The sequence below is a fragment of the Mastigoproctus giganteus genome, chromosome 8 (assembly GCF_048544385.1).
Source record: "Mastigoproctus giganteus isolate SK-2022 chromosome 8, ASM4854438v1, whole genome shotgun sequence".
NCBI classification, from domain to species: Eukaryota; Metazoa; Arthropoda; class Arachnida; order Uropygi; family Thelyphonidae; genus Mastigoproctus; species Mastigoproctus giganteus.
This window is the reverse complement of record NC_143582.1, coordinates 8,268,531-8,340,619: the sequence shown is the minus strand read 5'-3', so window position 1 is coordinate 8,340,619 and position 72,089 is coordinate 8,268,531. Positions and strand designations below refer to the sequence as shown.

The 72,089-nt window shown below is 40.2% G+C and overlaps 1 protein-coding gene across 1 annotated transcript; it reads right to left on the bottom strand.

Moving 5' to 3' along the window:
* Window positions 1-16,507: 16,507 nt before the first annotated feature.
* Window positions 16,508-67,587, bottom strand: LOC150081232 (glutamate receptor ionotropic, kainate 2-like). The gene is made up of 14 exons (XM_090379458.1): window positions 67,244-67,587; window positions 47,436-47,588; window positions 31,463-31,714; window positions 31,112-31,290; window positions 30,950-31,003; window positions 30,514-30,675; window positions 30,179-30,325; window positions 29,722-29,826; window positions 20,476-20,589; window positions 20,030-20,233; window positions 18,739-19,100; window positions 18,440-18,638; window positions 17,955-18,180; window positions 16,508-16,887 (listed from the first exon to the last, which is right to left on the bottom strand). Exons 1-14 carry the CDS (start codon window positions 67,320-67,322, stop codon window positions 16,508-16,510), a joined length of 2,616 nt encoding a protein of 871 aa, XP_090235584.1. The 5' UTR covers window positions 67,323-67,587.
* Between the last annotated feature and the right edge of the window lie 4,502 nt (window positions 67,588-72,089).

Below are 72,089 nucleotides of genomic sequence, written 5' to 3'. Positions count from 1 at the left end.
TGAAGACAGTAACCCCATAGTATTAATTAGAGCCACGTGGTAACTTCAACTTAGATCTTCCAAGCAGTTACAAGTTATGACTTCAAATATAATCAAGAAAACATTTACCAGGCGTTGCGTAAATAAAGAGGTTACGTAACATCAAAATCAAAATCCACCGATATCTTCAAGCCATTCCAGAATCTTTTCTTGCGTTAATCTCTGATAGAGAAAACTGTCTTATTTATTTAATGCTCTTCTTTTAAATTCCTCATTCGTAGTAAAATCTTATAAAGCTATTAAGGACGGTTTGTCCTGGACAAGTCTTGATTCATGCCCTGGGGCAGCACTCTCAACATTATCAATTAATATCTCTCTATGATCTCTGTAGAGAATACAATCGAGAACAATATGGTTCCAGGTGTCTGGAAACCCATATCGATTCAAGATCGTGTCTGGAAACTAAACTGAAGAAGTTTCGCATTCATTGGTCAGTGTCTCGTAAGAATATAAGATAAATATAGTCCCATAGAAAACAATCTCTGGTTCTTTTTTATCTATTAGAAAGGTCATTGCAGGAACAAATATTTTAGTAACTAAACCTGTAGTGGATGTATCTCATCTGTTTTGCCAAACGTGTCTCAATTCAATATAGCATCTCATCTTTTCTTTTTTAATATCAGCTTGTGTTGATAGTAATTCCAAAGATTTCTGTGGAATCCGTTCCCGAAGACAATAATTTCCGTCGCTGATGGAGATAAAAGTTTTTCCACAGACAAATAGAGTATACCCAAAATCACCATCATGGTCCTTCCCAGGAATTCATACAACGTACTTAATAACAGGGCATGGTCCCTTCAGCGCAAAGCTTGCTGGCTTCAGACTCACAGAAAACCCACATTGCACTTGTGGAGATATAGTAGACTGGAACCATTTTATGTTTGACTGTCCCATCTACGAACACCTAAGATGTATTCTGATTACAAAAGTGAGATCTTCCAAGAGGAGAAGAATTTATCCTCCGTGAAACGGAAGAGGATTATAAAGCATTATCACGATTCACCCAGGATCTCTTCACGAGAATAAGGGCGCAAATTTTCATACACTGAGGAAAAGCCACCCGACCATGATAACCCAAAGACAAAATATATCACCAACCAGCATTTCTCCTCTTTAAACGGAAGAAGATTATAACCGAAAACAAGATGAGAGGCTGCAAGCGCAACCTCAACAACCTGAACTGCCAGGACGGGACTCTATTTGAGATACTACACTAATGATCATTCGTGACTATGCACCTTTAATCATGAGTGTCCGGCATTAGTAGTTGACCGCTTCTCTCTTTGTTTTTCCTTTTTTCTGGTATTGCTCTCAAAAGCGATTCGCTTATGCCTTCTATCGGATGCGTGATCTTTAGACTAGTCCGTTGGGACTGGTTAGTACGTGCACAGCTGTGGCCCCCTTCCTTGTGGCATGGACATGTATAGGAAGCAGCTTTCCTCTCCTCGTGATTGCTGTTTCCTGGTAGAAAAGTGGCCAGAAGCAACCCACACACATACTGCACTGAACAACACACACATACACTGCACAAGTTTAACATTACACTCATTTGTGATTATTTTACAGAGTTTTGTAATCATCCGAGTGTACCAAAGCGGAGTGGAGCTATCGTTCACGAGATTCAGTACCTAAGATGCAACGCATGTCTATGATGTGGGCAAAGGAAACTTGTCGTATGATGGAAAACAATTCCTCTTGGATTTACTTCCGAAAAAACCTGTGATTCTTTGACCATTTTCATGTATCCAGTTTTTAAAGAAATCAATTTATTAATAAAATGAACTGTAGTTATCTTGATATGTAATTTTGAGGATTCTTTTCTCTTGAATTCATTTTCTCAACTTAAACTGATGTTTCCTGGAAATAAAACTGCTCGTGCACCCACACCTACACTCGAACTGCAACTTTACGATCCCATTTCTTCACGACAGCCCCTTGAAGCAAGAAATATATTCCGGTACTAACGCAAAGGTCTGTTTTATGCAACGACGGGACCATCGCATCTGGCCATTTCCTATTCTATCTTTCAATTACGCTTTCTCCTCGTATACCTAAAGTACCACCATAGTACGTTCTAAAGTAGGTCATCTTCCAACGCTCCCTACACAGAGTCAAGTGACTTAGTCTAGCCATATCTTTTCATTTCTAGAGTTCAGCGGTGGAGAAATGTGTTTTAAGTCACATTTGGCATTTGGGCGCCCGATTGCATCACATGTTTTGGTTGATATTTTCTACAATCAGTGAAAATAGCTTCATCTTTACAATTATTTTTGCTCTTAGCTACCAGAGTGGTTTATTTTGTTTGAAAGCAGAATATTTCGAATTTATTAACGATTGCGACGACATCGCCAGACAAGATTTGCACCTCCATGGCAAAGAACCAGCGATTCTACGATCTCTCTAGTATGGAGTGATTGAGGGTCAAGATGCATCTGAATCTGGGATCATGTTACAAGATGCAGCTGAGAATAGCTTGCTGCTCCTTGAGTGAAAACGATAATTGGTTAAAGCAAGACGTGGGCTCCGTATCGGCATTGCATATTCTATCGTAGATGAAATTTAAAAATTAATTTTCACAATGGTTCAAAGTTAAGATATAGAAGCAAGCACCCCTACTCTCCGTGAATAACGATCAAATAATATCCAGTTTAATTAAAAATTCAAATTAAACAACCCGAACGTTATTTGGAGTAAACTGAAACACAGAATATACTTAATTATTAAAATATAAACAAAAGATGTCTCCTCCCTCGCTGGCGAAGGAAAAATAAAATTATAGGTCTTCAAGTATTTATAATATTATGCAGAGGTTTAAGATTTTAAAATAAAATGTTTGATTATGGACAGAACCAACATGGATTCCATCTGCACCCCAATAAATGAACCGATTTCTTTTAAACAACGTACATAAATATTACAATAAAAAAAACATAAAATTATTGATCTCTAGATAAAGAAAAGAATAAATTATGGTTGAAAAGTAGAAAGTTTTTTTCAGATAACAAAACCCCAGAATACTTTATTTTCTTATGGATTTGTCTCCCTCTTTCTGAACGAAGCCGAATGAACAAAAAAAAGTATAAAAAATAAAGAATTCGATCGGATACTTATCGAAATCGTAAAGAAACATTTAGCTAAATTACCTTTACTTGTAGTTCCGTTAAACTTTCAAAAAGAATTCTATTGGAGATGATGGTTTATCAATAGAAAATCTCAAGTATCCGATTACATGCAGTGAGCGATGAGAAGTTTTACTTAGAAAAGGGTTTTGAAGCTGTGCTTATTCGTTTGGACGAAAATATTTCTTGCGAATCAGTCTGCTTTTAACTTTAATGATGTCTATCGATTGCGGTAAAAGGAAAGAATCAGGGAGACCTTTTTTATTAGTCAAATAGGAAAACTCACTTTACCCTTTTTTAAGCTTCCAAGATGGCCTCTACCATGCTACTTTCGAGGTTTAGACAAAATAAATGACATTGCGAGATGCAAACAAAGTAATGACACTTCATCTAGCGAGCTACTTTTCCGGGAACCTTCTCAGGTAGTGAAGGGGATAGCATAAAAGGGATGCTAGAACAAAAATCGAACTAATATTAAAGTAAGATGCCTTTCTATATAGTTGCAGTTTTCTTATTCTGGTTTCCAATTTATTTCATGATTAATTTCCTCGACTATAAAAGCTATTAGAGTTCTGATTGATGGATAGCATGATCCACACATTCAATTCCTGGGATCTAAAAGAAAACTACCTCTTGTGGATAAAGGAAACTCACAGTTCAGACCTTATCTTTTAACAAAAGATTCCAATCCAATATTAAAAAATTCCTCACGTCATTGAAGGGATTTGAGCAGATATCTTTTTCAGCGGTTGTGGGGGAAGACAGTGGTTATACCAACTGGGCTAACCCTGAGGGCAGCACAGTTGTTATAATCTCAAATTACACACATTACTGGCATAAAAAAAAAAAAAAAGTAAAGTGCAGCTATTATCAACCCACTGCAGGATGGAAGCCTCCTCAACAATTCATGCTGAGGGAAATGGACCATAATCTGCCACGCTGGTCCAGTGCGGGTTGGCAGATTGACCGTATTCAACAGTCAGGGGCTTGAACCCCGGTCTACTCAAAGAGCGTGTGCTACTGCACTCCCGCTCTTGACCACTCGGCTACGGAGGCATAAAGAAATATTAAATGAGAGATCCCTGTCAAGATCCCTAGCAGAATCATAAACAGGTGTTATATAATCTAGATGAGATCAAATTAGAGATGTGTAAATGGGCCAAGGTATAACCACCTGCACCCCACTTAGTACTACCTCGTGTATATTCCTTTGCTTGATGCAATTAGCATGTTGATGTTTAATGTGCTCTTGGAAGTCCGGATTGCTCTGAGAAAATAGAACTAGGAGCCGAATAATATTCATGATGGGAAAGTGATGGTTGTCTAAGTATAGCTCAGGTTCGGGATGTATATTGGCATATTACAGAAGTTTATGAACGTAGATTTCTGTTAGATAATATGTCCCCATTTTTCTGTTAGATAATACGGTATGTCTTTCAATTTATAGTAGTTTATACTCTTTGAATGGCAGAGTCTGGTAAGATCATTGGCGTAGACGTGCAACATTCTGCAACAGAATCTGCAACATTCAAAATATTGTTGGGATATAAATTATTCATACAATGTTCCAGGGAGAACAGAACCTTGTTGGGCTCTTTCATGTCTGCAGTTTTCAGGAAGTCAAAAGCGATTAGAATCTATATTGAAGGAAGTTTAGGATAAAATACGGTAAATAACCTCTTAGATCGATGGAATGGTTTGTTTGCTTGTTTGCATTCTTCTGGCGCACTAGTAACTATGAATATGGTGCACCATGATGGAATGGAGATCCCTTAAGATGCATAGCGCCATATGGTATAGAAGGCTTTCACTACGTTCAGGCAGAATTGCTAAATGTTGGACGTGTTCCTGACAACTATTTCCTTTGCAGTACTGAATCAGCCACATAACCTTCCCACCCATAGTAGCACTCAATGGAAAAGTGACATAGATGTCACACTTGCAGATACCACCGTAGCCCATAAATTTACAAAATGTCATGTACAGGAAGCGTGGACTACATCAAACCACTAAACAATAGCTTTTAACATAAACACGCAACTACAACCAACTTTACCCCAACACAATGATATTATCAGATTCAAATATTAAAAAGCCAATTGGGGCAATTTTGCTGTACCTCTAGCAAACAGTCTACAAGAATTTCCGCCCGTTGCATTCAATCGTTTAACAGCAAAAGGGTATGAAAACGATATTACAAAATCCTAAATAAGACTTGTCATCAAACAATGAAGACAAAACAGCCCAGGAAAAATGCAGTCCCTTGGTGAACCGATGAACTTGTCACTCTTAGGCGAAGGGTCTACCTGGGCAGAAAAGAATTTCAAAGAGTTTGGTTACTTGGCCAAAAAATGAGGTAAAATGCAATAAGAGAATCTTACAAGAATCTCAGAAACATTTATACAGCATTAATTAAAAAAAAAGAATCCTGGTAGACCTTATAAGTGGGGACACTAAACTTTTATTATCAACCCTCGGGTTGTGGATGGGCTTTCTCATCCTGTGGGCCCCTCTGTCCGTCCTTTTCCTATCAAGTGGGTGCCTCTGCTTTACTCCCTCTGCCTTCTACCCCTTTTCTCAATATTACCCATACTATCTCCCTTGCGTTATTTTCCAATAAAAAGTTATTTTTCTTAGGCCTACCCTGGCATTCTGAGGCAAAGCCACGGTTTGCCTTGCCAGAGGCTTTATCACTGTTACCTATCTCACCTCTCCGTGGCGATGGAGGGTAACTAGGGGCGGTAGTGTTCCAGAGCCTTCGGCTAAGAGGCCAGAAGTACAACCTAGCAACAAAACCTAACATTAGCACTACAGAAACGCTCACTAACCCACACAATCTGGCCTTTACAGAGTTTTTGTAATCTTGACAGTTTACACCCGAAGTTGGAAAAATCCCCGGTGTCGCATTACGCTATGTTCAGGTATACCAGGACTAGATGTTCATCTCTGATAAATGCATTCCAGGTAATTGAGTCAATCTTAACTTCCAAGGATGTTCGTTTTTTTTTTAAGCCAGACTAATAATTATTGATCACGTGTGAGGACTCAAGATGCCTGCTGTTTGAGGATTGCTGTTACATTGGAATGAAGCTAAGAAGTGGGAATTGTAAGTCCCGAGAAGATTCTATTGAAAACAACAGGTTTGCGCTCACTTGCAACCTGTTTAGCATTTGTCGTCACCTCAGACCCTAACTTTTCTTCTTTTCAAAGTTCTTCCCAGAGACTCTTAGTAGTAGTAGTAGTAGTAGTAGTGGCACATGATGCAAGAAAGCAAGTGTAGGAGCTTATGCAGCATCAGCCAAAAAAAAAAAAAAAAAATCACACCATTCCCTCCAAATGCCTGTCCAGTTGCTCCTTAAATTTATTTAACCTATCAACTTCCACAACGACAGATGGAAGTTTGTTCCAGCAATTAACCACCCGCTGGCTAAAGGCAAATTTCCGCACATCTATTCTACATCTGTCTTTTTTAATTTGAACTTATGTCCCCGTAGGTTGGTAATCTGAACAAGTGGAAGGATCCCATCAGAATTCAGCGTGCTCAACCCATTCAAGGCCTTATAGACCTCAATCAGATCACCGCGCAGGTGCCTAGTCTCCAGCCACTGCAATTTACAGAACTTAAGCCTCTCTTGGTAAGAGAATCCCTTCATTCCCCTCACCAATCGTGTTGCTCTTCTCTGTACACGCTCAAGCAAATCTACATCCTTCCTAAAATGAGGCCTCCAGACCTGTACGCAGTACTCAAGGCGTGGCCTGACCAATATTGACTTTTCACGATATATTAAGAAAAATATGACTCGTTATCACTGATCCTTCGTGATTATGATGACATTTTACTGTAAAACAGCATCAATAAAGAAGAAATGATAATATTTGAAGAAATAGAAGGGACCTCTGGCGTTAGATAATTTTTTACATCTTTACGTTAGGATGTACTTCGCTCTTAATTAATATGTCCCCAAATGGTCTGTCGATTATTCAACCCAATCCGCCTGACAGCGCAATAAACGTGCACTATGCTTACGTTATCACATTTTAACATAAAAGAAATTCAGCTTATAGCTATCAGAAAGTCATTCTTAATTTCATTTTCATAACCGAAATATGAAGTGTTCCCTTCTGCAGTAAGGACAGTTAAAAAATGTTTTGATTTACTGAGCGGTTGGTTTGGGAGTTTTGAGTTTTAGTCGTCAGTATATCGCTTGTAAACTGCGTGTATTGTATGGTCGGATTTTGTTCTCCTGGATGAAAAACCTTCAACGAGAAAAGAACACGGAACACTTCTTAATAATCTTATTCAAACTGATCTCATTTTTTTTTTTCAAAACCTCTCAGTTGCTTTCATCAAGAAACAACCCTCGGGAAAAAAAAAAAAAATAAACTGCTGGAATTTTATTAGTTAGATGTACCTAAAGTTTCTACACAGCGTAGTGCTTCACATATGTCTGTGGTATTTTTTTTTTCTCATTTAGAACTGAGAGAACGTATATTCTTTACTCAGTGATAAAGTGCTTGAGCTGCTCATTAAACAATTCTGGATGTTGATTTATCAGTACTCCCCACATATTTTTGATTGTGTTTCCTTATTAAATTTATGCTAAGGAGAGAAAGAACGGCAGCTAAAGCATGCATAAAAGGATGTAATCCGTATAAATCCAAGAATTAATAGCACTACTAGTGATACTGATTGATTGGAGAAGTTCTTGGAAAGAAAGCATGAAGGAAAACTATTAATCAAGATATTTAAAAGAGATGCGACCGCTAATGAAGGTTTGCTAACATTGATCGGAATGTACAGGGTTTAGTGATAAATGATGGCAAAAACCAATATCAGAAAAAGCTCATTGAAATAAATGACTCGGTGATAATGCAGTGTAAACGTTACTTTGTCTCCTATTGAAACAGGTTGCTGAGATCCGATCCTCATCAGAGATTTTGGGCAGCGGTGTAGAATGTCCTTTTTCCATTTCCGGGAGCCGAAGAACTAATGACGCTCAAGGTACAATATTTTGGCACAAGGTCAGGGTTAGAATTTCTTTAAAATTTATTTTACTTTTTAATAAGTATCTTAAAGACTGGTAGAGTATCACTAGCTAAAGTTGAGTTAGTCTATTTTATTCTGTCAGCAAGAAATGTATACAGCCCTACCATTAATATACGGACACCTGCACATTTACAAATAATCTTTATTTATAGGAAGGCTAATAACATGTTCTGAGAATTTTAGCCTTTATAACCGCCTCTTGTCTCCGGGGAATATTCTCATAAAGGATTTCTGTGTCCTCACGCCAATATTTTGCATCATTTGGTCTTCAAAGCAGCGACCAGTTGAGCTTTATTTCTTGGCCAGCCTTTCCTTAGAGCCAATTCATCACAAAGGTTATTTACAGGATTGAAGTCAGGAGTCTGGGCTGGACAGCCCGATTTTTCAGTGTCTTGGAAATGCCACGTACCGATCAATTGTTTGTGTGGAACCCCGCTGACATTCCGCGCTGGACATCTGTTCACTTTTTACAGACTTCCATGATTTCGTGCTGTGCACTGGATCTCTGTAAATAATAAATGTCTACAGAACACAACTGTGAATCACAAAATACCAAGTTAAAAAAATCGATGGACTTTAAGTCAATTTCCTGTGGATGTTTTACCAAACTTTACGCGAGTGACGTGCACGAATATATTCAATAGGTAGCAACTAGTGGCTCCTTTCCTCCAGTAATACTTTTATAGACAGTAAGTCTATAAAATTCTGGTTTGTTTATTTTCAAAGGTAAAGTGATATCTGAATCCCTCTAGCATAACTACAGACACCAGAAATTGCCCTTTTAACCTAAAATAACACACCCTTCAGAGTGTATTACTTGATTAATGGATATCCGGTGGTGTTCGCGCTGCACGTGGGCTTATGCTGTAGAAGGCTTTCTGTACCCAAGAGGATTCATCCACGACGTGGTGACGTCAGAAGAACGTATTCATCTCTTACTCTGCCTCCTGCAGCTGGCCTGAAATTGCTCATGAATCAGCTAAGGCACGGATGCGACAAGCACGAAGACAGCGTTTTATTCAGCACGTGACCTTTCTTCGTTTTTACTTTTGTTCAGAAAAAAAAAATATTCTGGAAAATTCTGATCGAATATTTTCATTTTCTGCCTCCAGTATCCATTCAGATTCGTCTTTATACACGCATTGTGCAGGCTGAAGAAATTTGATTAAGGAAAGCCATATGGAATACTCTCCATGTTACAGAAAGCAGAAGGATGTTCGGGTAATCAATAAACATCAATAGTAACTCCATTCGCAATCTCCAATCACGCTGGAGAAAGGAAATGAAAAAGTAAGAGGACCACAAGAATTTCACTTTGCGCAGTCTGACTTCACTGTAGTCCTGGTTCCAGTTAGAAGCAGACATTTAAATAATAATATAAATATAACTTTAAAAATAATTCTCCTAATTGTACACTGTCTAAGATGCTCTATATTTGTACTAAACTTGTGGTAAAGCAGTGCACATAGAAATAAATGTAAGACTATTTAATACGCCGGATCATTTCTCATATTAATAAGGCCAAATCCTTGTTCGGCAACATTACTGTTTTGATCCCTTTTTATTTTAAATACACATTATGAAAATTGATCAGTGAATATACACTTGTACAGATATCACGAGCAATGGTGCAATATGGTATAAGTTGATGACGCCCTTAAAATCCTACAACTGCAAATTATTTTAAAGATTTTTGCGAGGAAACTTTATGCGTATCAGAAATAATAAAAGAAGCCATAAATGTACATATCTATAAACTTTAAACTATATATATACTATCCGATGTCGCTAGATGCGTTTTATTCTGTCGTTATCATACAAGACAGACACGTTGTATCGAAATTTCCAGAGAGAGTTGGAATACATAAGACTTTATTTGAAATTCTTATCTCGAACTGTAAACTCAATTTTCGGGACCTTTCAAAGAACAAGAAAGACAATTTTGGAACAGCATCTTACAGCTGAACACATACTTGCATACGAGCATCCTTATTCACAAAACTGCGAAAGAAGTTAGTTTGAAGCGGTTGTCATGGTAATTCCGGCTTTTCAATAGCTAGACAAAAATTCAGAACACAAAAGTCATGGCAACTCTGATTGATGAGTCGTCTTCTCAGCGGGCTGTTCGCGCGCAACTTCGAACATGGATGCGTTATTTTTATTGATCGAAGATCCGTAAAAGTATCATTCTTCAGGGAAGCGAAAACATTCGTATTTTCAAAGAATTTGAAAATAGGAAGAAATTAGATACGCTCGTGGAAATGTTATAATTTTCCTTTAATATTTAACCTTTCAAACTGGATAATTACTGATGTCTGTCTCCACCATTAACAACTTTTTTGTTTGCAATCAAATGTAATCTAAAAGTACTGTACATTGGCAGCACCCTCGTATGTAACCCAGTGGTTATAACCCCTTCTACACGATAATTAAGGTATGGGTTTGAATCTCTTTAATGAAGTGACTAACTTTTATTGACTTTTATCACAACGTGGCCTAGTTAGCCGGTCTCGGTAGAGCATCAAGGTATTTTGTACGGGAATTTATTTATTTATTATTACTTTTTTTGTACAGCAAAGCAGACAAACTACCAGAGAATGCACGCAATTTATAAACAAAAAACACTTCGATTTGACAAACCGCTGGGGTAAATCAATTCAGGAGATAAACTCATCCGGCTTGAGTTTTATCGGTGGTTCTAGTGCGGCTGTGATAACTAAATAGATATTCAAGTCAAATACTGCGGACTAGTCAGTGGACTTTTGTAACTAAGAGAACAGAGAGTAGCTTTATCTTCTTATTCTTGTGCTTGTAACAAAATGTCTACATGATTGATTGAGTGTGTCTTAGCCACCGTATTTTTGGGAGATAGACTAGATATTGATGACGTTTTCACTTATTTAAAAATGATAAACAAATATCATCTTACATGAATCCCACGCAATTTCGAAGTTATCATTCGAAATTGTGTGGCATTAATGTTTGATTTAAAATATTATTGGTGTTTTAAATCTTCCTCGGAAACTTCACTCTGTATTTTCATAGGGCAAGTCCATGTTTAACACTTGACCAGTGCTAATCACTGATTAATTTGGATCGCTTTTTGACAATACTTCAATCACTCTACTTATTCTCCAAATTACTGAAATTATAATATTCCTTAATGACTTCGTGCGAAGATTTAAGCCTTCAATTTCGATGTAGTAAAAAGAATTTAAAAATGGGTTTCACTTTACAAAATGATCGTAAAACTGTGAATTAAATATTCACAGCATAGGAAAAGACCAAAAGAAGAGGATAAGGAAAAGCTATGAAGTTTTTCCGTATCTCCTTATTTATCCTTTCATTCTCTGCATATACTCTTGTTTTTCAACTTACCAAGGTGCATTGTGACACATTAATAGTCAATATTCCAACCCTACAGGTTCTTCAGTCAGGCGTAAAGCAACCACCTTTGAATGTTTTCAGATATTAGTCTGCCTATGAGAAACAGAAAACTAATAAAACGCTGCACGAAGAAGATCTTTGAGCCGTAAGTAGCAATGTGCATTTTCATAAAAGAGGAATTCATCCAGAGACGTGTCTATGGATGGATTCCTTGTTGTAATGAGCCTGAATACTTGAAATTTGAGAAAAGGAGGAAACAGTGAACACATCTATTGTTCTCTTCCTACAAGCGCAACAGATTTCTGAAAGTGCTCTCCTAGATATTTCTTTTTCTTTCCCTTCGCTCTTCTTTCTATTAAATTTCAACCACATTCTTCGGAGTACCACGTGAGACAGAGATAAAAGTTCACCCCTAAACGCATCTCAGTTAGCTTCAATGCCCAGGTTGTTTCTCGCCGATCGTACATATTAATGACTTTGCTTCCAAATCAAACAATCTCACCCCCCTTCAATATTTCAAGAAATTAATTCTTCTGAGATCATCATGCTCGATGAATATTTACTAATTCTTGCATGAGAGAGATGCTCTCTATGCAGGTTAAGCAATTATACATATTATTTTAAGTTTTAAACGTTGACGAACTTCGTCTTGCAGGGAGCAAATGATGTGAGGAGGAAAAGGCATTTTTCAGTTTTAAATCCTGGACAGCATATGCACTAGAAGAAGTACAGGTTTCATAACTATTTTAGCCAGCATTAACATAACGGAATTATTAAATTAAATTTTATACATTAAATACATTACATATGTCAGATCACATGTAGCCTTACAGTTAAACATTTAAAAGATATTGATAAATACATAGATATTATACGAGTAGGATCTTGGCATTAGAGAATAAATTGTCCTCACAACCTAAAAAAAATACAACTATTATATCAACTTTTTAATATGAAATAAGAGATAAAGTTTTAAATTATTTTATAAGATATGGCTAAGCAAAACTTAGCCTAAGTAGCGCTTGTATCCCATACGTCTTCACCACATCAACCAACACTATAACAATAAACTCCGCTTTTTCACCCCTGAAACAGGGGTGGAAAACCAAATGAACCTACCCAAATGAAACATATACATACTACACTCGAGTTACAGCCATGGTATATGGATCTCTCACGGCCTTCTTTCCTCGATACAAAAATTGCAAACAACTAATTAACCTTAATATTTCTATCCCGCAAAAAACGGTTATGTTTGATGATGATGGTTGGAAAAATTCCTACTCAAAACGTGCTTTCAAATTTTACAGGGATGGTCTAGTTATTCGACCGCCTCTCCGTAACTTCAAAAACAGTGTTCCCTTGTCCTCGTCCTCCTAATATGCAAATTCAGTCAAAAAATACGCTTAAATTGGTTTACCGTTCTCTGAACACTCTTCAAATCCGAACTCGAATTTAAGACCAGAACATGGAATGGTTCTGCTCGTCCTCCATGTGACTCAATTCTTTGTTCCAGATTTCATGAAAGATAGATAACCCACTACGTCGAAGTTATCCATTCATAGGTGTCTGCGTGAGTGGTTTGTGTGTTGCATATTGAGCCCGTAAAATTTTCTGCAAAAGGTGAATACGCTTAGGGGCAATTCAGATAATATCTGGAGCTATGATGTCAGATTAAAGGAAGGATAAAACAATCAAAAATGCTTTTCGTCCTGCAATAAATCGATACCATTTTCAAAATTTCGATTAGTAGGCTCGACAGCCAGCATTTTGATTGCCTACCATTATTGTGATGTTGCGAATGTCTGTGCCATTAAGTACTCCTCTCGAAAACTGGTATTTGTATTTTAAGTTGCATACGAATGCTTCCTCGCGTTTAACGTAAAAAAATATAATAATAATAGGAAGGTTTCAAAATATAAACCAGGAATAGATAATATCCACAACTACTGGTATAAAGAATTCGTTTGCGCACACTGGCACATAGCGGAGCAGTTCACACAGATAATAAAAATGTTCACTGACACAATCCCAAGGTCATTGATTCAACGAATCACCTACCTGAAGGCTAAGGACAGACCAATCACCTCTCCCAAGCCAACCGGGCTGGCCAGGTGGGTAAAGTGCGAGCCTGGCAACTCAAAGGTCGCGGGTTTGAATCCCGCCTCGGGCTTGGATCAGAGCAAAATGCAAAAACTTTGGGAGGTGCATTATGGCCACAGAAGCGTATGCGCCAATAACAAACAAACAAAAAAAAATTCTCCCAACAATATACAAGATCCTGACCAGTTGCATAACTAAGAAGATATCAGACCACCTGTAGAACCAGAACGTCATGGTTGAGCAACAGAAGGAATGGAAGCAGATGAGCAGAGGATGCAAAGAGCAATTGACCATTGACGCTGTAGTTAGGGAGCAAGCCTATACGAAGCACTTTTACACGGTCTACATCGACTACTGCAAAGCCTTCGACTCTGTGCCCCATAGGCTGATAAATACACTAAATAATCCAAAAAGTCAATCCTACATCAACACACTTCCTCGAAGCAACCATGGCAAAATGGAGGACCACCATCAAAGTCGAGAACATCACAACCAGGAACTCTAACCATTAGAAGAGGATCGTCCAAGGAGATGCCCTGAGTCCACTATCGTTCTGTCTAGCGCCCAACGCACTGTCCACTCAATAACATCAAGTACGGATATACGCTAAAAGAAGGGAAGAAGAACCTGTATACTCTCTCTCTCTCTCTCTCCTGATGTAGATAGATGACATCGAACTCTATTCCGCAACCGAGAATCAACTCCAGCTCCGGATCACTGAAGATTTCAGCGCTGACATCAGGATGCAATTTGGCTTAGACAAATTCATGGATTGCATCAAGGACATCCACTCAGACGAAACTACCATCTGAAAACTGGTAAAGATCTTGAATCCATGACAGAGCGAGAAATCATGAAAATATTTGGGGATGATGCAGTCCATCTAGTTTGAACACATGGAAATCAAGGCCCTCCATTAAAGACTGAGAAGCCTATAATCAAAGCTGTATGTTGGAGACATGGTTAGAGTCATAGTCAGTGTCTCGACCAACAGTATTTTTTTTTTATTTTGTTAGTTGTTGGCGCATCGGCTTCTGTTGCCATAATGCACCTTACAAAGTTTTTGCATTTTACTTTTATCCAAGCCTGAGGCGGGATTCGAACCCGCGACTTTTGGGTTGCCAGGCATGCACTTTACCCACCTGGCTAGCCCAGTCGGCTCCCCAACTGTAATAATAACAATAGTAATAGTAATCGGACACATCCAACCACCCCTGCACTTAGTACCAGTACCCATCACGGGAAGAAACAAATCCCATAAAGGAGAAGAAATCGTAATAATAATAAGAAGAAGAAGAAGAGAAGAAGAAGAAGAAGAAGAATACAAAAACAGGCACACACGTAAATAGAAAATTCGTACAAATTACATGTATTTCTTACTGATTTTCATTTTGCTCTTGGTTCATGATAAGTGTTGAAATATTTTCTTAATTTGGCAAATATATTTTTTAAATGCAAATTCTGTTCATAAAAAACCCTTCATATCACTGTAAAATAAATATTTACCTTCCACAGTTTTAAATAATTAAAAAGTGAACCCTTCTGGCAGGATTGAGCAACTGGAAACGAAATTCTTTCAAATAGATTTTATTCAATAATAAATAGAAAAATATATTCATACACATTATCATTATACAGAGATCGGATTTAAAATATTTCCATTTCAAATTCTTTGCCGAATGTTTTGGCAAAAAATTCCTTCTCTTTGGTTGATGATTTCACAAGTTCCAAAACAATCTTCACATTTTCTGTAGAATTAAAAATTGAACGAGTTATTTAATACAGTCAATAATTCTTACGTCATGATAAATAGATATCCTTGTATTATAACCACGTCAATTGTACACACTAACGTCTGTTTATTGATCTGGTCTTTGGATTAATATAAATATGGATATTTTATTAATTGAGCAGATTTCAGTTGATTTCAATCACATCAATGGAGGGAGGGAAGGGTCAAGATACGACACTTAGTGTACTCGGACCAATTTTTTTTTGATTTGTCTTAATTATCACACAAATACGGAGTCTTCTATCTCCTTTCCCCTTTGATTCTTCTGGGTGGAGTTCTTCGCCTATACACCATTTTCATTTGGATCAAATCGACATCGCTGTAGTTAGAAGCAAAATAAATAAATAAACAAAAATACCTGGGGCAGTAAAACGTCAAGAATTTAAGTAATTTTATTTCAAAAACTGAATAAAACTTCATATCCTTAAAAAGAAACCGTTGGTTAATTTTAAATTAGAAATTTCAATTCTTAACTTAAAATTGAAAATAATAATATAGTAATTATTATTTTAAAATCATATTATAAAGAAAAATCCCTAAAATCGTTAAGAAAACTTTTAAAAGCAAGCCCTTCCAGCCATAATATCTGTATTTGGGAATATATGTACTTTGAATAGTGGTGTACCTCAAGGTGCGTCCTTAGGGCCAGTGACTGGAAAATTAGAAATGTCAGTTAATTATTAAACTTGATTTAAAAAGAGAGTTGTATACATGTATAGTCGGTCACCGAAAGATTAAGATGAGGGAAAAAAGTCTTTTTAAACCTAGAAATTGGAATCTTTAAAAAGACCGAGCATTATGGATCTAATTTACATAAGTTCGGCATTGGTTATTTTTTTAGAACACGAAAAAAAAAATAACCCACTATTTACGATTCTGTTTTGTTTTAGGAAAGTGTAATTTCTGATGGTAAATCTAGTCTTTTGACAATGTAATCTTTGCTGGTAAATCCTGTCTTTGAATTATATAATCCTTTATGGGAAACCTTGCCTTAGAACAATGGAATCGTTGATGGTAAATTTAGTATCTTTGATAGCGGAAGCCAACATTTAGAATATTTAAATTAATCGGTTTAAATTTAATTATAAAGGTATACGAGAAATACTCGGTTATTCTAAGTTGGGACTGCAAATCGATACATACCTTATGATATTTAGTTTTCCAAATAAATTCCATGACAACAATAATACAGGCACATCCAAGTCCAGCTAAAAGAATAACAAAAACCCCACCAACATTAGCAAAACTCAGCTCATTAGTAGTGGTGATTGGCTGTTTATCTTCCACTGGACAATCAGCGGCATTGGCGTTCCGCCACCATCTTTCTTTAAGCTCGTGTAGGATGCCTTCTTCTTGAAGTTTGAGTATGGCGCTCGAGAATGCTGTCCGATACGGCGAACCTAAATGAAAAATAATACGACTGTGTAGAATTATGAGCAGATAAACCACGTTCGTAGATGAAAGAACATTTTCAATGTATAAAAATTTCGGTCGTATTGTATTCGTTAAAAGACAGTAACATTTCATTTTACGAAATTGAACATTAAAAATAAAACCTTAAGTCACAGTAGGTTTGAAAATGTCCATCTTTAATGTTCATATATACATATTCATTCAGGAGTGTAGAACACAACGTAAAATAGATAGTGATACCTAATATTTATAAAGTTCTTTTCAAGTTCTTCAAGAGAATGTGAATTATTTTATGGAGCATATTCCATGAGATAACTTCACAGGAAATAATACTGGGACCTCATACTAGGAGAGTGTAGAAGCTATAAGCCTTTGGGTAACTTGATCTCCAAACATTGAGGCAATCCAGATATTGCAACACAGATGTTAAGTCCTACTGCATCGTCGTATTGAAGTAACCTTTCTGATAGTCTGTAACCCTGTTGATTGTAAGAGGCTTCGTAAAACTGTGGATAACTTTTATTCTAGGTCACTGCCTTGCCTCAGGTGGAACCAATGTTTCTAGTGAATTTACAAAAGCAGAATGATGTGCAACATCACCATGTTGCCAGAATGAATATAAGATGCTATCAATAAAAGTAGCCAGAACCTTGTATTCATTCTGTCATCATGTTATCTGATCTCCAAATATCGAAAATTAGCTTTAAACTAATAAACAGTGATGCTCCCAGGTCATTGCCATATTGGATTACTATTTGTTGTTGATATTCAATCAGCTAGACATTATGCACCATCTCTTAAGCAAATTTTGAATTGCATTTCCCGTTTACAATAATCACACTGCATTTTTAACTCTACTCTCTTATAAAACAAACACGACATCGTAGTTTCGCATTCGTTGTTCTAAAAGAGGAGAATTTCATGTACAAAAGTATAAAAAGGGCTTTAAAATGCATACGCCTGTGGAGTGATAAAATTTCAGAAGATTATGCGAATTATTATACTTTAATATCTGTATTTATCGATACAGATATTAATGGTTCTTGATTCTTACCGGGGGGCGTTGCAATCCCATATCCTTTGGAATCCAAGAGTCCTCCGATCTGGGTTAGATCGCAGTTCCTTCTGATTTCGAATTCAATAGAGGTAGATTCCATGAGGAACGCATAATTTCCTTCCAAAACCCTCTCTACGCCTCTGGCGTTGGAATCAGTAAACATTGAGGGTGTAGTAGATTCCATCACAGTCCACATCCGTTTGTACACCTGGATTTTGGAGTTCTAAATGAAATAAACACAACGCTTTGTACTGCTATAATTTTCATATTGATCAAGAAGGTATTTAATTATGATATTTTATGCAAACACCTATTATTATGATTAAGAAAACTGAGAACAGGTCTCGATATTTAAAAAAAAAAGTGGAGAAATTGAGATTTAAAGATTATTTTGTAAATCAGCTGATGAATATTCTTATCATGCAATTTATTATCATTCTCGTTTCCTTAATGGGTTATAATGTAAACACGTTATCACTAACCTTAAAGAAAGATTTTGTGGATCCTGATGCTACACAGCCGTACCCGATCCTAGACTGTTTAGCAAGATCGTCCGCATTTTCAATCGGCGAGGTCATCCTTTCTGCAGTAAGAAAAGCAGCGAGATTGGCGGTATAAGAGGAAATCATGATTAAGGTAAAAAACCACCAGGTGGCACCCAGAACTCTTGTAGAAACTGCTCTAATGAAAAACGAATAAAATATAAATAAAATGCAGAACACTGATTATATTTAGGACACGTTTACAGTAATTTACTTAACCACGTTTCGACATGACCTACCTCGGAGTGACCTCTGCACTTTGCTGCATGAAGGATCCTGTCGTGAACCAAAAACTGTTGAGAAGGTTGAATGAATTTTCCAGAATCTCGTGGTCTGCTTTATAAGGGTGACGACCGATCCATTCGTAAGGGGTAAATCGGGCTAAAAGAAAGAGGAGGATGCTGACCCCAAAGTAAGCGGAAGCCATGTAGATCCACACGTCAGTGGAGAGTGGAGCCAGGAAGGAGAATAATTTTGGAGATTTCCTGGACGGTTTCTTGAACAAAATACTAATTCCTAAGTGCATGAACGGCATGGTGAAGTCAACCGCTTCCTCTCTTTCGTAGGTGATGGTTAGGTCAGCTGCAGCAAGATCGACTTCCTACAAAATTAAAAATAGGAGGTCAAAATTTACAAAATTAATGAAATTGATTTGCAGTATATATTTATTAAAGTAGAAAAATACATTTTAATTAATTTCGTAATATTAAAATAATAAATTCATAAATCAAGGAATTTTAATTGAATCTCCATTTACAGAACAATTGAAACTTATTAAGGAGTTTCAGAAAGTTTTGTACGTTTTATTTCATTTCTACTCACTTTCTCTTGCTGTTTATTTTATGTATTTCTGTACTTGAAAAGTTACAAGTAAGAACCCAGAAATGAAATTCATCTTTGGTTACCTGGCATTTGCATCTCCTGGTGGTACCAGAAATATGGGTGACCCTCCTAGGGAAAGCAGCAGCACAGCGGGTCGACTAGCGCAGTAGAAACCCATCTCATTCACTTTTGCACGAGGTGTGCTTTCCTTTCCGATTCCAAACTTCAATTAAGCACTATTCCGATCCCACTTGTTAATACCCTTAAATTTCTGTGACTGATATTAGTAATCAAGTTGAATTTCTAAGTTGAATCCTTTCTCGCCATGTTCACATCTATCACCTCTGTCCTGCTTGTTTAAAACAGGTGATTACACTACCATCAGTTTCATCCATATCGTGTGGGCTATCGGTATATATTATTAGACATTTAGAGAACTATAATCCTTTCTCGCCTATTTATGGTTCTCTGGTATACGACTCTGCCACCCAAAGTACTTTACAACTCAAAATTTAGCCTCAGTAGCCGTTGTACCACTAAACTCTATATCAAAAACAACATCAAGAATAATCCCCTGAAGCTTTTCAAATAACACCGCAATAAAAGCATCCCCAATACAAAAAAAGCACCTCCTAATAAGATAGTACCACGGAACATTCATGGTACTGCTTCGCTGTGTGTTCAAAAAGACAAAATAATATTTCTTACTCTGTCCACCAGCTCCCTGATCATCCCGTTCCACTCGCCGACATCATTTTTAGAGCCATATGAACTGTCTCGTACAAGCTTTAATTCATACCGGAACCCGAGGATTTTGGACATCTCTTCGAGTAGATCAAGGCAGTAACCTTCGAACTGATCGTTCCCAGCCAATTTCTCACCCGACTGTTTCAGCATCACATAAGGAGAGTTCTAAAAAATATTGTAATGCAATTAATATTATTAAAATATGTAATAACAGAGATATTCCTCAAAGTTCTGAAATAATCAAAAGAGAAAAATAGCATAACATCTTATAGCACAAAGAGACATTCTTAACAAATAACTCAACTGTTTTAAGTAAAAATAACGTAAATGAATATAACTCAAATGCATCCAAAGTAATTCCATGTTGATACCCGCGATCCTAATGTAAAAGACTTTTCTAAACGTACCAAAATTGTAGTGACTTTCAAAGTTCTGTTGCGAAGCGACTGAATAACCTCGTTGTAAAGAGTGGAATAATTCCTCATGAAAGCCATTCCATGGGTAACGTTCCATTCTCCAACCTGAAAGAATAAACACAGTTAAACAGGGAAATACTGCTAACTGTACATATTATTGACCATTATTTTGGACATCGAAAATGATCCCTTCACAAGTTAATGGCACTAGTGTCAGTAATGACAAAACACGTACATTGATGGTCGCTTTATTAGGGATATTTTCCTAACAGTGAGCAGATCCCAATGTAATTCTCAATGCAGCCTGTATTCGCCGTGGCTTGGACTCAGAAAGGTCTCGAAAGCGTTCCATAGGCATGACTATGTTGACTCATTTGCTTTCTACAACATTTTCAGATTGGATTACCTTCAAATACCCCATTCGAATAGCAGTTGTTTCAAATTGGATTTCAAATATTCCATACATAACAAGGTACGAAAAATTGCGCATTTGAACAACCCCTTTGGTTACCAATGTCTTATTGGATTATTATTTGCATGATTGATTACATGCATTGCCAACCTCCGTTGGCCACTTGCATCAAGAGCTGCTTTCGATCATAGGACAGCTTTTGGATGAACCTTGTTTGATTATACAACCAATCTCGGTACAACAGACAAATGTGAAAACCCCAACTGGATTGCAGTTTCCGATATCAAAACTCTCGCAAATATTTTCTTTACAAACTGATTGGTGTAGAAATAGTATTCGTGAATGCGAGTATCTACCCACGTTACCAACGCGTGATGCTATTACGAAGAAGCACACCATTTTATTAAAAGTTGACCAGACCCGACTCCCCTCCGATTAAGGTTTAAAATACTGCCTTTTAATATATACTATATCTTATTCCGTAGAGGAATGATGTGTTCAAATATGTTTGGATATGCATGTTTAATGAATTTGTCTGACAAATTTTACTGGATACCATGATGAGGTTACAAAGGAACTGGATGCAAAAAATAATTTTGTATCATATACTTAGATTTCAGGAAAGCTTTTGATACTGTTGCGCATGGAAGACTACTGTACCAATTGGAGCAGAACGGTATTAAGGGTAAGTTGGTACAATGGATAAAAGGATGGTTCAGTAGGAGAAGACAGAGGGTCGTAATCAATGGCTGCTCTTCTTCGTGGACTAATGTTATTAGTAGTAAAAAAGGCCTACGTGCTCTGGATTCATTACGAAAATTTTTATTTTGTTTCTCAGAGCAAACTAAACTAGAATTACAATTAATAAGCTTTCGGCTGGGAGGCAGCCTTCTTCAGATTGAATACATGAATGGCAGTTGGAATAGAGATGTGCACTGCCAGGATGGTGCGTGAGGCGCGTGGTTAATTGTTTGTTGATGTTTGTGGCTGTGACATATGGTGGTGCCGTGGCCAGCGTTTGTCTATGGATAGAATTGCTGCCTCTGTGATGGGGTTAACTTGGCAACCACTGTTCCTGTTCAAAGAGGCATCCGAGCATTTTATATTTAACGATTCCAACCAGGTGCGCGTTAGGTAATGGTGGGACCTGTCCACAACCACGACATCGCGGTGTGGGTCGATGTCGTGGCGGGTTGTCCAGACATGCTCGGCGATAGCTGTGTGTTCTACATCTGCCAAACGGATCGCCCTTTTATGTTCTGAGAGACGTTTCTCGAGTCGACGTCCAGTCTCTCCAAAGTAGCAGCTGGTGCAGTCACGGCAAGAGATGCGATAGACCAAAACGCTCTGTAGAAGAGTGGGGACGGGTGTTTTTACGTTGGAGATAAGAGAACGCAGTTTCTTGCCTGGGATTTGGATGCATTTTATCCCATATGATTTTAGGATTCTACCTATCTGTTGTGACAGGTTTGGGTAGTATCGGATAAATGCCCTCGTGGATGACTCGTCACTGTTGGCGTTGCTGTTGGTCGTCACATTTTCGCGTGCCTGTAGATCACACCTGTCAAGGACGTCGATGGGATAGCCACACTTCGAAAGGTCTACTTTGACTCTGGTGATCTCTTTGCGTCTCTCATCTGCGGAGCTGGAGTGTGTCCAGGCGCGAGTTAGCAAGGTTCGGGCAGTGGAGAGGAGGTGGCCTCGCGTGTGTGCTGACCGGAAGTTGGTGAATTGGCCAGCACACATAGGTTTGCGATAAACTGTCGTCTTCAAGCATGTGTCTTCGCGGCGGACAAGTGTATCTAGGTATGGTATAGAGTTGTTCGACTCCACCTCAATCGTAAACTTTATGAAGGGCGATAGTGAGTTGAGGTGGGTTAGGAGTCGTTGACCTGAGTCTCTAGGGATGACAACGAACACATCGTCTACATAGCGACACCAAAAGGCGATGTGATCTGGCGCGTGTGTAAACGCACGTTCCTCTAACTCCTCCATCACGATGTTTGCTGTGACAGAGCTGACAGGGGAACCTATGGCTGTGCCATGTATCTGCTGGTAGATTGAGTCGTTGAACATGATTGCACCCCCTGTTAAGCACAGTCTGAGGGCGGCGGAAATGTCATCAGGCGTCAGCCTAGTTCTGTCGCTAAGGGTTTCATCGTTGTCCAAGAGTTGTTTTGCACAAGAGATGGCAAGTTCCACTGGGATGGAGGCAAATAGTGATATTACATGTAATATGTCAGCTCTGTCACAGCAAACATCGTGATGGAGGAGTTAGAGAGACGTGCGTTTACACACGCGCCAGATCACATCGCCTTTTGGTGTCGCTATGGAGACGATGTGTTCGTTGTCATCCCTAGAGACTCAGGACAACGACTCCTAACCCACCTCAACTCACTATCGCCCTTCATAAAGTTTACGATTGAGCTGGAGTCGAACAACTCTATACCATACCTAGATACACTTGTCCGCCGCGAAGACACATGCTTGAAGACGACAGTTTATCGCAAACCTATGTGTGCTGGCTAATTTACCAACTGCCGGTCAGCACACACGCGGGGCCACCACCTCCACTGCCCGAACCTTGCTAACTCGCGCCTGGACACACTCCAGCTCCGCAGGTGAGAGACGCAAAGAGATCACCAGAGTCAAAGTAGACCTTACGAAGTGTGGCTATCCCATCGACGTCCTTGACAGGTGTGATCTACAGGCACGCGACAACGTGACGACCAACAGCAACGCCAACAGTGACGAGTCATCCACGAGGGCATTTATCCCATACTACCCCAACCTGTCACAACAGATCGGTAGAATCCTAAGATCGCATGGGATAAAGTGCATCCAACTCCCAGGCAAGAAACTGCGTTCTCTCCTTTCCAACATAAAAACACCTGTCCCCACCCTTCTACAGAGCGTTTTGGTCTATCGCATCTCTTGCCGTGACTGCACCAGCTGCTACTTTGGAGAGACTGGACGTCGACTCGAGAAACGTCTCTCAGAACATAAAAGGGCGATCCGTTTGGCAGATGTAGAACACTCAGCTATCGCCGAGCATGTCTGGACAACCCGCCACGACATCGACCCACACCGCGATGTCGTGGTTGTGGACAGGTCCCACCATTACCTAACGCGCACCTGGTTGGAATCGTTAAATATATAAAATGCTCGGATGCCTCTTTGAACATGAACAGTGGTTGCCAAGTTAACCCCATCACAGAGGCAGTAATTCTATCCATAGACAAACGCTGGCCACGCACCACCATATGTCACAGCCACAAACATGAACAAACAATTAACCACGCGCCTCACGCACCATCCTGGCAGTGCACATCTCTATTCCAACTGCCATTCATGTATTCAATCTGAAGAAGGCTGCCTCCCAGCCGAAAGCTTATTAATTGTAATTCTAGTTTAGTTTGCTCTGAGAAACAAAATAAAAATTTTCGTAATGTTATTAGTGGAGTCCCACAGGGTTCGGTGTTGGGTCCACTGTTGCTTTGCATATTTATCAATGATATTGATGAAGGTATATCAAGCTTAGTGTCGAAGTTTGATGATCATACGAAAGTTGGCAGGGTTGTTAATGACAGTAATGGCAGTGTGCTACTGCAACAGTATTTAGAAAACTTGGGCAGAGGGGCTGAGAAGGGGCAACCGAAGTTTAACATTAACAAATGCAAAGTAATGCATATTGGAAAAAGTAACCTCAGAGGAACGTGCCAAGTGTGTGGTAACTACACTTACACTCATTGTGCAGGCAGATGTGAAGTTTTCTGAGCAATGCAGACAGACTGCAAGAGCAGGTCATGGGGTATTGTCAATGATATACATTACTTTTGCTTGCAGGGAAAAGGATGTGATTATCCCTTCGTTTAAGGCAATGGTCAAGCTACGCCTTGAGTACTGCGTACAGGTCTGGAAGCCTCATTTTAGGAAGGATGTAGAGTTGCTTGAACGTGTACAGAGAGGGACAACAAGATTGGTGAGGGGAACGAAGGAGTCCTCTTACCAAGAAAGACGTAAGTCTGCAAATTGCAACGGCTGGAGACTAGGCACCTGCGATGTGGTCTGATTGAGGTGTATAAGGCCTTGAGTGGATTGAGCACGCTGAATTCTGATGGGATTCTTCCGCTTGCTCAGATTGTGAATCTAACGGGGTATAAATTCAAATTGAGGAAAGATAGCTGTAGAATAGTTGTGAGGAAATTTGCCTTTAGCCATCGGATGGTTAATTGCTGGAAGAAACTTCCATCTGTCGTTGTGGAAGTTGATTGATTAAATAAATTCAAGGAGGAACTGAGCAAACTTTTAGAGGTTATGATTGTGTGAAATTGTTGTTTTTTTTGGCTGATGCTACATAAGCTCAAACGCTTGCTTTCTTGCATGATATGTCTCTGTTACTATTACTATTACCATCTTTTCAGATGCAAAAGGAAAGCCCAATATCGTGAACAAATATACATCCAAAAATAATTTGATAATGTGGGTTATCCCAAAAGTAATGCACAAAAGCGGTTAATTAAGAATATATTTATTTTATAACACAATTAACATAATTTATATTATAAACCTTCAATGTAGCCTCCTTCAGTCCTTGTGACTGTTTCCCAACGTTCAGGTAAATTTTGAATGTTGTTTAACTGTCTGATGGATTAGGTCACAACTTTCCTCAACGCTTCTAAACACACAAATCTTTGTCCACGCAACGCTTCTTTGAGCTTGGGGAATAGACTATTCCCCTTGGCATTTAGAGAGAGAGAGAGATAATCTTTTATTACCCTTCACGGCCGTAAAGCCAGGGGCTTACAGTTTCCCAAACTTGGGAAAATTGAACAATTATTTACAAAAAGGTAATTTTACAAAGAAAACATATTATAATACAAAGGAGAGAACTCCTTACGAGAGTTAAATCTGATTGAGCTGGCTTAACATCGAGATAAGAGCACCAGCTCAATCAGACAGGAACAGGTGCAAGGTATACATCAGTCATTGCTGATTAGTCGTACTCGTCATAATTTTTTTCCGGTAAGTCCGGTCAGCAGCGAATTTGTTCAGGTCGGCGTCCAGTGCCTGGGTTTGCTTGAGCATCTGCTGAGGAAGGAACCTGTCCGAGAGATGGAGTCGTGCTGAATGCGAGTAGAGCTCGGTATTGGCCCTAAGGGCAGCAGGGGGGGGATCCTCCAGCCACAGGTATCCCAGAATGAAGGTGTTGCCATTATGCCTGTTATCATCTTGACTGTTGCTAGGAGGCGTTGGTCATCGATTAAGGTGGGAAGCCGTGGAATTCCGAGAGAGTTGGCAAGCTGTGTGGTACGAATCAGAGCTGGAAGGTTGTGCTTCCTGTTGGCCCACTTTAGGAGCCAGAATTCTGTGGCAAAGAGTGGTTTCTTTATTGACGGTGCCGCTGACGCCCAAATTTCAGCAGCATAGAGTAAAGGTGGAAAGATAACTGTTCTTATGTACCTCACGGTTATCTTTTTGTCTGTGATATGAAGGAGATGCTGTTTTGCTATCCACCGGAGTCTTGAAGCACGTGTGAGGAGCATATCCATGTGGGCGTTGAATCGAAGTTTTGGGTCGAATACAACGCCCAGATCACGATGGCTGGACACAATTGGGATGAGGGTGTTGCCGACCGAAGGCTGGAGAGAAGAAGGAGTTTGCTTCAATGAATACACCATGAATTCGGACTTAGCAGGATTGATCTTGAGCCCAAACTGGCAGAGGTAAGATGTGACTGTGGTGAGAGTGTTGTTAATTTCCACTTTTTTAGTATTAGTATTAGTAACGGCCGCATGGTGCAAGAAAGCCTATGGCTTATGCTGCACCAGCCAAAAAAAAAAAAAAAAAAAAACCGAACAAAACAATGATAAAAACAAAAAAAAAAAAAATAGTAATAAATAAATAACTAAATAATAATAATTAATAAATAAAAAAAATAAAATAAAAAGGAAATTAAACCTATCATCCTATGTGCTTCCCTTACCCGAAAGTACTATCCAGATGACCTTTGAATTTCCCCAAACTGTCGGCCTCTACCACCCATGAAGGCAACTTATTCCAGTAATTTATAACTCGCTGGCTAAAATAGAACTTCCTGCAATCCAATCTAAACATTTCCCCCCGTAACTTGAATTTATGTCCCCTAGTTCTAGCATCATTTATAATCTTGAAAATTTTGTCCTCATTCATTTTACTGATTCCTCTCAGAGCCTTAAACACCTCAATCAAATCTCCTCTAAGGTGTCTAGTTTCCAAACTCTGCAACCCACATATTCGAAGTCTTTCTTCATAAGGACGCCCTTTTGCCGATCTCACCAGGCGAGTTACCCTTCTTTGCACCCTTTCAAGAAGCTCGATGTCTTTCTTCAGGTGCGGTCTCCATACTTGAACACAGTATTCCAAGTGTGGTCTAACATAAGCCTTATATAATGGGATTATCACGTCCCTATCTCTACTTGCAAAAGTTCGATAGATCATCGATAGGACACCATGGGCCTTCCTTGCAACCTGTTTACAATGCTCAGAGAATTTCATGTCTGACCGTATCGTAACACCCAAGTCCCTTTCCTCCAGTACTGGCTTTAGTTGAACTCCACCAAGTGAATAAGTTTTTTTGGGATTACTGTTTCCCAGGTGTAATACCTTACACTTTGTTGGATTAAAGCACAGCTGTCATTTTTCTGACCATTCCTGAAGTCTATCTAGGTCTCTCTGAAGAAGCTCAGCTTGACAGTGATCATTAACTACTCTCCCAATTTTAACATCATCTGCAAATTTAGACATCACGCCCTCTATCCCTTCATCAATGTCGTTTATGAAAATTAAAAACAACAGTGGTCCTAATACTGATCCTTGGGGAACCCCACTTCTTACATCAACCCAATCTGAGGAATAGCCATTTATCACAACCCTCTGCCTCCTGCCCTGAAGCCATCCTTCTATCCATCTAAGGATTTTCCCAGTGATTCCAACCTGTTCCAGCTTATAAAGCAACCGCTCATGTGGGACTGAGTCAAAAGCTTTGCTGAAATCTAAATAAACAATGTCGAAATTATTCCCTAAATCCAGCTCGTGAGTGACCCTTTCGAAATAGCGAACCAGATTTGTTAAACATGATTTTCCCTTTACGAAACCATGCTGAGTATCCTTGAGAATTTCAATTCGATCCAAATGATCCTGAATTCCACCCTTGATCATTGCCTCCATGATTTTCCCTACTACTGAAGTCAGACTGACAGGTCGATAATTTCCAACTTCACTTTTAGAGCCACCCTTATGTATGGGAGATACATTTGCACTTTTCCAATCCAAGGGAATCTCCCCAGAGTCTAATGATGCTCGCATAATTAGCCTCAATGGTTCAATGCACTCGCTTGCTGCCTCTCTTAAGATTATAGGGTATATTCCATCAACTCCAGGAGCCTTACTGGTCTGTAGGCTCGAAAGTTTTTTCATTAAATAACTTTTACCAGGTCTAGGCCTTGACCGGGAATGATGGGAGTGAGTATCTTGATATCGTCCGCATAGCTCAGTAGACATCGAGAATGTGCAACCAGTGGGAAGATAATGGATGAAAACAGAAGGCCCGAAAGGACCCCTCCTTGTGGGACTCCTGCGGTGACGGATCTAGTAAGGGTGCGATCTCCTGTATGAAGCTTTATAACTCTGTTATTCAGAAGAGAGGAGAGAAAGCATAATATGTTCCCTGTGATCTGGAAGTGGCATTCCAGGAGAGTGAGAAGTTGGTTTACTTGGACGGCATCAAATGCAGCCTCAATGTCTAAGTAAGTCACAGCTAGTTCCTGCCTATTCTCCAATGCTGACAAGATAGTATTCGTGGTGGCTAGCAGATTGGTGATCGTTGATCTGTTTGGAAGGGAGTAGTGAATTTGGACTGGATTACTGGGCAAGATCTGCTTAGTGAGGATGGGGAGTAAGGCCTTCTCCAGGAGCTTCAGCAGGCTGGAGGAGTTAGAGATGGGTCGGAAGTGTTTAGGTTTCGATGGCGACTGAACTTTGGCTAAAGGTTTGATGAGATAGTTTTTCCACTGCTGTGGGAAAATTTTGTTCGAGAGTAACTGGTTGAAGATAATTAAAAGTGGCTGAATAATGTACGGACTTAGGCATTTGAGCATGAATTGGGGAACTCCATCATCACCGGTGGTAGACGAGGCAGGTAGAGAATTGATGGCTACGATCAGCTGTTGTTTTGTAATCTGAATGTTGTTCAACACTTCTTGCTGGATGGGCTCTGTTAGTAGAGCTAGATCTGAGTTTGGCATAGGAATACGGTTAAATCTTGTGACGAAATCGAGCCACAATTCAGGATTTACTGTCGTGAAGGGAATTTGTCACTCGCCATTGTAACACTTTACATATATGGTATGGTAGGACAAATAAAGACTAATTCGGAATCGCTCCACCATCTATCTGAAACTGCAATTTTACCTGAAGCAAAATCACCATCTATTTCTAAAAGCCCCACACAAGCGTTCAATGCGGGAACTCTGTTTAAAGCGCAATAATTGTGAAGTTAAACTTCAATTTATTATTCTGATGAATGTTAATCGCGCAGGAGTATGCAGGGATGATCATCTGCAATGTGTATTACTTTTGGGATAACCCTCGCATAACAGACTGCTGATTTAATTTCCAAATATTCCACGGCAAAGGTCGTGACGCTTATTACAACTTATTACAACTATTATAAATAATTTTAACAACAGGGAAATCTCTATGCATTTATGTTTATTAGTTATTCAAAATAAGAAAGTTTATATTATGCAAATATAAACACGAGCAAGCTGATATGGATCTCTTACCTTCGTAAAGCCGAATCGCTTCAGCTCCAGTATATCGAGGGTAAAATTGGTTCTGAACCCGTTGCTATCAAACTGTACCCAGCCTGTCATTCCCTGAATGGAAGTCTGAAATATAGAATTAGAAAATTATTAACATTTTGTTTTTTATTTAAATTTTTCGAAGTTTAGGTATTTCAAAAATTGGTATTTACTCTTTGAATCGTTGAAAACTGAGTAATGATGAATATTGCATAGCGTATGAAAATCTTAGAAAAACTATTCAAGATTTTATTATTTGTAATAAGCTTATGACAGTGATACATTTGGATTCTCACTTCTATTCGCTAGAAAGACAATTATTAGTGGTTAAAGATTCCCTCAAGGATGTAATAACAGATCAGCTCGCTCATTACTGCCAAGATATTCGAAAACCTTTAAACAAATTCAATTATTTAACCACTAGCGAAATGTTACTTACGTTTTTCAAATAGTTGAGCAAGTATCGTCCCTGATTCCAATTCAACAGACTGGAACACGACCTTCGTGGCACTCTCAGGGATACGTTCATGGATCGGATTGCTTCCACAAGAGTATTCACGGCATCATGTACCAGAGCGATTTCCGTCTGCGAGAGAAATGCAAATTAGTCGCAGAAATACAAAGTTTTCTCTTCTGAATATCTAGTGCATTCTATTTAGCAAAGCACCACTTGCTAACAGATAAAAACAGAATACTGTTATACGTGAATGGCTAACATTACCTTGGTTTTATGATTAATACAACAAAACGCGATGGAAAATAAATCAGACCTACTTTTATGAGCTGCTGTTTCTTCATCAAACGTCCATAATGTAACTCAACCATCGCTCTCTGTAGCGAATCAATCTCAACCCGTTGGCGAGGAGTAACAACTCGAAATCCAGAGATGTTTGACCGGCCATGTTGGAAGTCCTGCATGTCTACGGTATGAAGATCCTACAAAGTACCATAAAAGTTTATGAGTAACCGCTTAAATTGTGATAGTGCATCTAATTATGAATGAATCTCTGTCTGATTCTGATGTGCATTATATAGAAATTTATTTATCAATCGCACAATTCACAAATCAGACAGAAACAGCTTTTAAATTGAAACTGGAGGTTCAAAACCTAAATAATAAACAAAGTAAAATGTAAACTCTTTTCTAATTGAAAAACTGAATCAATCTGTTAAAATGAAATGTAGATTCTGAATAGAATTAAACACTTACTAGAGTTGTAATGAAATAGTTATGATACTCGGTCATCATCCCCATATTGTGGGCCTGTAAAAAGAAAACGAATGAATGCCACATTCTAAAATATCACTGGAAATCAAAATACCAGGATATTTTTCATCAGTGAGATATGAAATGTGAAGATTGTTGACATACCTGTTTAAAAAACTCCTCCACCCTCCGAAGGGGAACGTCCACAACGATATTTGTCTCTCCCCTTTTACCCACTTCCTTCAGCACTTTTCTGTAGGGTTCTCCGAAGGCGTGAGGCACGAGGGATATTTTAACTTCGCCATTATTGGCCATCATGATGATGTTCTGCAGTCGCAGTAAAGCTAAATACATAGCATTGATCTGTTAGCCTTTCTTTGCTACATTTGTATGCATTAATGACATTTAAGAATTTAAGGAACATAATTTTCAAAGAACTCCGAAGAACTTAATAGCTATGGGATGAGATTTGAAAATTTTTACATTCTATTGTAGAGAAGCAAATTTAGGTCTTACCTTCCTCTTCTTCGAATATGACGGTCAGCGATTTCCAACCTCTTGAGGCAACCATGTCCCGATACGCTTTGCTTAATACAAAAGGACTGGGGTACAAATGGATTGAATAACCCTGATGACCAGTTCGAAACCTTGGCTGGATCTCCAGGTGGGGAATATTGAGCGTTGTGCAGGTCGATTGAACTACAGGACTGCTGGACGGAGATGTAGGTCCAATAGCTGCTACCACTCCATTGTCGAGAACTGAGCACACTTAAAAGAAATATTTAATGGTCAAGCAGCTAATAAAATAAGCAGTAAAGTACTCTCACTAGCCAAAATATTATAAACCTTTATTGAGTATCTAGTAGGGTCACCTTTTGTCAGAATTACAGCCTCTACACCTCCTGGCATGGGTTCCACTGGGTATCTGAGGTATTGTCGACCGCCGTAGTCAAGTGGTCAGGCGAGAGGGTACATTAGTACACGTGTTTTGAGTGACCAAGATTCAAGAAGTGACTGCTAAATACGGTCTGTTTCTTGCGTTCTTTCGATCGTTTGAACTCCTCTGACCCGAAGTATAAAGAGAATATTTATTTTATTTATCTATTGTTTAGTTTTGATCATTTTAACATTAAGATACTTGTTAACTGCCATATTGTAGTCGATAAGGAACTACAAACACGAACTGCACTTTCCAACATATCCTAGACATTCTCAACTAGAATGAGCAGACGCCTGAAAAACAGGATGCATGGTATTTCAGAGACTGCTGGGAGCCATTGCGGAACAAGTAAACACATGGGTTGTGTTAGGGTAGCTAAGAATAGAAACAGGTGCAGGTATACTTGCGTGTACACCAATGCTAGGAGTTTAGTAAATAAATTTGATGAATTTGAGGTATTGCTCAAAACATCAAAGGCAGATATTGTTGGGATATCAGAGACGTGGTGTCACACAGATATAAGGGATGCAGAACTGCAATTTGGGGAGTACAGCGTCTACAGAAAGGATAGACAGGATAGGAAGGGAGGAGGGGTTATGCTATTAGTTAAGAAACACATAAAAACCAAGGAAGTGAAGCCAGTCGACATCGCTGGACAGTGCAGTGTGGAGTCAGTTTGGTGCGACATAAACATTGGGAGATCAAAATTGAGAGTAGGAGTGTGCTATAGGCCTAATGACTCTGATGAGTATAATAAGAAATTGTACAGGGAAATAGAGTGGGCCAGTAAATCAGAGAGTCTTATAATCGGAGATTTTAATTTCCCAGATATTGACTGGAATTTGGGGGCTGGTCACTCACACACTAGCAGGACTTTTGTGGATTTATTGGATGATTGTTTTCTACATCAGCATGTTCGGGAGGCAACTAGACGGAGTAATACTCTTGATTTGATTATCAGCAGTGATTCTTCATGCATTAAGAATCTGCAGATAAATGAACCACTAGGTGGCAGTGATCACAGTGTGCTGAAGTGGGATTTACTGAAAGAGGTAACTACCATTAGGGGTAAAGGGAAGGGTTATTGCTTCCGTAAAGGCGACTACGATGGACTGAGACAGTATTTAAATTCTATACAGTGGGACCAACTGATGATGTTACCAACAGCAAACTCAAAATGGGAAGCATTCAAAGAACTTATCTTGGAAGCTACTAGGCTTTACATACCAACTAAGAAATATTGTTCAAGGTTTAGGCCAAAATGGATGTCAGATGAACTAATGAGGCATATGGCAGAGAAGAAAAATGCATGGGATACTTACAAATTAACACATGACACAGAAGCCTATGATAGATACAAGTTGATATGCAACCAAGTTACAAAGGAGGTTAGGCAGGCGAAGGCAGATTACGAGAAATCCTTGGCAAGGGATGCAAAGAAAAACAGCAAAGAGTTCTTTACTTATGTAAACTCTAGAAGGAAGGGGATGAATCAGATTGGTCCACTTGATATTGATGGGTCAAGTGTTGATGATCCTGCTCAGGTAGCTAACAAACTAAATGAATATTTTGCATCGACATTCACACATGAGGAGTTATTCAGCGAGGGGAATGCCAGAGGTGTATTCAACTCTAGCAGTAAGCTACAGAATCTTGAAATAACTGGGAGTAAAGTGGAGGAGAAACTGTTGAAGATAAACACAAGAAAGGCACCCGGGGTGGATGGGATCTATCCAGTTATATTAAAGGAGGCAGCAAAGGAAGTAAGCAAACCCTTAGCCATAATTATGAGAGCTTCCTTGGACTCAGGGGAGGTACCCATAGACTGGAAATGTGCAAATGTGACCCCAATTCACAAAGGAGGATCAAAGGCTGACACAAGTAATTACAGACATGTGAGCTTAACTTCTGTTCCAGGAAAATTAATGGAGGCACTGGTTAAAGAAGCACTGCAGGATCATTTAGACAAGACTTCAGTTATAGCTCAGACACAGCATGGTTTTGTTAAGGGGAGGTCTTGCCTGACCAACTTGATTGGATACTATGATGCAGTCACAAAAGAACTGGATGCAGGGAATAACTTTGATATTATATACTTGGATCTTAGAAAGGCTTTTGATACTGTTGCACATGGAAGACTGCTACACAAATTGGAGCAGTGTGACATTGGAGGCAAATTGCTGCTATGGATAAAGGGGTGGTTGAGGGGGAGAAGACAGAGAGTGGTAATCAATGGACACTGCTCATCGTGGACTGATGTTATTAGTGGAGTCCCTCAGGGCTCAGTGTTGGGTCCATTATTGTTTTCTGTATTTATAAATGATATTGATGATGGTATATCGGGCTTAATGTCCAAGTTTGCAAACGATACAAAGGTTGGCAGGTTTGTCAAGGACACTACTGACACTATGCTGCTGCAACAGGATCTGGAAAGGTTGAGCAGACGGGCTGAGAGGTGGCAAATGAAGTTTAACATTGACAAATGTAAAGTACTACACATGGGAAACAGCAACCCCAGAACAACGTATCAACTCTGTGGTACTACACTGACAGTGGTAGAGAATGAAAGGGACTTGGGGGTGGTTGTGCAGGCAGATATGAAGTTCTCTGAGCAGTGCAGACGGGCTGCAAGAGTAGCTCATGGAGTATTGTCAATGATATACAGGAATTTTTCCAGCAGGGATAAGGAGGTGATTATTCCATTGTATAAGGCGATGGTCAGGCCACACCTAGAGTACTGTATACAAGTCTGGAGGCCTCATTTCAAGAAGGATGTAGAGCTGCTGGAACGAGTACAGAGAAGGGCAACAAGATTAGTGAATGGAACAAAGGGGTGCTCTTACGAAGAAAGGCTTAAGTTTTGCAAATTACAGTGTCTGGAGACTAGGCACCAGCGAGGTGATCTGATAGAGGTGTATAAAGCCTTGAATGGTTTAAGCATGCTCAATGCTGATGGGATTCTTCCTCTAGCTCAGAAAAATCACCTGAGAGGGCATAAATTCAAATTGAGGAAAGACAGATGTAGGATAGACGTGCGGAAATTTGCCTTTAGCCAGCGGGTGGTTGGTTGGTGGAACAGACTTCCATCCCTTGTGGTGGAGGTTGATAGCCTAAATAAGTTTAAGGCTCAGCTGGACAGGTATTTTGAACGAACAGAGGGGTGAAGTGGAAGTGGGTTTTTTTTTTTTTTTTTTTTTTTGGCTGATGCTGCTTAAGCTTGCTTTCTTGCATCAAATGCCTCTACTAATGCTAATGCTAATGCTAACTGGATTCAGATCTCTGAATTAGGTATATAGGGAAATGTTGGAAAGCTTCCGAATGTTCCTCGAACGGTTTACATGCATTTTTTTGCACGATGGATAGTTGCAGATGGATACTTGGAAGAATCCACCGCAATCCATTCACTGGGGATAACTAGACCTATTAATGATATGAGCGCACCCAGTCCTACCAACAGAACATACTTAATCCCATGACACTGAGTCACCGTTAGGGGGATTATTGTGTCCGGCTGTCTGTGTGATATGCTCCGTAAACTTTTCTTGTTTTGTGTGTTTTTTATTTAAAGTATTAAGTTCCTATTAGTGCCACCACATAAGGATAGGCCCTTGGATTGCCAGGTGAAAGTACTGTATTATTTGAACGGACAACAGATAAGTATTAAATGAATTTCTACATGTTCATTCTGCTACTCCATATAAGCGCTTTCAGCCATTATCTTGTAGTTCAACTTATACATGTGTCCAACAGACACTTGACCTTGACCAGGCATTAGAGTATTGCCTAGCCGCTCTGTTCTTCCCTCCCTACTTAGACCCCTGCTCCCTGTGGATTTCACTGCAGGGCAACTAAGGTGACCGGCAGGTCACAGTGCCAATTGCTTGCTAAACCACAACTGTGGTGATATTAAATTATCTAGTAACACTACAGCAACTGAATTCAATATGACAAATACTACCTCTTGTCAAAATTCTAGCGTCTGCACCATCTGTGGGACCAGCTCTGACTCCATTGTCCAATGTATTGAGTGCAAACAATTAATATGCAATGACTGTACCCATTCTGACCTGAAAAAATTAAATAAAAGTCGGCGGAAATCATTCTGTTGTGATAGATGTCGACTCAGAAATTCTCAGAAAAGCCCTATAACTGTTGCAACGCCAAACAGCACGGAACCTGGGTCACTTTCCTCCTCTTCCGCTAACAAAGTTGAAATGCCGTACTCTAGTACATTTGAGACAAATATCATGCCAATAACTAGAAATACCGACTCTGAATCGTACATGGATGAAGCCTCTAATCCTTCTTTGTTGTCTTTGGGGTCGCATCAAATATCAGATGCATCAACTCAAACACATATATCTTTGCTGTCAGAAGATCTCAGCGCTAACTCCTTCCCTACGGAAACTCTGAATCCAACCTTTGGTATTCTGCAATCAACTGAATTCCAGGAACTACTCTTTAACACTATGCAGAAAATCCTCATTCAAACTCATCTAATCAGCGCACCTCATACTGCAAACTCTGAAATTCTCCTGGATTCTAATACACTCAATGAAGGAAACAGCGAGCTATTCACGGAGATCTGTTGTATAAAAACAATATTAACTAATCAACAGGCCGAAATTTCTGACATTAACGCCCAAATTAAAAATCTCACATCAATTATGTCTTGCCACTTAAGGGAAGCTAGGAAGAATTCTGAACCTACTCTCGAAACCAATGGGCTCAAAGTGAATACGAATTCTTCATTAACTGACGATGCCCTCAGTATTGAGACCAGATCTTCACCTTCCACCGGCCTCAATACTTCTACTTCTGCAAATATTAATTTGCCCAAGCCTGCTAACATTCATGACTCAAGTCATTCAACTGAGCAATTTATTGCCAAACAGACTCTGTTAGATGATTCTTCTGATGTAAATAGAACCACTCCTCCCACCTACTCTCCTCTGCGGAACAGTTCTGTCTGTACCTCTATTTCACAAGCTCAGAGTCACCAAGCGCAATCCTCTTCAACATCAGTTAAGGCAACATATGCAAAAATAACTGCTGCCACATCTAATGAGGTCTGCAAACCTGTCTGTAGATCTGCCGCCACAGCAAGTAAACCTGTTTCTAATTGCCAGTCTCAAATATCACACCAAAGATCAAAACAGAACAAACCGTCAGAAAATATTAAAGCATCTATATCTCAAGATACTTTCTCCAAGCTTCCAGCCATAACTCATCAAACACAGAATGTAACTACTGCAGAAAAATCTCAGTTACTCAAACACAAGTATAATATCACAATTATTCCCACAAAAGACCGAATTTTTCTTTCTAGACTTGGACCCGCCACTAAATCTGAAGATCTTATCAACCTAATTAAAGAAGAATATGGTTTCGGAGTAGATGTCCGTTCTCTGAAGACACGGTGTCCCGCCTACTCATCTTTTATAATAACATGCCTTCCATCACAAACAGAAAAAGTGCTGAATCTAAGATCCCTCTTATCAGGGGCTCTAGTAAAACGCTTCACGGACAGACCATCAAGGGAGTCCAAAATCTCCTCTCCACCGGCATAGCAATCAGATACCCTGCTATCTACACATACTATGTTCTCCTCTCGTCATAGAATCGCCAGATCCCTACTGTTCAGTGTTTACCTTCAGAATTGCAGGAGTATAATTAGCAACCTAAACCACTTCAGAGCAATCCAAGGCTCACATATTTATGACATTTACCTGCTCACTGAAACCTGGCTCTCCATTGATATTGATGATCGGGAGATTATAGATGGACAATATACAATCCATAGAAAGGACAGAGGATCTCGTGGAGGCGGAGTAGCTATTATACACTCTAACCATATACTCTGTGAAACTGCATCAAATTTCACAAATATTGAATCAGTATACTGCCTTCTTTATCTTGGCAAGTTAAAGGTTTTAATAGTATTGCTTTATTTTCCACCTCCCCTAACTAATATAGACCTCCAGTACTTAGAGAGCTCGCTGGAATCAATCTTCTCACTAATTCAATCTGCCGACATAGCAATGGTTTTGGGTGACTTTAACTGTCAAATGGCCAATTTAGGATCTTCTTCTCCATGACTGCAGACTAGGGCTCTCTTTAATATGCTTCACAGCTATGGTCTGGAACAAATTTGCAACTTTCCAACCAGAGAAAATGCCTACCTCGACCTAATATTTTCCTCTACTCATATAGATGTTCACACCGACAACCCCATATTTCACTCGGATCATTCACCAATTATATCACAGTGACTTCTCATAACTTCAAATGCAGCCCCCGTACTCCTCGATTCAATTTCAGAAAGGCTGACTGGCCTCTGCTCAACCTAGCTCTAAGAAATGTAGACAAGCAGCTCGCTGACGCTATGGATGACATCGATGTGCTCACCAACAACCTGATTAACTGTGTCCATTCAGTTATAATCTGACATTGTTCCTCAATCCCATCTTACCGCACGCTCTACCTACCCGCACTGGTATAACAGTGAACTAATACGTAAAATTAAATCCAAAGAATTCTACAGAAACAAGTATAAGCAAACAGGTGACAGTCAATACTATGAAATATTCAGCCAACTCCGCAAAGAAGTGAAAACTCTCATATTAAACTCCTACAACATGTATACAGAGTCAGTTCAGGATAGTCTGCTTACTCACAGAGATATCAAACCATTCTGGAATTTCATGAAGCATAAGAACATAACCAGTAGAAAGTTACAACTCCGTAACGCAGATGGAATTCTCTTATCTGACGAATTCAGTATTGCTCAAGAGTTTGCAAACACTTTTCTAGAATTCAAACAAATGATACATTGAGACCTGCCTCATTTCCTGACTTCACACCTGTTAAAGATGATATCCTCATTAATCTCTTTATCACTGATGAAGATTTAAATTCGGCATTAAAAAGCATGAGAAATGACTATGCTAGAGGCCCAGATTACATCCCAGGCTTATTTTGGAAAAGGTCTGTCACTACATTGAAACCCCTCATACTGCGGATCTTCAACCTGTCTCTCAGGCTGGGGAAGTATCCTAAGCACTTTAAGCAGGTCAATATAGTTCCTATTTTCAAAAAAGGTGATAAAAATGACGTATCTGATTACAGACCCATAACCTTGCAAAACAGCCTGGCTAAACTCTTCGACACAGCAGTGCACAAACATCTCTTCGAATTCTTCAAGCCTTTTATTGATCAGAATCAACATGGTTTCTGCAGTGGCAAGTCAGTAGTCACAAATGTACTTCCTTTCTGGCAATACACCTCAGAAGCTCTTGATAATCACCTACAAGTTGATGCAGTCTACACAGACATATCCAAGGCATTTGATAAAGTCCGCACGAACAACTTCTGGAAAAACTTAAGCTATATGGTATCCGTGACCCTTTGCTCTCATGGCTACGCAGCTAATTACGCATCGTTCCTTGAGCGTTATCATAGATCAAGTGAACTCAGACTGTTTTATACCACAAAGCGGAGTACCACAAGGCTCTCCCTTAGGTCCTCTTCTCTTCATTGTTTTCGTAAATGATCTTCCTTCTTTCATGTACACCTCCAATGTTCAAGTTGCTCTCTATGCAGATGATCTTAAGATCTACTGAGCAGTGAAGGAGACTACCGATTCTCAACAGCTTCAATGTGCTCTCAATAAATTCTCTCTGTGGCTATCTCTAAATGGTTTGTCTGCTATCCCCTCGAAGTGCAAAGTAATCTCTTTCTCATCTTGCAGATCTCCACAACTAATGAATACGGAGTATAGTATTAACTCTGTAATCATCAAAAGGTGTGACCAAGTTAACGACTTGGGGATTCTCTTTTCCAGCAGTGCTAAATTCGATGCCCACGTCCTTAAAATCACCAGCAAAGCATTCAAAACACTGGGATTCATCAAACGGAACACATACAAATTCAAAAGCTACAGATATGCGGTTATTCTCTATAAAACTATTGTTCTGCCAATCCTTGAATTCAGTTCACCCATCTGGAATCCTCACACAAAGACTTTAACTAACAAAATTGAAGCAGTCCAAAAAAACTTTGTCCGTTACCTTACGTACCGCAATCCTCTATTCTATCACTCAGTGTATTATGAATCGCTGTGTGATTACTTTAATCTGAGGCCTCTGTGCACTAAAAGAGTTACTGCTGACATCGCCCTTCTAGCCAAAGTAATCACTGGAATTTACGAAGCATCTGATATCCTGAGTAAAATAAACTTCAATGCTCCTTGTAGACAAGTCAGGAACCTTACACCGTTTCGCCTTGACTCTGCCAACACGGACTTAATGAAGTTCAGTCCACTGAACAGAATCAGCAAATGACTCTCTCATTGACTTCTTTGACAACTCCCAATCACTGATGAACTCCATCCACAAGTTTGCCTCTTCACTTAAACTGCAAAGTGACTAGCTCACATCTAATTATTGTAGCTTTTTATTTGTTATATTATTTTTCTATTCTCTAACGGATTAATTATTACTTGTTTTACCGGTAACTTAACTTGATCTTGAAGTGGCGGCATCCAAAAACGAGTACCGCACTCTCTACCGCACCCTCAGATGTCTGAGTGGAAAGACTAAATTGACTAGTGACAACATCAAGAATGCTGATGGGACCTTCGTGCGATCACCATCCGAAGGCCTGCAACGGTGGAGTGAATTCTTCAAAGCTCTGTATAATCACGACCCACCTCAGGGACCGCCAGCAACAGCACTCTCGATCGACCCCCCTGAGGTCTCCATGGTCAATGTTGAGCCTACAGTAGAAGAAGTGAAAGCAGCCATACAATCCCTGAAGAATGGCAAGGCACCAGGAGTGGACCAAGTCACCACAGAAGCGATCAAAGCCGGGGGAGATGTACTGCTTCGCCGACTACACTCACTCCTCAAAACCATCTGGTGCACTGAACAAATTCCGTTAACATGGAGGAAAGCCATTATCGTACCAATCCACAAGAAAGGTGATAACCGGGACTGCAAGAACTACCGTGGCATCAGCCTCCTTTCCATCATTGGAAAGGTCTTTATGAAGATTATCCAGTCAAGGCTGCAAAAACAACGCGAGCAAACCAGTCGAGAAGAACAGGCAGGATTTAGACCCGGGCGAGGATGCTGTGATAAAATCTTTGCCATTCGTCAGCTGATGGAGGAGAGGATCCGGTGTGGACAGCGAACCGTCATTGTTTTCATTGACTTTAAGTCTGCTTTCGACTGTGTCCACCGGCCTGCCTTATGGAAACTACTAGAGGTTGAACATGTACCTCGAAAAGTCATCACACTCCTCCAAACTGCATACAACGGTTTAACCAGCCAGGTGCGCATCCAGAACGATTTATCTGAGGAATTTACCATCCAAACTGGAGTCCGCCAAGGGGATGTAGCCTCCCCGTTGCTTTTCAACATCGTGGTCGACGCCATTATGAGGCAAGCATTCAGAAACAGACAGGGCATACAATATGACAAGCATCACTATGTGACTGACCTGATGTTTGCTGATGATAGTGCTATCCTTGCCGGTAACGACGCTGAAGCCACGGAAATCCTCTACGACATTGCCCGCATTGCCCGGCCATACGGTTTGAAGATCAATGCTGGTAAGACAAAGGCCCTGACAACAGATGGGTCGCAAGCCACCATCTATCTCGAAGGCGTCCAGATCGAGCAAGTGCAGGACTTTAAATACCTTGGGTCGCTGGTCCAGGAGAAGAAAGTTGCATCCACCATGGAAATTCACAGCAGAATTGGACAGGCGGCCACTGCGTTCGCCTCGCTCAAATGGTGTCTGTGGAAGAGGACCAACATTTCCACAAAGACTAAAATCCGACTCTTCCGGACTTTGATCCTACCCATTCTTCTTTACGGATCGGAAACATGGATTTGTCTCAAGTTAGATTTGAACAAACTTGAGGTATTCCAAATGCGATGCCTGCGGCAGATCTTGGGCATCTCTCTTCGCGACCGCATCACTAATGATACCATCCGCGCCAGATGCCAACAGCAACCAACCATTGCCGACCAAATCCAGAAGCGAAGGCTCAGATGGTTTGGCCACGTATGTAGAATGGGCACGAACAGAATACCATCCACACTCCTTTGGAGACAACGACCCACCCAATGGAGCATCCAACGGACCGCGCCTAGGAAAACGTGGGCCAAGCAAGTGGAAGATGACTTGAAGAGCCGACGTCTCGACCTTAACCAGGCCAGGACTGAAGCCATGGATCGTAAGGTATGGAAGAACAACACAGAGCAAGTCCGAAACCCTGCGGCACCTACAGCAGCATACTGGTTGCGTGGCCAACCGCCTCCCCCAGCTGCCAGCTAAGGACCAAAGAAGAAGAAGAAGAACTTAACTTAATACAATCCTCTTTTGTACATATGCTTTTATTGTTTGAATTTAGATCATTGTTTATCGTCCTGTTGGATTTCATATTATTGTTATTATGTTTATTGATCTGATATCAGATACACTGTTAATGGTTACCTGTTGTGTATCTTGTTATTAATAAAATAAAAAATAAAATAAAAAATACCATTGTCAGCCGCTTGAGCGGTGGAAACGAGACTGCGTGAATGCATGGCTTCATGAGGCTCACGCCACACATTCACCCTGCCATTGGTGCAAAAAGCAAGAAATTAGCCTGTGCAGACATTGCTCCTTAAAGCTCTTCAAACAGAGAAGTTTTTCCTGATTTATTTTCTGCTTTATTAGTTTAAATTGTCATATTAACTTATTTTCTAGAGTAGCTTTATATTCCTAGTTACGATACTTAGTTTAAAGTTTAACTTAGACAGAGATTTCGTAGATATTACTTAGTATCGGTAACGGTATCAAATCCACGTGTCACAAATTGAACGAGAGGTCTTTTAACCAAATTTAGTCGATTTATTAACCAATTGTTATATCAAATTATCTTCTATAAGTAGATTATAGACCTAGTCAGGATCCTTAGTTTATTCTAAATTGAGATAGCGAGATTTCGAAGCTAATCAATACTTACGAGTCCGTAGAAATACCGTTCGTGAATTCCCGCCATTTTTACACGATAGCATAAGCTTAGTGTAGTATAGTGCATAATATAATATTGTCAATTAATCAGTAAATCTATTAATCTTGATAAACTTTATTGTCAATTAAATTGTACTTTTAACTCTATATATATATAACGACTTAATCGTAACAAATAATTAATACATAACTATAGTGGTACACGTGATACGGAAGTTGTATAAAGGGAACACTAGATACCGAAAAAAAAAATATATATATATATATAACATAACTGTTTTGGGATATAACTTAAGGATTTAATTTTTGTTTTGAATTTTATTGAATTAAATCGGAATCATGACTCTGACCAGAGCAGCAAAGCAAAAGGCTCAAGCTAATGGGAGTGCTGTGGTTCAGGGGAGAACTGAGGGGGGCAGTTGCCCTCTGAATCACAGTCTTTTAAAATGCACTGTTTGCTTGATGTTTGCGGAGCAGTCGGGTACGGGACATGATACTGCCAAGGGGGATGTCTTTGTGTGTGCATGATGTGAGGAGTGCAAGGAAATCAGGCGACAACTCAGCGTTGTTATGGGCCTTTATGAGAGCTTGAAGGACAGGGTGGATGCCCTCGAAGGAAATAAATTGAGGGACCCATCAAGCTCTCAGCTGCACACATCAACGCCAGAGCTTGCACTTGGTCATCAGGCAACACAGGCGCAGCCCCCTAGGCAGAATGCGCTGGTCCCACAGGAACCAGTAGTTGTTGGTGACTCTATTGTCAGGGAAACAGGGAACATGCTTTGTAAAAAGGATAGGTGGAATAGGACCAGGGTATGTCAGCCAGGGGCAAAGGTTGATGACGTTGTAGAGCGGATATTATCTTTTAAGGGCACAAAAGGTGATATAGTTGTACACGTTGGCACTAATGATATTAAGAGTAGGAGACCGGCGGAATTACTTAGCAAGTACAGGTCACTGTTGAAAAAAAGCCGTGAATTAGGGTTGAACTTGAAAGTGTCTGCAATTCTGCCCAGACACGATAGGAGGGAGTATATGATGAGAGCCTTGTCGATCAATTCGGCCCTGAAGGGATTGTGCAAGGCTCAAGGGGTAGAATTTTTTTCAGCCTGGACTGTACTTGTTAACAGGAGAGATTGCTTCTACAGGGATGGGATACACTTAAATAGAAAGGGTGCAAGAATTTTTGCTGATGCTGTCGAGGCAGTGTTAGGTGGGTCGAAAAACTGCTAGTTGGGGGGAATACAAGGACTAATAGATTAACAGTAGTCACTGGCAGAGGTGGAAGTGATTCTTGCACTGCTTCTATTCAAATGAGCAGAAGTCTGAAAAACAAGATGCAGGATATTTCAGAGACTGCTGGTAGTCATTGTGTTACAGGTAAACACATGGGTTGTGTTAGGGTAGCTAAGAATAGAAACAGGTGCATGTATACCTGCGTGTACACCAATGCTAGGAGTTTGGTAAATAAATTTGATGAATTTGAGGTATTGCTCAAAACATCAAAGGCAGATATTGTTGGGATATCAGAGACGTGCTGTCACGCAGATGTAGGTAATGCGGAACTGGAATTTGGGGAATACAATGTATATAGAAAGGATAGACAGGACAGGAGGGGAGGAGGGGTTATGCTATTAATTAAGAACACATAAAGTCAAAGGAAGTGAAGCCAGTTGACATCGATGGACAGGGCAGTGTCGAGTCAGTTTGGGGTAACATAAGCATAGGGAAATCAAAATTGAGAGTAGGAGTGTGCTATAGGCCTAATGACTCTGATGAGTATAATAATATATTGTACAGGGAAATAGAGTGGGCCGGTAAATCAGAGAGTCTTATAATGGGGGATTTTAATTTCCCAGATATTGACTGGAATTTGTGGGTTGGTCACTCGCACACTAGTAAGGCTTTTGTGGATTTATTGGATGATTGTTTTCTACATCAGCATGTTCGTGAGGCAACAAGAGGGAGCAATACTCTTGATCTGATTATCAGTAGTGATTCTTCATGCATTAAGAACCTGCAGATAAATGAACCACTAGGTGGCAGTGATCACAGTGTGTTGAAGTGGGATTTACTCAAGGAGGTAACTACCATCAGAGGTAAAGGGAAGGGTTTTTGTTTTCGTAAAGGCGACTATGATGGTCTGAGACAGTATTTAAATTCTATACAGTGGGACCAACTGATGATGTTACCAACAGCAAACTCAAAATGGGAAGCATTCAAGGAACTAATCTTGGTGGCTACCAGGCTTTACATACCAACTAAGAAATATTGTTCAAGGTTTAGGCCTAAATGGTTGTCAGATGGACTAATGAGACATGTGGCAGAGAAGAAAAATGCATGGGATACATACAAATTAATGGGTGACATGGAAGCCTATGATAGATATAAGTTGGTCTGTAACCAAGTCACAAAGGAGATTAGGCAGGCAAAGGCAGACTACGAAAAATCCATGGCAAAGGATGCAAAGAAAAACAGAAAGGAGTTCTTTACATACTTGAACTCGAGAAGGAAAGGGATGAATCAGATTGGTCCACTGGATATTGATGGTTCAACAGTTGAGGATCCTGCTCAGGTGGCTAACAATCTAAACGAGTATTTTGCATCTACATTCACGCATAAGGAGTTATTCAGGAAGGAGAATGATGTAGGTAAAGTAAACATTGGCAGTGAGCTGGATGATTTTGTAATAACTGAGAGGGAAGTGGAGGAGAGATTGTTGAGGATAAACATAAAAAAGGCACCTGGGGTGGATGGGATCTATCCAGTTATATTAAAGGAGGCAGCAAAGGAAGTATGCAAACCCCTAGCCATAATTATGAGAGCTTCTTTGGACTCAGGGGAGGTACCCATAGACTGGAGATGTGCAAATGTAACCCCAATTCACAAAGGGGGATCAAAGGCTGACACAAGTAATTATAGACCTGTTAGTTTAACTTCTGTTCCAGGTAAATTAATGGAGGCACTGGTTAAAGAAGCACTGCAGGATTATCTAGACAAGAATTCAGTTATAGCTCAGACGCAGCATGGTTTTGTTAAGGGCAGGTCTTGCCTGACCAATTTGATTGGATACTATGATGTAGTCACAAAAGAACTGGATGCAGGGAATAACTTTGATATTATATATTTGGATCTTAGAAAGGCTTTTGATACTGTTGCACATGGAAGACTGCTGCACAAATTGGAGCAGTGTGGCATTGGAGGCAAATTGCTGCTATGGATAAGGGGATGGTTGAGTGGCAGAAGACAGAGAGTGGTAATCAATGGACACTGCTCAACGTGGACTAATGTTATTAGTGGAGTTCCTCAAGGTTCAGTGTTGGGTCCATTGTTGTTTTCGGTGTTTTTGAATGATATTGATGATGGGATATCAAGTTTAATGTCTAAGTTTGCAGATGATACAAAGGTTGGCAGGGTCGTTAAGGACACTACTGACGCTATGCTGCTGCAACAGGATCTGGAAAGGTTGAACAGATGGGCTGAGAGGTGGCAAATGAAGTTTAACATTGACAAATGTAAAGTACTACATATGGGTAACAGTAACCCCAGAGCAATGTATCAACTGTGCGGTACTACACTGACAGTGGTGGAGAATGAAAAGGACCTGGGGGTAATTGTGCAGGCAGATATGAAGTTCTCTGAGCAGTGCAGACGAGCTGCAAGAGTAGCTCATGGTGTCTTGTCAATGATATACAGGAATTTTTCTAGCAGGGATAAGGAGGTGATTATTCCCTTGTATAAGGCAATGGTTAGGCCACATCTTGAGTACTGTATACAGGCCTGGAGGCCTGATTTCAAGAAGGATGTAGAGCTGCTGGAACGGGTACAGAGAAGGGCAACAAGATTAGTAAATGGAACAAAGGGTTGCTCTTACAAAGAAAGGCTTAAGTTTTGCAAATTACAGAGTCTGGAGACTAGGCACCAGCGAGGTGATCTGATAGAGGTGTATAAGGCTTTGAATGGTTTGAGCATGCTCAATGCCAACGGGATTCTTCATCGTTCTCAGAATAATCACCTCAGAGGGCATAAATTCAAATTGAGGAAGGACGGATGTCGGATAGATGTGCGGAAATTTGCCTTTGGCCAGCGGGTGGTTGGTTGGTGGAACCGACTTCCATCACTTGTTGTTGAAGTTGATAGCCTAAACAAATTTAAAGCTCAACTGGACAGGTATTTCGAACGAACGGAGGGGTGAAATGGGAGTGGTCTGTGTTTTTTTATTTTTATTTATTTATTTTTTTTGGCTGATGCTGAATAAGCTTGCTTTCTTGCATCATATGCCTCTACTAATGCTAATGCTAATGCTAAATGCAAAACAGCACGAATCCGACCACGTCATCCTTTTTACTGTTTCACAGTCCAGCCTTGGTTTTGGGGCATAATACGTACAAAGCAACTTGTTATCATATCATGTGACAACTGATGTTCGAGTACTATACTGATGATTGAAGAGCGTTTCTACTTTTTTGGCCAGTGAGAGTATAAATAAAAACGCAGCTGTTTCATTGGTTAGTTACTTACCAAGTTTTGCCATCCGAAAAGCGCTGTCCTTCTTAACCCTCGCAATTTGCGGAGCGAACCTCACTCGAGGTACCAGTTTGTCTGTATTTATTTGGTCTAAAACATTCCGAAGGGCGATCTGATGGTCATCCTCCATGCTGTCAAACAAGCCAGCTGAAACGAGACAAAGGCGCTTTTAAAAATCAAAAAGAAACCCAGAATTAAATATATCAACATTATTGTCTCATAACTTACTGCAAATGCAAAATTAATTTAGTTGCTGTACTAGGCTTTCCCGTTGATTGCTGTTTTCCATTGTAACAGAATTATCAAGCAATTCCTTCTCTCCAGAACCTCTAACATTTATGTACAGAATCTGTGAGATAATTAGCAGATTTCTTTTCGAGATGAGTAGAAATATCTTTCCATTATATAAATATTTCTGTTTGCTTAGGTGGCTGTCTCTCTTGATGAGTCAATGCATAAAATATGACTCGCCTGCAATCTGCTACTTCATTTTCGCTCAGCGTCATCCAGGAAGTAGTTTCTTTTTTTTTGACAGGGGCTTTGCAAACAGATTTTTCTAGACTAATGAAATCAGACAAGGCACAGAGGCTGCTGTCTAATTATTATTCCAGTCCCAGAGATCGTAATGTCATATCTAGAAGAAATAGGAAAGAAAAATTTATATGTAAATTTCTGTTTGAAGTTTTCTTGTTTGTTATTGGGTGTTCGGTTGAAGTCAACTGAAATTTGAACACAGACATCGTTAACGTTCACTCCCGAAGGTTTTCCTAATTTAATAATTCATGTTTAAATGTCTTATTACCATTACTGGTGTCATCCATTAGTAATGAACTGAGTTTCCTACCACGGTTGAAATCCCATCGAACCTAACCACTCATTTTGTAAAATCTCATTAAAATGAATAATTGAAGTAAGAAGAAACCGTATGACGTAGCATCTCGTACAGTGAAGAGCAATATGGAGGAAAGTGCAGATGGGAATTGTAATGTAGTAGTCTTGCAAACAGAATAATATTGACGCACAAAATCCCTCTTCGGTATAACAGCTGGAAAAAATTTGCCGTCCTCCTCGCATCGGGTGGGAAACATCTGAGTTACAATCCCGTCATTGACGCGAGGAATTTTTTGAGCCTTTTTCACATCGTGACTGAGTTAGTCGTCGGTCTCAGGGGAGAACATCATACAGTACTTTCATCTCCCGGAAAGTAGGATTTTTTGTCCATCAAACAGCAAATCAACCACTAAACGCACCCAGTTTACAAAGTCTATATACAACGCAATGTAGTCTAAGATGCTGACGCCTAAAATCCTACAACAACCAATCAACTGACAGACAAAAAAAAAAAATGTTAAAAATTAGAAACCATTGTTTAGTAGGGCCACCTTTTGCCCGAAATATAGCCTGTATACGTCGTGGCATGGACTCCACCAGGTACCTCAGGGAGTCTAGCCACAGACCTGATCATCTTTCCATCAGGATAAATATCCCCTATCCAGTAGTGCAGCTGGAAAATGCTAGCTGCTGTACTGAATTTGGTAGAGAAATGAGAAGTTGAACTGCCCTTCCCAATATATCCGAGACGTTCTCAGTTAGATTCGGATCTGGGGATTTAGGAAACCAAGGAAGATCTCGGAAATCTTGGGAATGTTTCTCAAACCATTCAGATATGAATTTTTCCAAGTGGACAGTTGCACTGTCGTTATGAAAGCATCCATCGTAATTGAGGTGACAATCGGGCATTGAACGGTGAAGTTGATCTGATACGACAAAAGCATATTCATTGGAAGTAACATGACTTTCTATCATCATGAGTCCGTCCAACAGATCGTAATCCATACAATTATAATACCTCCAGCTCTTTAAATGTTAGATACCAGACAGTTTGGATGCATGGCTTCATGAGATTCACTCCATATTTTTACCCCGCTATTGCCACGAAAGAGTAACTTGACACTCGTCAGACCACATGATCTTTATTCCACTGTTCTGCAGTCCAGTCTTTGCAAAAGCATCGCCATTCCAGTTGAACCTTTCGATTTTTACAGAAACTAGTGTCTCTTGTATAAGTACACGTTTACCAAAATCCAGGTCCTTCAATTATTCTTGTTCTGGGATTATTAAATTTCTGCCTAATTTCTTCCTTTCATAGCTGCATTCTCTTTTTGTCTTCCACTCATTGTATGCTTTTGAATGGTTGATTTCGACCCTCCAGTGATTTACCTTGTTTTATCAGTTGTGGCTTCCGCTAAGCATATTCGAACAATAACACCTCTCTGAAAATCAGAAAGATACCCTGTCTTCCCCGTGACCATATCGACTGAGAAGCTCCAGGAAAGTGTACGGTATTTATCTCTTACGAAGGAACTTATCATCACAGCTTGAGGCTTGGTTTTTTTGGTTTTTTTTTTAGGAGCATTAGCAACTAAGGCCATATTGCTCCGAGAATATGCGGTTATCATTCCCTGACCTTTCCGCATCCTCCGTATTTGGTGGTGACGGGCTCGAACCCCGGTCTAATCAAGAAGCGTGTGCTACGCACTGCTGCTCCTTCCCACCTGGCTACGGAGGCACCCGCACAGCTTGAGGCAACTTATACTGTATTTCCATACCGTACGTTTAATTATCTGTTTTTGCCAATTACAAAAGATCTATAATTTTTTGGCCAGTGAGTGTAGGTTGCAATAATGATTCCATTCTCTAAACTCTCACCTTTTGCCTATAAAAAAATTACCGTGCTGTTGATAGGGTCGGTCTCAAATGGTTGGCAGTGGCTGCAATGCTCTCCTAGCTGAGCATTCAAACTGATTAATTAAGTAACTAAGTTGCCGATGAGCACAAAAATTAAAATGGCTGGCTAGTAACCCCTAATATTATATTCAAAAGATTCCTGTCGTTTCTGTTTTATGGAATAACTTTGTAGATTTTCCAACAGTCTGGAACGCATCCATCCTTGCTTTACTCAAACAATGAGATCCTTAAAAAAAAAAAGAAAAGAAAGTTTCATAATTCGGCACGTTATCAGCGCCATCTTCTGATTGATCCAAAAATTCGTTATCGAATTATTTATTGTAAATTATTCCTAAAAAAACAAAAATCCCAAATTTAATTTGATTCTGTTTTAATGAAACTAAAGAACTCTAGAAATCATTCTAAAGGACCAAATATAAAAATTTATGAAAATCCATTCACTTGAATTGAGTTGTGACATGCGGACGGACTGACACGATGTATACAATAGGACTTTTAAGCATTTGCAAAGGCAACCGAAAAAATCAATTGTTTTCTAACTTTTCGTCACTGTGATATGTTGTCAATCCCTTTCTTGAGGGATGTGAGAATACTTAAAACACCGAAGTGGTTAAATTTACCAGAGAATCGTTAAAATCCTTTGTAACGTCGTAATAGCTAAATTTATTGATTTTCGTCTCCTTCTGGAATATCCTACAAATTCCCTTAATTTTCTACAATCGCAATCCCAAATTTAGAGCATTAACTGAAGTATTCAACAGCACACGTAATAATATATAATGTTTCATACTTAAAGAACGCTGTAATCCGCAAAGTCTTTTCGATTTTGAATTGAATTTTCATTCTGTGATTAAATATTAATAATTTATGATTTATGCATTTAGTAAACTGATAACAAAGAGAACTTTTATGCATTTACTAAGAACGTTTCATTTCTGTGCAACGTAAACCCTCAAGCTGTATGCGCTTGAGACCTACTAACTCAGCCACATTTTGAAACCAAGGCCATAAAAATTCTTGTGTCATCGAAGGATTCTAATCCAAGCATTTTCCAAGCAGTGTGGGGAATATGATCATTATATCCAATGTGCTTCCAGCGAGGGCAGCACTGTAATGAAAATCAATTAGTCTTTGTCGTACATAAGCTCAATGTAAGAGAAATGCTTTTGTTCAAGAAAAATCTCAACGTTGTTTACTATTAAGTAATTGTATCTACTGTTGCATAAAAGTTAAAGAATAAACACAAATATCCGTATACAGTATATCAGGGTTCAAGGACTTTGATAAAGTTGTACCTGTCCTTGTTACTTATTATGCTGTCGATGTGGGCGTCTACACGGTTGAGGGCAGCGAGCATCTGCTTGGGAAAAAAATCTCTCAGTGATTGAGAGATTTTTTCCCAAGCAGATGCTCAGGGATGTTGAAGTTTGGTACTTCCAATGACCATTTCAAAACTATAGGCTGGTGATCGGACAGGAAGAATGCGATGGGATCATCCTCAGCTGCTCATGGTGTTGAAGCAAAAGCAAGATCCACTAAGTTCAATCCCCTGTTGGGGTTCTCATTGACCCATGTCATGTTGATGGATTTGAAGAACTCACAGAGCCTGATAAAGAGGTGGTGGATTTCACCTGCCTCCAAAGAGGACCATCTTTGGAGGCAGGTTAAAATCACCGCAAACAAGGTGTTGTGAACACGGACGAAGATGGTTTAAGAGCCAATTCCCTAGATCTTCAATAATTTCAATTGTAGGCCCTGGGGGAATATACACGGATTCAATATCAATGTGGCTGGAGTGGAAGCGTAGCGAGACTATAATCGCATCGGAAGCTTGAGTTGTAGTTGAGGTCGAATTCTCATATGACAATAGGGAGGTGTTATGCAGTATGGCTACTCCACCGCCTCTAGATTGCTCCCTGGAGACAGACAGCATGTGGTAACCAGCAAGAGCTGAGCAAAAGAGTGTGTCTTGCTAGCAACGCCTGAGACCGACTAACTCAGCCACAGAGTGAAAAAAGTCCATTAAAATTCCTCGCGTCATCGACAGGATTCGATCCCTGGCCTTTCCCACCCGGTGTGGGGAGGAAGGTGACGATACTACTGTGCTACCGCGCAGACCCACTGTTATTACATACGGATCCGGGATTTGTACCATAGAGCAATAATTGTTCGCAATAAACGGAAACTAGAAACAGTTCAGCAGAGTGTCTTGCTTGTCATTACCAGGGCCTTCTGTACAGTAAGCTCATCAGCCCTCCAGGTTCTTGCGGGTGTCCTCCCACTTGATTTGGAGATTATCCGTCGAGGATTGTACTACTGCTTGTCGTGGGGGATCCCAGCTACTATCTTTGGACATACCATCGACACCCACACTGACTGTAAGCAAGAAAAGAAGAAACTAGCTGCCATGCTACTACAAATCTGGCAGACAAGATGGGAAGAGACAGACAATGGCCCAATAACTAAGAAATTCATCCTAAGAAAATCCAGACGTAGAACTTGTTTATCCAAATTCGCCGCTTTGGTTCTCTCCAGGCTTCTACTGTACATATATCATAACTGGACACGGCTCTATAAATCATAAGTTCACTACCTCGGGAATCATCAATAACCCTTACTGTATATGTGTAGAAATGGAGGATTGGGACCATCTTTATAACTGCCCAATTTATGACGATCTTTGAGGAATTAGCATTAGCATTAGTAGAGGCATTTGATGCAAGAAAGCAAGCTTATGCAGCATCAGCCAAAAAAAAAAAAAAAAAAAAACCCACTTCCACTTCACCCCTCTGTTCGTTCAAAATACCTGTCCAGCTGAGCCTTAAAAACAGTGTATAGAATACTATACACGGGACTTGAACACATACACTGTGCTGCCACTTTATTAGGTACACCCCTGCTGTGCACACGAATGGTTTGTACCACAACGTTGCGAGTCACATGACTACAGTTGTGGATATAAATGCAGCAGAATAACCTTTCAAGTATCAGTTAAGCGTACAAACCGTAGCAAAAATGGAGAAAAGGAGTGTCTAACGGAATTCGAACGTGGCATGGTAGTAGGTGCAAGACGTGCTGGACAAAGCTTTCTGAAACGGCAATTCTCCTGAACTTTTCACGCATCACAGTTTTAGGGTGTATCGAGAATGGAGCAACAAACAGAAAACAACCTCTCAATGGCACTCCTGTGGAAGAAAACCGCTTGTTGATGAGAGAGGCCAGAGGAGGATGGCTAGAATGGTGCAAGCAAACAGACGGGCCACAATGTCGCACATTACGTCAGAATACAACCTTGGTGCGCAGAACAAAATATCGCAACGGACCACTTGTCGCGCTTTGTCGCGAATAGGCTACAACAGCCGACGGCCACATCGCGTACCTTTGTTATCAATGAAGAACAAGACAGCACGCCTCCTGTGGGCACAGCAACACAAGCACTGGACTATTGAGGATTGGTAAACAGTTGCTTGGTCTGACGAGTCGACGTTCCTGGTGCATCATGTTGATAGAAAGCTCAAAATTGGTGAAAATCAACATGAATCCATGGACCCGTCATGTCTGACGACTACTGTGCAAGGTGGTGAGGGCAGTGTTATGGTGTAGGGAATGTTTTCTTGGCACACGTTGGATCCACTGATACTCATAGATTCATGTCTCAATGCCACATCGTACCTAAAAATCGTTGCTGACCAAGTGCATCCGTTCATGTTGTCAGTTTATCCTCAGTCAGATGGTTACTTCCACCAGGATGATGCGCCGGTGCACAAAGCCCGAATCACTATGGAATTGTTCCAGGAACGTGACAATGACTTTTCTTTGCTGCAGTGGCCCGCTCAGTCCACGAATCTCAATCCTATTGAACATCTTTGGGATGAGCTGGAAAGGACTGTTTGCTGCAGGCCTACTCCTCAGTAGAATCTCAAGGAATTTCGTGACACACTCATGCCTGCCTGGTACTCCATTCCTGCACAATGTTTTCAGCATTTTGTTCAATCCATGCCTAGACGAATTCAGGCTGTTTTGAAGGGTAAAGAAGGCTCAACATGCTACTAGGTAGGTGTACCTAAGAGAATGGCAGCACAGTGTACCTCAAGGACAGGAGCACCTGCTCATTTCTGATGAACAATACTACAAATTACTAACAGAGTATGCACAGAACCTCTTTGCAAGGCGTAGGTCTCTAGAGCCAACTCAAGCTAGGGGTACAAAGCCGTGAGGGACTTGCCCAAATCGGAAGTAAAATGTCTACTTGACCGTTTTACCAACATCGAATTGTTAACCTTGGAACATCCAGGGTAGAATTACCTGCTAACTTGGCCACATGGTTGGGTAGCTTCTAGTAGTCTATATCACTCCACCGCCAAATGTCGGTTACACTCAGCACTGTCGCTGCGTGGCTTTTCTCCCCTTCCTTTTGTTATTCCCTCCCCCTTTTCGCTTGGTGAGGCAAACGCTCTAGTGTCAACTTAGAGAGTGCCTTCACCTACATCACCTTACTCTTACTTTCACCCCCCTCTTCTTTCGTACACCCTACCTTATTTTTATTATTATTATTTATTTTAATTGGTCTCCGTTTAGGAAGCTCAGGCGACCCTAACGGAGACCTGCCAGAGAATAATAGGCAGCCTTGGAACCTCCTTGTGGTATGTGCGGCCAACGTGGGCTCCCATCAGGGGCCTTGTGGCCAAATTCCAGGAAACACAACAGAGCCCAACATAATACTCCACATTCAACACACAACACTTTTCTGGCATTTACAGTGTTCTGTATTTCTTCACAGCGTACAAAGGTCGCAGATATGGGGAACCACAGATGGAGGCCAACCGTAACACTATGTACTCTAATACATAAATCCCACATAGCATGCGACTGCAATAAAATAATTGGGTATCCAAATAAAAGTAACCTGTTTTTGGAACGACATTTCGCTGCCACTGCTAGAAGCTGGATGGTACCGCCACGTTTCCATTTCACTATAATATCCCAGATAGTTGACTCTGAAAGATGTAACGTATCAGCAATTCCTCGAACCGACAAGCCAGCAATTTTATATCCGGCAATAATACCGCTCTCGAAGTCAACGAACTCATCTTAAAGTGCCATGAAGGGAATAATTAAATTGGCTCCCAGGCCTTCCTTGTATACCAGTCTGGGCCGTTTATTTATCCGAAAAGGTCCAATGGACTTGAAATCTCTGGTGTTCGTATACTTTTTGTACCATACTGTACTAGATAGATTGTAACCAGATATACCGCCTGAAGAAGGCTTCCAGAGAGCGGATTTTATCAATTACGAACGTTTGGGTTACCGTGAACACCCCATAAACAAAAAGGCCCCGTTTTGAATTAGTGCTTCATGTTGACTAGTCCCAAGAATAATGAACTTTGGTTCTCTTCACTGATAAGTATAGATGATTTTCAGTTGAATTGAGCAGGTTATCCTCAATGGAACAGGGAACCAGATCTAATTTCGACAACATTCTGAAAGAAACTCCTTTTTAGCTGATGGCTTAGTGTGGACTTGAAAAATTGTCGGTGCAGCAAAGATCTCCAGTGTGTTTCCAGGAGGGACTCCCATGGTTATAATGTACCAGATGAGACCAATGATCCCTCACAGGGAGCGCAGCAGTATTGAATAGCCAGCTAGATTCTTATGTCCCAGTTCAAAAGAGCATGTATGTGGTGTTCTAAGCAGATTGGTTTCCAATCGTAGGGCCCTTCTACTAACCCGCACTGAGCTCGCGTCACATAATAAGAGCAAAACAGGATTTGATAACTCCAGCACTAATTGAGTCTGGTCTCAGGATGAGGAGTCGAAAGCTACCCACGGTGAACACACTCCTGATTAGATCATATTTTTCTGAATTATCTGCGTGCCATTTTAGCCGGCTAAGGAACTCATTTGCAAAACTATAATTTCAGATCGAGATTTGTCCAGTCTTTGTGGCCTATGGAGACACAAGAAAAAAACAATAAACAAAAGTCTCTTAACTTTTGCCATAATTTGATAAAAGATTTTGATTTATTTATATTTGTGTTTGGTCCTCAGCATTTCAGCATCAGTGTATCAACTAGAAAGCAGACAGCGTTAAGATCTAAGATGCCTTCCCATGTGTTACCCGGCATAAAATTTCCCGATATTGTTTTCTGAAAACATTACCAGAAAACATTTTATGCTGTGTAAATTTATCTACCTAATTTGCATCCTTTGCCTCTTAGACCTGCGACTACCCAACTTAGAAGATTACTCTCCAAGGTGTAATTTGGATTATTTCGAGGATTACGAATTTCTACAGCGTTAATTAAACACACCGACTTACACTTTATGCCACATTCACCTGTACTTTGCTAGATTTCCACAATAGACACTACAAACGAGATACAAAGAACGCACTCATTTGATGATATTTAAAATCGATTCTCACGTACATAAACAGAAAAAGAACTGGTTTTGCAAGAGTATGGCTCTATAGACTACAGCAATTTATCTCCATGGTGAAGAAATTGAACGTATTGTAAGGGAATACGTACTGAAGGCTTGAAAGCTGATCTTGCGCGAATGGGTGTTGCTAATAAGCGCGGATGGAACCTTTATTCAAAGATCGCCGTGTTGTTGTCAGGTGTAGTCAGCTTCATTGCCAGTAGTTCCACGAGCGCGGGGATATTTTTTGCGAGATAGTGTAATTCCAGGGTGTAACTTCAAGTGTTCTGTAAAATACCTGAATTAGAATTCTCTCGAAGACGCGAGGAATTTTTATGGGTCTTTTTCACAACATGGCTGAGTTAATCAGTCTCAGGCATGGGTAGCGTGGTTTTTTTCTCTTGGAAAAGCGGGTATTTCGTTCAGCAAAACAGAAAAATGTCGCCATCCAAGGCCAGGTAGGTAATCAACACCAGGACTACAGGAAATACATTGCTAAGAACCCTGGAGTGACAGATGACACATGTCGACTGTGCCACCTAGCTCTAGAAACAATCCAGCACATCACCACAGGATGCAGGATTATCACACTGACGGAGTACACTCATAGAGATCACCAGGTTGCCAGGATAAAAGATCAGAATCCGCAAAAACACCATTTGATTAAAGAAAATGTACCGTATTACAAGTACTAACCTCACACTGTACTATAGACTCCTACTTACAAACTATAATGGGACGGTGCCATAATAACGGACAAGACGATCCCGCACAACAGACCCGACGTAATCCTCATCAACAAGAAGATAAAGCTACCTATCTGATCGATATAACGCTGCCCAACGTCTGCAACTTTCAGAAAATCTGCGAGGAAAAGATCAGGAAGTACAAAGACGTAAGAAAGGAGGTCAAAGAAATGTGGCATATTGAACAAGTAACGACCATACTGATCACCGTGTAAATCATCGGCATGGTGCTAAAAAGCCTCCATAAGACTAGCAGCAATAAGCCTCCCTAAGAACACTTATATGGAACTCCAGAAAGTTGCGTTTCTGAACACCTGTAGGGTAGACAGACTTCCTCGATCAACAGTAATAATAATAATAGTAACCGAACACAACCAACCACTCCATGCACTGGACACCATTACCCGTTATGTGATGGCAAGAATCCCATTAAGGAGAAAAAGTTTAACAAGAAAAAATAATAATCGGTGGGGTCATTTTGAGCAACGCAACCTAGGGAAGATTTGCTACCTAATGAATTTAATGGTTATCAAGGTCATTATCGAACAAGAAATAAATGGGGCTCGTGCCTAGACGTATCTGTTTACGCATTGGTATTTGTATTTTGTGAAAATATACGCATATAACAGGTTTAAATGAAGTTTAGAATTAATAGCAGATAAAGTGAAATGGATCTGTGCCATAAGTTGGGACGAGACTTTGATTTAATTGGTGATATCGCCAGCAAAACAATTTGTTGACGTCCACATCGAGCGGTTTCACAATTCAATATCGGCAGGACTCGATGCATTCTTCTCCGAACGCAGCATTAAGAACAGTTCTTTCCGTTTGGATTTTATCAAGGATGACAAATGTCGCGAGGAAACTATATACCCCTGCTAATCCTGAACGGATGCCTGCAAAACCGTGTAATTCACAGAAAGGATGATCGCAAAAGACGAAGCAGATTTTAAAGTTCGGCGAAGAATATTTCATATTTGTTTCTGTGAACGCCACTTTATTCAAGAGCACGAATTCTTTTTGTGAACAACAAAAATCCAATTTCGTTAGACAACCACTCAAATTCCGAAATCACTTCGGACGTGCGTTGATTTCCGAATCTGAAAGCTAAGCGACAAAGGCGAAACTACAAATTTATGGGATGTGCGCTCTTGTAAAAGCTGAGCAGCAGGCCGTGTACTCTATATCGACGCCTTACTACTTTTATACTTTACTTTTTCTTTTTCTCTGTAGATTTAAGATTTTGAGGGTGGGACAGTTGCTTTAAGTCTCTTTGAAGAATATCTGCCCTGCCCTGTTTCATGACTCGCGTACGTTTTTAAAATGGTGTAACGTGATCAGTGATTATCACGATTATGGCAAAAAATCATAGCTGGAACGTTGTTCAGACAAATGAAAAGCATTTTTGAGAGCAAACATGGCACCACAGTTCCCATCTAAATTGATGGAAAGAATCTTTTTTCGTCAGCAGCATTCTCTCTGGGAATTATTCGACATCTAGCACTTAGGGTTTCGATTGCTGAAATTTTCAAAGCACAAAATCACCGGGAAGAGTTGTGAGTCTTCCCTTTTCTTCAATAATTTCATTATAACCTTAGAGCGATTTCTTAAATCGTAAATTCTTCTGCTACATCTAATGACTGCATCATCACAAGTGTTATTAAGCGGTCGAAACTAATTTATGCACACCTGTTTCCAACGAGTTTCCGATGAGACAGGAAAGTGGTAAGTATTTTTGAAATCTCAGCACTAATCGGCAACAGATTGATGAAATTATGCAAAATAATTTCTAACGATTCCCTTCTTCATTATCACCAGGTGGTGTACACATAACAATAAAGATTACTTTGTTCAATATCTCATTTATGTCTAGTTCATTAGCATAGTTAGTCAAACGCAGACAAGGAAAATTTCAATCAAGAGTCATTAACGCTTGTTCTTTATACCAGGAATTGCTTGAAAAAGAAAGATTAAGATGCCAGCCTTGCTGCTGTGATCTGAAGTTACTTTGAATGTCTCCAAATTCAGGCATTGGTCAGCGATCGAGATCAATATTTCACTAACTATTCCTTAATTTCTAAATTAAAATTTCAAACAATCCTTTCTTCACCCACTGTGCTGCAAAATGCCATGTGAACAAATCACCTCATTTAGATCTACAAAGTAACCCCTGAGTGAACTCAATTTCCAGTTACACCTTCCTCGAGCTGCTACTCGACAGTTAAAACGTAAATGGATATATTCCTTTAAACGACTACGCTCAGTATTCAAAGATGGAAGCACCAATAATTCCATTGAAATTTGAATTGCTAAAATTCCTAATTTAACATTTTTGGGTAACGTTAGCCAGATAAATGAGTTGAGGTATTCATCAATTCCACGCAATTCATTTAATACTGCATGCCAGTAATTCATATGCAGGTCGCATTAGCAAAGCCCACAATTGCCGATGAATGTTCAAAGGATTAGATCTAATCCTTTACCATTTAACATTAAGGAATATTAAACTCGTCCAGCATCTCTAGAACTATCTTCTTTCATCCGAAGATCGATTATTTCTTTGTTTCAGAGTTGTCTTTGTTCCCATTTGCCAATATTTTTCTTACGTAAACCTTCTAACTGTTGCTGTTCTTTGTGAAATCCTGCGCACTACAGAAAGATAGAGAGAATTTATCAAACAATAGATCGATTATAGCAGAACTGCAGAAAATTTCCATTACGTTATATTACTTCAAACATTTGTTCAAGGATGAATAGATTGAGAAATGTTTTGTGCAAAGAGGATAACATGCTATCTGTAAATCTATTATTTTTCTGAGAATAATATCTGAGTGCATCGGTTGTGCACTGTTGTCGAAATGGAGACAATTGCGTGAGATAACATAAGTTTCATCTCTTACATCGAGAACATTATCCCAGATAACCAGATGGAATAGAGCAAAGTATTGAAAAAACTTTAGGAATTTTTATTGATCTCCTAGAAAATATTACGAAAGATCCGAGAAGATATAAATTGCATTAACACTAAAATGTAGCAGTGAAAAACAAACTAGACACGTATCAGAAAGAACTTAGCATTAAATTATTATTTGGCATTACTAAACACATCATCGACCTGAATCCATGTTAGCAATCGTTCCTTGTCGTCCAAAGGCAACGATTCCATCCACAAATCTGAAGAAGATGGTAAAAAAATAGAGAATATTTACTTCTCCTAGAGCTTTTATTGTGTTAATGGATCATGTGTCCTTGTGGACAGCACAGATGGTAAACTCGCCGTCCTCCCCACAAGGGTGGAAAAGACTTGAGTTCGAGTCCCGTCAATGTGGAGAGGTATTTTTATGGGCCTTTTTCGCGATGTGGCTCAGTTAGTCGGTCTCGAGATAGAGTATCAGGGTTTTCCTCCCGGAAACTCGGGTTTTTCTTTCAGTAAACAGAAAATCGACCGAAGTGGATGTACTGCCATATTTAAATCCCACGGAGAATTGCTAAAAATGCTTTTATATATACTGACTATCAGAAATTATGGCGCTCTCTAAATGGTAATAGTTTTAACAGCTATTATACTCCAATTTATTCAACTTTTTTTGTTTGAGAACATGTACCACTCCAAAGAGTTTCGATTTTATATCAAACTTCATTAGAGTGTGGAATTTGTTTAATGAAAATATAACGTGGAATTCCCATAGTGATTTGACACACCTTTGAATACCTCAGCGGTCTACATATTTCATAATAAAACTGCAGCGGTACCGGATAAGAAAGCTGAAATAATCTCATGCAACCATAACGAACGTGTGGATGTCACAATATATGGAACAAGCAGTTATATAAAAGCAGATGGTTTACTGAATCTGGGTTCTATATTTAGGCCTTCTAACATCTCGTACTTGCATCGCTGTTGTGGTCAGATGGCAACCGTTTCTAGGTAACGCCATTTTCCTAACGACCTCCCTCTAATGTTGCCATTTCTTGTTGCTTTAGTCTTCAGATAGGACATCTTTCAATAAATCTATAACACAGAGGTTTCGTGTCTGAGTACGATGATTTTTATGGGAAGACTCCACAAAAAGCGTCTTATTTTGGGGTGGTACGATTGTTTTGTGTTACTTACAGATGCATGGCATAAATTGGGCGCATTTCCATAAAAATTTCCTTCTTCAGATGGACAAAACTATGGTTACCGTGCATATATAATAGGGCAATCACCCAAGGGAAAGAACAATCTTTATGTTAAACATAATGAATTCTACCATATTACTTCAGGGCTGGTGACGACACGGTTTGTGGATATTGATCAGAACTTTAGAGGGTTATGGCGCACCATCTGAAACGCAGATGAACACCTAATGATGAAATGAGTTGAGGTTTATGTTCGCTTAAATTCAGCAGTATGACCCTGTGTTACATTTACACTGAGTGATCACTAAAGTATGACCACCCCTATGAAAACTGAATGCGACCCGTTGACCACGTGAGGTACGAGTGTGCGCAGTTAGTCGACCTACGTAGCACAGATAAGGTGTCAGTGGTTCAGTAAGTAGTAAAATTCCGAGAGTGATGGGTAAATGGAAGGATTTATCGGATTTTGATAAAGGACAGATTGCGGTAGCTCGATGAGCTGGTGCTTCGATTTTCGAAACGGCTGAACTGGTGGGATGTTCGAGAGCCGCCGTTAAAGTGTACCAGGACTGGTGTTAAAATGGTCAAACAACGACCAGACGGCCAAACTGCAAAGGCCAGCGAAAGGTTGATTGATGTTAGAGGTGGGCGCCGGGTCTGACGATCCGTACAAGCGAACAGACGCAGCACTGTTGAAGAGTTAATTACCAAATACCATTCTTGTGGAACATTGTTCTGGACGGGTTCTTAGCTTTGGACCTCGGCGATGTGCGCTCCCAGGCCTTTGCCGATGATTTAGCCCTCACCATTGCTGCATATAGCAGGGCCCAGCTAGAGGAAAAGGCCAACCAAGTAATGCTGATATTGCAAAACTGGACCAGAACCCACTGAATGACGATATCAACAACAAAGACGTCCTCCATCCTGCTAAAAGGCAAGCTTGATATACGTAGGCCGCCAAAAATAAAGGTGGGACCTACCACAATAAAACTAGCGACCCAGTTAAAATATTTAGGGGTTATACTGGATGGTAATCTTTCCTTTAAACACCATCTAACTTATATCAGAGCCAAAATTAAAAGATAATCTGGATTGGTGGCTAGGATCGCTAGGCGGGATTGGGGGTTAAACCAACGCACCCTGTCATTATTTTATAAAACAATCTTCCTTCCGATCATCACTTACGCCTCAGCAATATGGTTTCCCAAAACAGCAACTGTAGTAAACAGACGCATCCTTGATGCAACGCAAAGAACCATCCTACTGACAGTTACACGTGCTTGTAGAACAACAAGTATTCACGCACTGCAGGTCTTGGCCGGGGCTCTCCCCTTTGACTTAAAGATCACGCGCAGGGGAATGAACTATCACATAGAGAAAGGAATACCCTGTACATACCATGGCTATACTGTGGCCGTTAATGCACCACGCAAAAATGGAAAAAAATAAGACTGCAAAAACACCTGATGCAAGTTTGGCAGGAGCGCTGGGCCAACTCAAATAAGGAAAATATCACCAGGAAATTCATTACGAACATCGACAGGATGTACCCTTGTCCCCCAACTTGGTTTCAACCTGGTTTATACACCACCTATTTACTGACTGGTAACGGGGCCTTTAAAGCTAAGCTGACAGCGCTGGGAATTGAGGAGGATCCGAGATGCGCCTGTGGGGAGCTTGAGTGCTGGAAGCACATTATGTACGATTGCATACATTATGAGGACCTCAGGTCCAGACTGATCACCGCAATATATTACCTCCCCAAGAACCTGGAGTCACATCTACTGGACTCACTAGAGGAATACAGGGGGCTAAAGGAATATGCCCAAAAACTATTTGCTAGGCGTAAAACACTGATAGCCATCAACAGAAGAAATAGATAAAAAAAAAAAAAAGAAGAGAGGCACAGAGCACGCGTGGAGAGGACTCAGAGAACCTCCCTCAGGAACCTGCTCACTACTAATAATATAATACCTAACGAACGGAAGAATAACCCCACGGAGATGCGGATCTTCCCATGATGAACAGAACCGCGGCCATTGCTTTTTTTTTTTTTTTTTTTTTTGTTAGTGCATCGGCTTCTGTGGCCATATTGCACCTCCCAAAGTTTTTGCATTTTACTCTGATCCAAGCCCGAGGTGGGATTCGAACCCGCTACCTTTGGTTTACCAGGCAGGCACTTTTACCCACCCGGCTAGCTCGGTCGGCCAGCCATTGCTAATGGAGTGACAACGAACCTGACCACTTTTCTTAGCTGAGGAGGACAAACCTGGATACTAAAGGCTACCGATGACAGAAAAGACCGACGAAGATATAGAGAAACTCCAAGTTGCCGCCTTGACGGAGCCATATTGGCTCAAATCTCTGCACTCTGTTGTGCGGTGCAACCCTTTTTTCTCCTACACCCGGCAAGGGGGGAGGGTGACGGCTCGCTGTCGCCTCTCTCCCTTGCCACACCATTCCTTCCCTCTGGTGGGGCATGGGCATGCCTCACTGAATAACTGGGGGTCTCCTACCCTATCGACCCTCTTCTTCCTATTTCACCCCCCCCAGCCTTCAATCTCTCCTCCCAGCACTTTCTCTTGCACAGCGTATATCCCTACACGTCCAAATTTAAAATACACCCAAACATTTTCGCCCGACCATTTAGGCACTTCAGAAACAGGCCTTCGGCGTCAAACCCCATATTAGCGCTTTAATGTAAGTGAACTGAAATCAACCGCGGTCGTTCCAATTTTATTTTAGGTCCTAGCCACTAAAATTCCAGGAAAGTAAGTGGCAGGACCTGCCAGAATAGAATTGACTCACTGGGAACACCCGGCTAGCGTCCACCTGGCGAGGTACGGACAACGTCGGGTCCCATTAGGGGCCTGGCGGCCAATAAGCCGGATAAACAATGGGCACAACATATAACAGTACTCATGACCCACACACTTCTAAATCTCTGGCTTTGACAGGGTACTGTCACTGATACATAGAACATTCGCGGACATGGGAGAAATTGCAGGAGCCGCTAGACCCTCAATATACCTCATACCTCATACCCAATACAACATGGGCGAACCCGGAACAATGTCTGGCATGACCATGTGGCGCACGCTCGCACCGTATGGTCTATACCAGCAGAAAACCCCTACGTTATCCTCTCCTAACCAAGGTTCTTCGACGTAAAAGACTCGCCTGGTGCAAAGAGCATGCAACTTGGACGTTAGAAGACTGGAAGAAGGTGTGCTGGTCGGATGAGTCACGTTATTTACTCCACACCATGGATGGTCGTGTACAGATTTGGCGTGAACAACATGAGGCTCTTGATCCCTCATGCATAGTATCAAAAGTGCAGGTCGGTGGAGACGGTAGTGTGGTGTGGGGCATGTTTCACTGACAGGAACTTGGACCCCTAGTGCATGTGAAACAAGGTATCACTGGTCTCCGCTATCGTCAACTGCTTGCTGACTGTGTACAACCCGCTATGTTACACTTTTTCCCGAATGGCGATGGTGTCTTCCAAGATGACAATGCGCCGAGCCATCGCCCACTTGATGTGTAGGAATGGTTTGAGGAACATCCGAACTCCTGCTATATCAATCCCATTGAGCACTTGTGGGACACTATGTAAAGGCATACCAGGCGTCTGGATACACCAATAACCTTCATACCTACATTGCTGACTGCATTACACACAGCTTAGTTGGCCATACCTCCCGAACGCTTCGACATCTTGTTGAATCAATGACACGTTGGATAGCTGCTCAATTGTGGGATAAAGGAGGACCCATGAAGTATTAGGTAGGTGATCATAAATCAGTGTATATCATTATTAGCAACGCCATTTGGAACTTAGACGCGATGCTTTTCTGGCCCCAGTGTAAATTACATAGTTGCATGGGCATTTCTCTACGGAAATATGTTTATCATTTTAAATAATTCTTTTCTTATAAAAAAAATATTACAAATCTCTCTCTCCCCTTCCCCTTTGATTTTATATAATTTATCATGTTTTCATAGTTTATAAAGAAGAAAAGACTGGTTTCACTCAATGGATGCGCAAAGACAAGGTGTTCCCCTCTTGATCTCTTCGCACACATTTTACTCCAGCTTACATGACTGCTCTTTCTTATTCACATGGGTGTGTCACTAATTGTAAATTACCGTCCTCCCAATACCCGGTGGAAAAGACCTGAGTTCTAATCCCATTGATGACGCAGGGAATTTTTATGGATCTTTTTCACAACGTGGCTGAGTTAGACAGTAACAGGCACGGTTAGTATGTTTTCTCCCTTCGGAAACTGGTGTTTTTTTGTTTTTTTTTTCATGTCCAGCAAACAGCATATCGACATGGACTCAAGAAACTTACAAACAAATTATGTATTCCGCAATATAACCTATGTTGCTGATGCCCTTCAAATCGTACGACAACAGCCAGCAAGACAAAAAATGCCATGTCACTAGGCTGGAATTGTGCAGAACTGGTTCCGTTAATTTGAGAGTGAATTTGGCTTACTCCAATCTCCTCAACCGGTGCTCAACCCAATTGAGCATCTAAGGAGGACCAATCAGCGTCCATCTAATTTTGAATTACCAAGAGAAGTAGTTGAGTCCAGGTTAACCAGAATCCTTGGGGAACATTATGGACACCTCGTTAATCCACGCGAAGTTGAATCCAGGGTGCTCTGATGGCTGAAATACAATCTACTTATTAATGGGTAGGTGTGCCTAATAAAGTAACTACATGGCATGAGACAGCTATTTAAATTAAGCTGAGTAAAATTTTTCTCAACATTCAGTCCGTTAAGATACTGTTTTTAGATAACATATCGATCTTTGACTTGACGCGCATTCAAAAGTTTCCAAATGACAATCCTTTCATTACCCAAAACCACTCTTGTTAATTTTTGGTATATGGGGGGGAGGGGGGAATATAAAGAGAAAATAACGCCCATTTAAGTGAAATATAGCAAAATGCCAGTTTTCTGGAGAGCAAGCGCTTTGTAATCACTTGATAGGAGCGTGACTTGCATTAATTTCGCAATCTCCACACCAACAGAAATCAACGAAGGAATAAAACTTGACATTTATGGGATGTGTGCTCCCCAGAAGGGATTTGAATCCCGTTAATGGTGTGGGGAACTTTTGTGGGTTTTCCACTCCGTTGCTGAAGCAAGGTTTCCTCCAAGCAAATTGGGTTTTTCATACAGAAAAACAGGTAAGTCCACCAGAGAACAGAGAAGTTTATTCCGATAGTCGACAACACTCTGTCTGAACGTAGTCTTCGCGAGTTATCATCCATTAATTAAGCGAAGAGTTTATACCATACAAAATGTCAACTCAAAATGAAAGAGAGGACACAAAACTTTCTCTTTAAAAATTAACATGCAATTCTCTTTTCATATGGCGAATACAGAACTTATCCTACGTTAGGATGAACAAGATGAAGAATACTGATGAATATTACATAGATATTTCAGTGAATGGATTGATCTTATGTTTAGATACATGAGAGTTCATGAATACAGACTATTTATTTCATAAGCTCTTCCAACTCATGCCTTGATTTTACACTAACATATCCTTTTATTCCTTAAAAGAAAATGAATGATTCAGACAGCAAAATACGTAAAAAACTCTTTCCAGTAAATATGAGAAATTGAATTTGATATGTTTAGGAAGCAGTGAATTAGACGCTCTCTGAGTAGAGTGTAGTGATTCTTCTCCAAGAAAAAATCTGGCTTTGACACCGATACCTACCGTGTTCATAGTTTAACTTACCTATCTGGACAAGCTCCTGTGAAGTCTTCGTGACCATAGAGATCCCAAATAATGCAATCCACAAGGTGATGGAGCTCATCTTGAAAACTGAGCTGTAATTAAGATGACGAGATGTTATCTTGAGAGTCCAGACACCACTTCAACGGGATCCATCAGCTAGCAGATAGGGCTACGTGCTTTCCTGATTCGTCATTGGGAAATTATGTGCAACACCTTCTCTCACACAGCCAAAATGTTTCTAAAATTACACGAGGAAAGGGTCGCAGAATCCACACATCCACAAGCAGGAGAAGATCACCGACTGACTCGAGTGAAGAAGCTGATGGGATGTCGTCTATCGGACTTCGCACACTGTGCCGCACTGTAAGAAGACAACACACGCGGGTCGTTTTAGCGCGCGAGCGCTCATCTTCGATTGGCCAGTTGCGTTGAACGTACCGAGCATGGCACGAGGAATTTTATAATGCAGCTCGGCGGAAGGGTTAAGAGGATACCTGAAAATTCTCCTGCGAAAAGACTGTTCACTCCTTAAATTTTTTCTTTCCCCTGTCTAAGTTTTTAGATTTAGAAGGGGGATGTGGTAAGCCAACGTAATCTCACGCCATTCCTTAGATGCTAACGTATATCTTTATCTTCTGAAAGAAAATATGCTCCACTCTGTTGAAATTCATTCGAAACTGCTCTCTACAGGGAAATATATTATGGTTTACAAATGTGTGTGTTCACGGATCCATATATCCTTATTTTTCATTGGTAAATCACGTGCAACAGTTTCACAAACAGTTATTATTCCATTTACCAAAATATCGTCGAAATTATGTATAGTTGGCTTTTCGAGAATATTTTGTCTACAAATAAAAGATATGAGTAATTATTATTAACTAAACAAAATATGGATTTTTTTCTTCTCGACTTATTAACCCATGCAAGTTGCATACTGAATCCTTGGTTTAAAATTTTCATCTCTGCATTCATGTAATTTATTTAAATTATTATTAGTTTGTTTTGTAAATTAAAAGCGTTTACATTTGAATAAACAAAAAAATAACAGTAATAAACCAGATTATGTAAAAGCTATATGTTAAGCTTTCTTTTTCTTTTATTCGGTGATAACACTTATAATTATTTCTGATTACAATTTCAAATTATAAATATTGTTCCTGGAATCTCGAACTTATAATTTTTATATGATTATAAGGTCGTAATTCTTTTCTGATAGGCCATAACGGTGACCACGTTGAGTCACATACCGAATACTGATTGATGGATTCAATGTCCTTGCTTGAAGTAGGAATTACCATAACGTTAATGTCGTTCTCCACACAGATCCCTTTCTTCCTCTACTGTTTTTAATTCAACCCCACAAAGTGAATAAGTCATTTTGACTTTGCTATCCCCAAGTTATACCTTGATTTTGCTGCATTAAAACATGGCTGCCATTTCTATATTTCCCTGACCATTTTTGAAGCCTGCTCAAGTTTTCCTGAAGGAGCGCTGCTTGGCACTAAACATGAACGACTCACCCAATCTTCTCGTCGTCTGCAAATTTAGATATCACGGCCTTTATCCCATCATCGATGTCGTTTATGAAAATCAGAAACAACAGTCGTACAAGAACTGGTCCTTCGTGGGATCCCACTTCTGACTGGCGCACTATGGCCACAGATGCCTGTTGTGCCTAATAAATCCAAGAACAAACTTCTGACGCTACACCACTCTGAAGAGTATTAATTGACCCCAATCCTCTGCCATGTAATCACCCTTCTTTACAGTAACCTTAACATATTCCTGCTTATACAGTAATCTCTTACGAGGAAGGCAGTCATATTCCTTGTTGTTCTTTTGTTCGGCTTAGGAACATCAGCAACTAAAGCTATATTGCCACCTTATAAACCGTCTGTAAATTGCGCGTATTCTGTGGTCGATTTTCTGTTTTACTGTGTGAAAAATGCAGGCTACCATCGTTTGAGACCGACTACCTCAGCCATGTTGTGAAAAAGGCTCATAAAAGTTCTTCATGTCATCGCAGGGACAGGAACTCAGGTTTTTTCCCCACCCGGTGAGGAGAAGATGGCAATTCTACCAACTGTGCTACGCACGACGGCCTAAATTCTTTGCTGCAATCCGAATAAAATACACTGTGCTGCCACTTTATTAGGTACACATACCTTGTAGCGCGTTCAGTCTCCTTTAGCCTTCAAAACAGCCTGAATTCGTCTAGGCATGGATTGAACAAGATGCTGAAATCTTTGTGCAGGAATGGAGTACAATGCAGACATGAGTGTGTCACGCAGTTCCTTGAAATTCGACGGAGGTACAGGCCTGCAGCGAACAGTTCCAGCTCATCCCAAAGATGTTCAGTAGGATTGAGATCCGTGGATTGAGCGGGCCACTGCAGCAAAGAAAAGTCATTGTCACGTTCCTGTAACAAATCCATAGTGATTCGGGCTTTGTGCCCCGGCGCATTATCTCGCTGGAAGTAACTATCTGACTGAGGATAAACTGTCAACATAATGGATGCACTTGGTCAGCCACGATGTTTAGGTACGATGTGGCCTTCAGACATGAATCTATGGATATCAATGGACCCAACGTGTGCCAAGAAAACATTCCCCACATCATAACACTGCCCCTACCACCTTGCACAGTAGTCATCGGACATGACGGGTCCATGGATTCATGTTGTTTTCGCCAAAATTCTGAGCCTTTCATCAACATGATGGACCAGGAACTTCGACTCGTCAGACCAAGCAACTGTTTTTCAATCCTCGATAGTACAGTGCCGGTGTTACTGTCCCCACAGAAGGCGTTCTCTCTTGTTTTTCACTGATAACAAAGGTACGCGATGTGGCCGTCGGCTGTTGTAGCCCATTCGCGACAAAGTGCCACTAGTGGTCCGTTGCGATGTTTTTTTCTGCGCACCAAGGTTGTATTCGGACGTGATGTGCGACATTGTGGCCCGTCTGTTTGCTTGCACAATTCTAGCCATCCTCCTCTAGCCTCTCTTATCAACAAGCGATTTTTTTCCACAGGAGTGGCATTGAGAGATGTTTTCTGTTCGTTGCACCACTCTCGATACACCCTTAAAACTGTGGTTCGTTAAAAGTTCAGGAGAAGTGCCGTTTCAGAGATGCTTTGTCCAGCACGTCTTGCACCTACTACCATGCCACGTTCGAAGTCCCCTTGAGATCACTCCTTTACACATTCTTGCTACAGTGTTTAAGCTTAACTGATACTAGAAAGGTTGTTCTGCTGCATTTATATCCACAACTGTGGTCATGTGACTTGCAATGTTGTGGGACAAACCATTTGTGTGCACAGCAGGGCTGCCACTAATAAAGTGGCCGAACAGTGCATATCGAAATTGTTCCAGTTAAATACCTACACCAGTTCATGGGTAACTGTCAAAATAACTTAAAAGGTCAGTAAAAAATGAATATTCCTTTACAAAACAATGCAGTGTGTGTCCATCAGAATGCCATGTCTACTTAAAGGTCACCTGTTTGTCACTGGTTGTAAAATTTTCCCTAACACTAAAATCAGACTAACCGGTCTCATTTACTGGCATTAGGCTTAGAACCGCTTTTATGTATTGGTGATTACGATGGCAGTTCTACATTCCAAAGGAATCTTAACAGAGTCCAATGATGTCCTCAGAATTAACCTCGATGTTAAAATATACTTTCTCAAGGGCACACAGCACTTGTCCTTCAGAAAGCCTTTCATCAACTACGGTAGCCCCTCCTTACCTTTAGGCTCGAAATTTTTTCTAATAAAGAGTGATCTGTAATTTGGAAATTGCTAATTTCAAATGGCTCAGCCTTATTGGCACAGTTTCTCCTCATCATGAAGAGTCTTCTCACGAAGGAATCTCTGCAATCCAGCCGATTAATAGACCTCATGTAGCGCCTAAACTGTTATAATCACCTTTTTTCCAAAATTAAAACCCCGTTTTCCTTTACCTTTAACTATTGCATCTTTCTTCGTCTTCCAGCTAGCGACTGCGTGGTCACTACCTACCAAACGTTCATGTACTTTAAGCACTGTGATATGATTCGATTATTAGGTACTGATGATGTCAAGAATATTTGTCATCCTCTAATGTTCTGGTGCAATTAATAATTATACATTTTATTTTAAAAAAATTGTCACCAAAATCGAGTTTCTGTCCCACTTATTCCAATGAATTAGGTGTAGACTGAAGTCACCTAAAATAAGACATTCACACTTGCTTGTCCATTCCATCTGTGTGTAGAGGCTCTCGTAATACCATTCAAATCTTCTAGTCTGTGGATTATTTCCACTTCTATTATACATTTGGTTCCAACTGACTCACACCACACCGATTCCATGCGGGCAGATAATTTCAGGATCAGCAAAAAGTTTTTTGGTGCTTAAGCTACCTTTTGATAGGGATCATGACCACACCACCCTTTCTATCTTCATTATCTTTCCTAAATACGTTATGCATACTATAATGGAACTCGCAATCCTCAATTTCCGAGTGCCAGCACGTTATTGTTAGCCCTATCACATCCCCATTAGCTGTCCGAACCAGGAGTTCCAATTAACCCGTTTTGTTGATAAGGCTCCTGAAATTACATTAGAAATAGTTAAGACAAAGTATTCTTCTATATTTTACTACCCCAACACGCGCCTTGAAACCTAATCTGGTTTCCGTAGCTTTATCTTCCAGCTCATTTGAAAAATCATTGCAACCCTCAGAAAATCTTGCCAATATCAGCTGTTGCGGACACAACAAAGAATTCTTGAGATGTGTGCAAGAATTTGCTTGCCACATTTCATCAGATAAACGCGTGTTTATATTACCATTCTCCAACCTAAC

Coding starts and splice junctions, on each gene's coding strand:
- LOC150081232 (XM_090379458.1), bottom strand. CDS start 67,322: ATGAGCTCCATCACCTTGTGGATTGCATTATTTGGGATCTCTATGGTC. Junction 30,326..30,513: donor AGAAACAGCAGCTCATAAAA/GTAGGTCTGATT, acceptor TTTCTCTCGCAG/ACGGAAATCGCTCTGGTACA. Junction 20,590..29,721: donor AGCGATTCGGCTTTACGAAG/GTAAGAGATCCA, acceptor TTATTCTTTCAG/GTTGGAGAATGGAACGTTAC.